Genomic DNA, 60,948 nt, shown 5'->3' with positions numbered 1-60,948 from the left:
TTTTGTGGGGGGTTGTGAGTTTTAATATGCTTTTTAAAATGATTTCAAGCAGTGTCCATGTGAGTTTTATGTTTCAAGGTTAATTCATATGCAAATATGGATATATTTTTCAAACAGCTACCACACTTTTTTTGTACTCTGTTAAAATAGTTTTAATGGGTGCTTCTGCTTCCTGATTGGATCGACTACCAAGATTTGTATTAAAAGATGACATTTCCAATTTATATTCAAAGTTTTGATTCTTTTGAGCTCTTTCGGTAGAATCTCCCACAAGATGAGGATTGAGATTCACATCATTTTTCCAAATCAATCTTTTCTATCTTTCCAAAATTATGAAAAATTTGAAAAGATAATTGCTAAATTCATGAAGATAATGAAAAATTTCTTAAATAACAAAACCGTCCAAAATATTTTCAAATATAACATAACATCACAATTTATGTACGATAGACATTAATAAATTCATGTCTATTAATGTTTTATCAATGTTTATCTGCGATGAATTATAATAGTCCATTGGTCTACTAATTTTATTCACTGTGATATATTTAAAAAGAACCTTTAAGATAATCGTTAAATAAATTTTGAAATTTCTAGAAACATGAATTCGCTCTAAGAATTGCAAGATTAAGTAAGATTTTATATTAGATTTGGAAAAGATAACATAATATTTGAAAAAAAAGTGCGGAGGTCGGTTAAAATTGTATAGAGAAAGTTGAAAACTATCTTTCGGACTTTATGGATACGAGAAAACTATCTATCTTTTGGACTTTATTGATGCGACTATGTATGAGATGAATTGAAATTCGCATAATTTTTCATATATTATGCAACCCTTCCAAAATTTCATGAAATATTTGATGGTATGATCTAAATTTTTTGGAAAGATTAAAAAACGTTTAGAGATTTCACACAAAAAAATTCAAAAGCATCAATAAATTGGATATAAGTTGAAATGGTTAACTTTTCTATATCTATCTTGGTAGTCGACCAAAAACTATTGAGGAAAATTATTCTAAAAAAAATTGGGGCATTTTAAAAAATATAACAACAAAATATTTATATTGTATTTATAGAACAATTTCAAAAACAGAAAAAGTACACGTCAAAAATACCAAAAACCCCGTCAACTATACTGTCAATAACACGCGCGTAATATATTTGGTACGCGATTATTTAATTTGGTTCATATAAATTTGGTTACACGATCGTTTAGATTAAAATTTAGCATGTTTAGATTTGGCTAAATGATTTTTTTTTAATTCTTTTGGTACGCGATTGTTATTTGTGCAGAGAATGATTTATTTTTTTTACGTTTACAAACGTTTACCTTTGGCTACTCAAATCTAAATGCTTTTTTTTTTCAAGATTCTTTATATACGATCTTTTAAATTTACATTTAGTACAAAATTTTTGTGAACAACCAAATAAAAGTTTGAAAAAATCTTATATTTAATATACAATCTTGAACCAAATAATAGTTTGAAAAAAAAATAAGGAAGAAAATAAGAAAGACTATGGAATGAAAGACATAAAATTCAAAGATGATAAAATTGGCAGAGGTGAAGAAAGAGAGAGAAGAAGGACGATAAAAAGAAAGGAGAATATTTAGAAAATAACTACTTAGAGAGTGTCGTAAATATTCATTTGTTATAATTATGAAAGTTCTTATTAATTTTTAAATATAACAAATGAACTAAAAGTATACTTTTTTTTTATATTTTTAAATATAATCTAATGAACGAAAATATTTACAAAATAAATAAGAATTTCATATCCTAATTTCTATTCTCGTTGGTAGAGTATAATATTTTTGCTATATTTTTTTTTAAATATTTTAGTATTTTCAGTAATTCACTCTTTTTTTTATAATCGAAGGAAAAGAAAAGGAAAAAAAAATTAGAAAAACATAAAAGAAAAAAGGGGAAATTAGCCGACGACAGGGCTCCCAACGTAGCCTTGAGCTCAGTTGGCGCAATTCCAAAGTCCCGCCATGGAAGCAACACCTTGCTGCACTCGTCTTCTCCGTCCCCCGCTGCTCCATTCTGTACCTTCAAAGTTTCGAGGTTAGCCTCCTGAACTTCGGTTTGCGGGAAAACTATATTACATAGGAAGAACGACAAATAGTTCAATTACATTGTTATCCTACGGGTGTTTCGTTTGATATCTGTTCTCGTGAAACCAGAGAGGTTCATTCTTATTTTCATTTTCTCTAAAGGTTGACCCTTGCTAGAATTATTTTAGTTGTGTTCGTTTCCCTGTTGAATTGGCTTGTATGTGAAATTACTTTACTTGCATAAATATCTTTCATGTGGCAATGAAGTATAGTGCTTGTACTGGAACCAATATTCTTTTAACTTTTAATAGGAGGGTGTTTCGCCAAGGAGTGGAGTTGTGAACTCCAATGTTGTAAACTCCAATGAGTCGTGAAGTATGAGGAGTTAGTGAATTCTTAGGAACGGTATAAGAAGTTAATAAGACATGAAATTGATATTTTTTAGCTGTGGAGTTCACAATTCCACTCAAAGAAGCTATTTCTTTTAATGGGAAGTTCAGACTCAATCTCTTTAGCAGCAGGCTGGTGGAGCTAGATTCAGGTTTCTTGCTGGTGTTGGGGTTTTCAGTGGTCATTGAGAGAAGAAGATGAGAAATGATGAGGGTGTTTGCCTGTGATGTTATGATGTTATGATACCAAGTCAATGAACAGTGTAATTCTCAGCTCAATGGAGGTTGGCTACTCGGGATTTTACTTGTAGTGTAGTAGATGTAAATTTACAAAGGATTCACTGAGATAGACCACATGTGACCGCTACTCTTAATCGAAGGAATAGCCAAATAAATAATTTTACTAACAATTACAAATGGAAAATAATGATCTATAAAAACAGTACAACTGATATCAGAGGGAAGGAAACTGTAATGAAGAAAAACCCAACCGGCCAACTCAGGCAGACGACACAACTTATTATTTTTGAAGAATTTCTGATAATATGTTCAGACAATATATTACTTTGAATCTATTTTAACAGAAATGTCTCTTGTCTAATTTTTTCTATCTCAGTTGAGTGGTTGTGCAAGTGTAGTTAATCAATGAGAACTCCAGCTTGTCTGAGTTCATCTCTGTCTCTTTTTATAATGTTTTGATATCTTAGGTTTGATTCGGAAAATCTATTTCATGTTTTCCTTTTATATTAGAAATGCTTCCATATGGTATTAGTATACCATGATCAACAATCAATTTACTATTTGGTTGTCAGCTTAGGATAAGTAGGATAATTTCTCACCATACTACCATGTATTTGTTCGATATTTTCTTCTTAGGGTTAAGGTTAACTAAAAACTTATTTCCATCTTTGAACACAAGCAAATTCATTTTCCTCCCAGGGTTAAAATTGCTCTAAAACACTGATATATAATTTATGTCTAGTTGATTCTTCAGCTGAACATGGGAGTTTGCTTTGCTACAATGTAATATTTTGCATAAAACATTTCTAATATGGCCTCACTTGGCTGCTTTCATTTGAACAGTTGCTGCAGCTTATGACGTCCAATTCTGTCATTTCAAGTTTGGTAGATCTACCCCTGTGATAAATTTCAACACTTCAAAATTCAAGGGAAGAAATAATGTGTTATTGAAGAGGCCTTTGGTCTCTAAAATGAACCAAAAGTCATTTGATTGTTTCTCAAATCAGTGCCAAAACAGCCGTATGAATGTCAAGGCAACATCTGAGCAATGTCTAGACCTTGAAACTTTTTCACAGGAATCAAATGACGGGGATGCTTTTCTTACTTCTTCCAATGGCACTAACTTTGATATCTGGAAACCTAAATCCAGAGCATTTAGAAATAGATTCTTGAATCTTGTACGTCTTCGTTCTGTTCTCAACAATGCTGCTGAATCATTTTTTAAAAGTGAAATACGACGAAGATTGTTTGTAACAGCAGTTCTAATTGTAATAAGTCGTGTTGGATACTTCATTCCTCTTCCTGGGTTTGATAGGAGGTTGATACCACAAGATTATCTTAGCTTTGTTTCTGGATCTGCCGGTGAGTTCCTAAAATTTTATGCATGTGTTAGTGATCTCTATATTCTTATTATTGCGGAATTTAATTTTGTTTCACTATCTTTATCTCATATTCATGTCCGTGGCAGATGAACTCGGTGATTTTACTACCGAGATGAAAATGTCTTTTTTCCAGCTGGGCATCAGTCCTCAGATTATAGCATCAATCATCATGCAGGTTTATCGCTTTTCTTCATATCTTTCTTCAATGTCTTAATATTGATGTGGAGATTGAGATACCCAAAGTAGAGGGTATTTAAGAATATTTAAGGGCTTGTTTCCTCTAGACAAGCTTGGCTGTGAAATATTTATTTAACTTGCAGTAATGGGAAAGTTTTGATCCACGTCTACTAATTGAAGACAATATCTATTCTAAGGGGAAAACGTTTAGGGGCTGTTTGAGTGAGGATTATGTAAGACTATAATAACCACCTCTAGCTATAGTAAATACTATTTAAAAATCCCCAATTAGCTATAGTTAACACTATTTCAAAACTCCTAATTTGCTATAGTATTTACTGTTTGCTACGGTTTTTACTATTTGATATTCATCATTTTTTTATTCTTTGCTACAGTGTTTACTATTCTTTCTTAAATTAAAATAATCCACACCACAAACACATACTATTATAACCCAAACTAAAATAATCTACGCCCAAACACAAACTATTATAACTCAACTATAATAACCTAGGACTATCTCACTCCCTACCCCAAACACCCTCTTAAGGAGTAAAGTACCCTAAACTATTGTTTGAATAACTATTAATTTTCTTTTTCCTCCTTATTCTTTTGTTTTATTGTGCTCTGACAAGTGATGCTTTTTTTTGAACTAACTGCAAATGCTTTGTTATTTGATTCATTAGCTTTCTATGATTTTCAACAATTGGAAGGCCCTTATTTTTTAGTTTCTCTTGGGGAGGGCCCTCTTGTCCCTTGCCCTTAGGCTATTTATCTTTTGCCCATTGAATATATTTGTTTCTTATAAAAAAAACTTCTCATATATGACAACCTTAATCTTTAGACATTACTTGGCCACTTTTCTTAATACATTACTTGGCCACTTCTTTTAATACGTTACTCAGCCGGTTTTTTAATAACAATTTGATTTTTTTCAAAAAATAGGAAATGCACTTTTCATTGAATTAATGAAAAGAGATAAAGTATTGATGTACAAAGTACAAAGAATTTAGTACAAAGTACTGAAGGATCAGTAGGCACACCCATGTGTTTTGGTTGACATTTGCTTAGCGTCCACATCACATCCAAACAAAATACATGGAAAGAAATAAAAGAAGAGTATGTGGGCTAACAAAGTCCTATATTTTGTCATATGTTGTAAATGCAGTATGGTAGTCTTCTTTGACAGGTCTTTTATTGGTTTTGTTTGGATATGACGAGGAAGCTAAAGGGGTGTCTACCTAGTTGAGATGTTTGGGTGTGTCTGTTGATCCTATTTATTTTGCTCATTGTATAAACCTCTTGTACTATGAGCTTTAGTCTCATTTATTAATAATAAATATCATGAAAAACCCTCTGATTTCTTTAAAATCATAACTCCACTGAGAAGGCCTTGACTGCATTACATAACAAGTAAGCTTTCTTCTTTAGGGCTGGACCAACATGTATCTGTAGCACCTTGTTTTTACAGCCATTATCGAAAACCCAATAGGGATTTTCCTTTTTTTTTGAAAAAACGAGTCTCGAATTTTATTAATAAAATCGAGACTAATGCTTAAAGTACAAGAGAATTATACAGAGAGCATAGAAAAAAGAGAGACCGTGGATCAACAGGCGCACCTGGACATTTCAACTAGCTTGACACCCCTTTAGCATCCTTAATAGCTAGCATCAAAACGAACAATCAAAATACTTGCCAAATCCGCCCCCACCCTATATAAAGAATCCTAAAAAAAGAAACGAAAGAATAAAAGGAATACAAAAAAAAAAAAAAAACCCAGCCCACCAAAACACCCCGACTAAAAGTAGGGGGTCATTGAGTAAAATGTTACCAATGGAATAATTACACAAGGTCTTCGAAATCGAAGCCTAAAGGGATATATGAAATCTAATCAAAGATCAAACCTCACTATGATCCCTTTCCCTACCACGAAACACCCAGTTGTTCCTTTCTCCCCAAATGTCTCACGAAAAGCTCACACCCCGCAAGCCATAAAAATCTCCCCTTCTCTCTAAAGGACAGATGGAGGAGAAACTCCTCGATCGTCGCACGAATGCCTCGATGGCCAGCATGGCTAACACCGAACTCTTGCAAAAAAAAGCTCTACATAGCTCATGCCTACTGGCAATCCCAAAAAAGATGATCAAGGTTTTCCTTCGCCTTTCGATAAAGCATGCAGCAAAAAGACCCAACAAGCAAAGTCCTCCTCCTAACAAGCCTATCAACAATGTTAACCCGACCAAACAAAACTTGTCAAATGAAGAACTTGACTTTCTTAGGAACCTTGGTCCTCCAGACCACATCAAAAATATACTCCCTAGGAGGGGAGGGTTCCAACAACAGACTAAAAAAGGATTTACACGTATATATTTGACTTGGATTGGGACTCCAAACATGTATGACCTACCTTCCCTCTCTAAAATTGCACCTCTCAACCAAAGAAAGAAGAGAGACGATCTTCACCGTTTCTCTATCGATCAAATTACAATAGAACTTGAAAGACAAGGACCTAGAATTATTGGACCTAAAATATCGGATATCATACAACTTTTGGAAGAGGATAAATGATAAAGATGTAGAAATGAAGAATAAAGGGAAGACTCCCCCACTTACTCATCCTCCTAAAAATACGTATGCTTACCATCTCCCACAAAGCAACGAATTAACTGGTAAAAAAGGTTGGAAACTCGAAAGAGATATTCTTCCAAGGATTATGGTGTGTGACTTTAACCCTTGTCACCGCCCATTCAAAAGGATGATTTCCATGCTTACTCACAATAATCCTATGTCATAAAGAATCGGGCTCAAGGGAAAAGCGCCAAAGCCACTTGGCCATCAAAACTTTGTTGCGGATTCTAAGATTATCGATCTCTAACCCCTTAACTCACAAGGCGCCCCATCGCTTCCTAATTGACCAAGTGAGATCGATGACCTTCATCTACCCCTTCCCACAGAAAATCTTTCATACACTTTGCCATGCTCTTGCACACTGAGTTAGGGACCCTAAAGAGAGATAAATAATACCTTGAGATCCCTCCGGCACCAACGTAATCAAGGTTAACTTGCCAGCTTTCTAGAAGAATCCTTTCTTCCACATCACCAATCTCGGAAGAATCCTTTCTTCCACATCGCCAATCTCTTATGATTTTTCTCATAAATAAGATCCCAAAATGTCAAAGCTCTCAGGTTTCCACCCAAGGTAAGCCCGAGATACGAAGAAGGGAAAGAGCCAACCTTGTAATCAAACACCTTCGCCCACCTCTGCAACTTGATTACTGTTAATTCAAAAAAATAGTTGCTCCTATTAATTTTTAACCTAGACATATCTTCCAAGAAAGCCATCATATGGTTAAGAATGAGGAAGGACTCTTTTCCAAAACAAAATGACGTTGTATCATCTGCGTATTGGAGATACGATAAAGCGACTTCATACCTTCCAATCCTAAAAGAATCAATAATATTTCCTTCCACCCCCTTATAAATGATCCGACTTAAGACATCCGCCACAAGTAAGAATAGGAAAGGAGACTAAGGATCCCTTTGTCTTAAACCTCTGGTGGCTTGAATTAACTCTTTGGGGGTTCCATTAACGAGGATAAAATACTTCAGATTCCCCACACACCTCTACATCCTCCATTTATAACTAAAACCTTTTTTCATCAGCACTCTATCCAAAAAAATCCCAATCCACATGGTCATATGCCTTTTCAAAATCAATTGCATTAGACCTTTTTGTTTCCTCGACATATACTCCTCAATGGCTTTGTTAGCAAGAGCTTGTTCCAAAATCTGCCTTCTCACCACAGAGGCACCCTGGGCCTAAAAAATAGTAGATGACATAACTTTCCTTAACTGATTAGCAAGAACTAGCCAGAATCCAAGCCCCAAAATTCAGAATCGCATGAAGAAGTGGAAAAGTCACGCATGAATGGAAGATCAATGAAACATTGAAGAAAGAGAAAATCGAACGTTGATGCCCCCCCACCCCCCAAACCAACTTGACGATTGCTCTTGAGTTGTTCCGCTGGATTGGTTGTTCAAGATGTTTGGTCTCTTCCTAAGACCCGATGAGAAAATGGGTTAAAAAAATACTGTTGATGAACAATATGAACTTAAAAGTATGAGTTTATCACTATCTTCCACTATAATTCTACGACTGTGGTTAAGGAAGAAGAATACTTTTGCAATTAACTTATGCTTTGTAATTTATCAATCATGTAAATTTTGGAATTCATTAGGAGTTGAAAGTGCATCTAATGTTTATTTATTAGCGATTAGCATTAACAGTGAACTCATGACAGAATTAAAATTCTAACGCATCCAAAGTATTGAGGCAAACTACCACGTTCTGAATTTGAGGTCAATTTTATCCCTTCTAATTTCTTAAACTTTTCCATAGTTAAGTTGTTTTTCATTTTGGTTTCCATTTTCTGGAGGCTAAACAAGTTCTGAATGTTATTTCCTTAGCCAGTAGCATCAATTCTCTCTTCGACAGAATAGGGATGAAATAACTCATGAACAGAGTTTTGTTGGTCCTAATAATTGCTTCCATGTTGAGTTTCATTGGGCAATACCTCTTTGTTGATGAGCTTTTTTCCGAAAGTTTTTTTTGTACATTTTATTTATTTATTTATAGAAATGACTGTTATTTTTGTATTGCATCCATCTTGGACTGAAGTTCAATGCTTAACTTTTCAAAAGTTGATACGCAGGTACTCTGTCACATTTTACCCTCTTTAGTAAAGCTGAGAAAAGAAGGCTTGGATGGTCATGAGAAGATCAAGAGTTATATGTATGTTTGATACTTCATTCCAACCATTGATCTGCATTTTTTATTTATTTTGTAATTGACTTATGCTCATTTCTTCCTTTATTTTGGATGGAATTCATATGAACATCACCTTATAACGCTCAGATGGTGGATGTCACTCGGCTTTGCAATATTGGAGGCTTTAGTACTATCTTGTTACTCACTTCCATACTCTATCTATGCAGCTAATCACAGGTAAACTTTAGCAATGAGGGCATCGGTTTGTTCATTATTTGGAGTTCTGGGTAGTTGTATAGGATCAAAATTTTTCTCAATTTAGACATTGAAGGAAAACATACTTTTTATAGTAATAATCTGCATTATCTATTTATTGTCGTTGCATGTTCATTTCTACTTCCAATTTCATTTTTGTTTTTACTTTCATGTAATACTCAAGATTCTCATATATGTATGTATGTGTATATATATATATATATTTAAAATCATAATTGTTTGTTCAGATACTTTTATTTAGAAAATTGAGGTTGCGTCTTAAAAAGAGAGATATATTAAATCTTAAAAATGGAGAGACCGAAGGTTGCATAGCACCTGAAGGGGTTTATTCTTCTTCTTCTTCTTATTTTATTTTTATTTTTTTATTTTGTAGAGTTAAGCATGTGATGGTAACGTCTTTCTTATTGGTTTGTGGTGCTATGACAATGACATGGATATGTGACACAATCTCAGAGTCTGGATTTGGTAGCCCACTTCTTCTTTCTCTTACTTGACCAATTGTTTTGTGCTTTTCTTTATTATTTGTGGTTCAAGATACTCGAATGATGCATCCCATTTAAATGAATTCAGATGTTTGGCTTTACATTTTTTTATTTGTCATTTGGGCGATGCTTCAGTGTTCAACTATTTTAGACTTAATTCAGGATTGTTGTGGTGGTTTATATAACTGCTGTTAACCATTGGAAAATTTATTTGGAGTGGACAATGCAATAATTTTGTGCTTGATGAACTTCAATTTTTGTAGGAAGGGGAAGCTATTTTTTTTTTTTTGAAAAAAGAAACGAGCCTCTTTATTTAGAAAATGAATAGACAACATAGTGTTGAGTAAAATGAAGAGACAAGATTGATCTCTTCTATTTGGAATTTGTTTTGTAGCTTTTGTTGTAGAGGTAGACAGAATTTTCTCTTTTCTCTTGCTCTTAGTATAATACTCTTGTACTTTGAGTTTAAGGCTCTTTTAATAATAATAATTTAAGAGGTCTGTCTCCATTTAAAAAAGAAAAAACAGTGCATCCGGACATCTCAATTAGGTTGGCGCCCCCTTAGTACTGTCATCACATCTGGGCTTAGACCAAAAAGAAATAACCAAATCAAAGAGAATACAACTCACTCAATACATCTAGAAGAAAAAAACAAAACAAAACATTACAATAAAAATGAGACCTACAAACGAAAAATATATAATCAAATAAGAATGCCTGCCAATTAAGGCTAATGTGTTGGGGGAAATATGCTTCAAACGCTTTATTAAACCACCAATTCACCCAAAAGCTTAAGCTGGTGGTTGAAGGCAAATTTAATTATATATCAGTAACAACTTTAGCTAAGGAGCACCATGAGAGGGCATTGATTTTTCATTCTAGCAATCTCCAAATGAGTCATCCAATTGGAAGCTTTGTTTTGGAATATTCTTTGATTTTGCTGAAACCAAATTTCTGAAAGTAGGGCCTTTATAGTATTTATCCATAGCAATCTTGGTTTCTCTTTTAGATTGAGCCGATTAGGAGCTGCAAAACATTCTTCTTAAAGTCAGAATCAAAGATCCAATTGATGTCGAATAGGTCAAGCCAACAACATTTCTTTGCAAAGGGACACTTAAAAAACAGGTACTGTAAATCCTCAGAATTCTGCGAACACAGAGCGAATGTTTGGTGATAAAATATGAGATGGAAGTTTTGACTGCATGGCCGAAGCGCAATTCAAGAGCCCATTCAGATTATCTAAATTGTGATATTAAATCTTCTTGGACTTTTGGTCTTCCAAATAGCCGAACATAAATGTTTTTTAAGGATAAATGTTTAACCAACGATTTAACCTAGAATTTTCTGTTAAACTCTATAACCTCGAAACTCTTTTATTCGGGTTTGCCATGATTCGTTTTTCTGAAATGATTCCGTTGAGAGCTTGGAAATCATCAATTTCTTCCTCCTTTAATTGCCTCCTGAAATTTAAAGACCAAGATGCTATAAACGGATCCTAGAAATCATGAACTGCCCCATTTGGATTTGATGAGAGTTTAAACAGCCTTGGGAAAGATTTTTGATTGGAATCAAATCAGCCAAGGATCATGCCAAAATGCTATTGTCATGCCACTGCCGAGTTTAAACATAATCAGCGAATCCACCTGTTTCCAGCTTCTTGAAATGCTAATCCACGGACTGTGAAGGCTGCAAGAAACGCTTCCTTTGGTGTGCCAACTGAATTCACTTCCACCGTGTATGCTCTTTACTACTTGCACCCAAAGGGAGTTCTCTTCATTGATAAATCTCCATCCCCATTTGGCTAGCAGAGCAAGATTTTTGTTTTCTAAGCCTCCAAAACCAATCCCCCAATCCTCTTGCATTCAGGGCACCCAGTTCCATTTAACTAGATGATTCAATTTACCTCCTGACTGTCCTTCCCAAAAGAAGTTTCTTAATAAACGCTCCACTGATTGGGTCGCCTTTGCCGGCAATAAGAATATTGACATATAATACATGGGATATGAGAAAGAACTGACTTACATAAAGTGGCACAACCTCCTCTCGATATGTTGTATCATTTTCATTTATTTTGTGAATTACTGGCTGCCAAAAAGAAGCTTGCTTAGGATAACCAACGAGGGGCAGCCCTAGGTAAGAGAAAGGAAGATGTGATGCTTTACAGTTCAGCTTAGATGCCTCTTCAAGCAACTCATTTTCTTCAATGTTAATACTACAAATAGCAGATTTTTCCCAATTAATCTAAAGCCCAGAGCTCCACTCAAAGAATTCAATTGTCTTCTTTAGAATTTCCAGCATACCATCTTTGTATTTCCAAAAAATTAACGTGTCATCAGCAAATTGAAGGCAGTAGACATGTATGCTGTTTTTTCCCACCTTTACCTTCAAACTTTCTTTTTTCATAAAGTCTATTTAACAAGGCACTTAAAAGCTCACTGATTAATGAGAAAATGAATGGTGAAAGTGGGTCTCCTTGCCAAATTCCTCTTGTAGCCTTGATTCTCTCTCTTGGTTCCCGTTAATGAAAATTGAAAATTTTGGATTTGAAAGACGACCCATGATCCATGTGATCCACCTAGTGTCAAAGTTTTTTCCTATGAGAATTTTCTCAAGGAATTCTCGATCGACTCTATCAAAGGCCTTTTCTAAGTCCAATTTTAGAATCCACCCAGAAAGGGGAAGCTAATTGAGGTCGCTGATTTGAGATGGCCATATGTCGAGCATTTGATAAAGTGATCCTTACCGGATGATAGATACAAAGTGAACAAACTAAAGAAGATAGCCTTAAAAAGACAAGTTATAGTATTTGGTAATCACCGACAGATTTAGCATAATCTCAGGGAGCTCGAGCCCCTCTCAACTTTATGCTCAAGAAGAAGACAAGATATACATGGAAAACACTAGTATAGGGAGAAAAAACCATGATAGAAGTTGCTCTTATTATTTTCTAATAATCAAAATGAAAAGAGTAAAAGAGGGGAGAACATATATATATAGGCTATAATAAGCCCCAACCGAAAAAGGAAATAAAACTAGGGTACAATAAATTACACATATAACCTTGGGGCTATAAACACTCCACTACCCTCTAATTTTCAGCACTCCCCTCAAGTTGGACCTTAGATGTCAATTAGGCCCAACTTGCTAGCACAATGGTTAAAGCTCTACCTGAGTAACCTTTTGGTGAGGACATCAACAATTTATTGACTAGAAGGAATGTACGAGATACAAATATTGTCATTGTCAAGTTTCTCTTTTATAAAATGTCTGTCTATCTCCATATGTTTCGTTTGGTCATGTTGAATTGAGTGTTGGCTATGCTTATAGGAGCTTTATTGTTACAAAAATGCTTCATAGGTAACTCACAGTCCTGGTGAAGATCTGACAATACTTTCTGCAGCTAGATCTCTTCACAGATTCCTTAACTCATACCTTTGTATTTGGCTTTAACACTACTCCTAGCAACAACACCCTACTTCTTATTCCTCCAAGTAACAAGATTACCCCACACAAAGGTACAATATCCTGAAGTGGTCTTTCTATCAATAACTAATCCTACCCAATCAGAGTCAGTATAAGCCTCGATACATTTTCTGCCAGTTTTTCGAAACATTAAAACTTTACCTGGAGTAGTTTTCAAGTATCTCAAATGCAATTCACAGCTTCCATGTGTTCTTTGTATGGTACTTGCATAAACTGACTAATAGTGCTAACTATATAGGAGACATCTGGTCTTGTGTGAGATAGATAAATCAACTTTACCACTAAACGCTTGTACTTCCCTTTGTCAATAGGAACTTCGTCACCAGGATTTCCCAATTTTGCATTGAACTCCATTGGGGTATCAGCAGGTCTGCATCCAATCATACTTGTTTCCTTTAACAAGTCAAGATTATACTTGCTTTGTGAAATAGAGATCCCTTCCTTTGATCGTGCCACCTCCATCCCAAGGAAGTACTTCATATTCCCTAGGTCTTTGATTTCAAACTCGTCACCCATTTTCTTTTTTACCCTAGTAACCTCAACAATATCATCTTCTAACAAGACAATATCATCGACATACACAATCAACAAAGCAATTTCCCAGATTGAAACCTTTTTGTAAAGTGTGTGTGATTAGAATGTCCTTAAGAGAAGCCTTGCGAAATTTGTCAAACCCTACCCTGGGAGATTGTTTCAAGCCATAAAGAGATTTTCGAAGCTTGCAAACTTGGTGGTCAAACTGAACTCTAAAGCCTGAAGGAGGACTCATGTACTTCAAATCACCATTTAGGAGAGCATTTTTTACATCAAGTTGATAGAGAGGTCTCTTTATTGATTGCAACAGATAGAAGAACCCTGACTGTGTCTAACTTTACCATAAGAGAAAAAGTTTCTATATAATCAACCCTATAGGTCTAAGTGAACCCTTTTACAACAAGCCTAACCTTGTACTTGTCTAAGGTCCTATCTGATTTGTACTTCAGAGTGAACACCCATTTGCATCTCACTGTCTTTTGCCCTTTAGGAAGAGCGCAAAGATCCCATGTCTTATTCTTCTCAAGTGTTCCCATTTCTTCCCTAACAGTCATCTTCCACTTAAGATTTTTCATCGCTTCATGTATGTTTTTTGGTATTGTTACAGTGTCAAGACTTGCAATAAACGCCCTGAACATAAGCAATAGATTATTGTAAGACATGTAATTAATTACACATAGAGTGCTTCGTACAAGACCTAGTACCCTTTCTCAAGGCAATGAGCATGTAAAGAGATGGATCATAGCTCTTTGGCATGTCTAAGTCATCTAGGCTAGTCTCATGCATCTGTGTGTCAGTTAGATGTTTATCACTTCTGGCCGTCGTATTCTCTTCTGAAACTGTCATATAAGTTCTGTCATCCTCAACCACATCAACAATATCATCTTCAACACATAAGTTATTATTATTTCTATAGTAACCTGAGCTTGTGTTGGTTCAGATTCATGGATCGGAGCCGGCAAAGCAGTAAGGGAAACATTTCCTTTCTAAGATTCTTCTTGTAACAAGTTATCCAGGGGACTTGTTGGTGGGTAAAACGGTGTCATGGAGGATGGGTTCAGGAGGCTTAGTAGGGGCTATAGGTGTGAAAGGAATATGCCAATTAGCCTTTTCACTTCCACTCTCCCCCCTGAAGATGGCTAACAGGAAAGAAGGGTTTATCCTCAAGGAAGGTGACATCCATGGACACGAAGTACTTTCAAGAAGGAGAATGGTAACACTGTAGCTCCGTTGGTGCAAAGGATACTCCATAAAAACACACGATTGAGCATGAGGAGAAAATTTAGTGCTGTTAGGCCCATGATTGTGAACAAAGGTAGAGCACCCGAACACACCTACAGTAATATCAGGAATAAGCTGTGTGGAAGGATAGAACTCCTTGAGGTATTTAAGAGGTGTTTAGAGGTGGAGGACCTGAGGTTGCATTTTATTAATAAGATGTGCCCCAATAAGGATTGCATCACCCCATTAGTAGGAAATAAAAAGTAGACAACATGGAGAGCGAGCAACCTCAAGGAGGTGATGATTTTTCTACTTAGTCACACCGTTCTGTTGCGGGGTATAAGCACAAGAACTCTTGTGGACAATCCCTTTAGAGGACAGAAGTCTCGAAGAGTATGACTCAGGAACTCACAACCATTATCGGTATGCAAAATTGCAATTTTAGCGTTGACCAGTGTCTTAATGGTTGTGTAAAATTGTTGAAATATTGATGAGATCTCAGATTTATCAATGAAGAGAAAAACCTAAGTGAGACGGCTATGATCATCAATAAACGTTATAAACCAACATTTCCCTAAAGCGGTAGTGACTCGTAAAGGCCCCCAAACATCACTATGAATGAGGGTAAATGGCTGGGGAGGTTTGTAGGGTTGAGACGAAACGAAACTCTGTGTTGTTTTCCACAAATACACACATCACAAGACAAAGAGGAGATATCTACTTTAGAAAATAAGTGAGGAAATGGATATTTCATACATTGAAAGTTTGGGTGGCCAAGACGAAAGTGACACAACGTATAAATCTTTTTCAGAAGTAAAAGATATAAGATGACAACAGACTGGTCCTACGGCAATTCCTAGAGAAAGCATCACCATTAAGGAGATAGAGTCCCCTACTGGATTGGGCAATGACAATCATCTTCCTCGAGCTCAAGTCCTGAAAAGAAACAGTATCAGGTGAGAAGATAGTTTGACAATGTGGATTCGGTTACCTTATTGATAGATAGTAAATTGTAAGATATCTTAGGTACATGTAACACATTATGTAAAATGAGACCATTAAAAGGAGAAGTATGACCCTTGCCCATAATAGGAGCAATGGACCCATATGCAATCCTAATTCTTTCATTGACAGCATATGGGAGATATGATACAAAATGTTCAGAGGATCCGGTTAAATGGTTTGCAGCACCTGCATCAAGTATCCATGGTTTTTTCTCATCGATGCTGAAAAGACTAAAGAATTGAGATGTACCTAATTGTGCAAAGCACAATTTTTTGCTCAATCAAGGATTATTCTTGGCCTGCTGCCTGTGATTTTGTTTTGGACAGATTATTTATCATTTTGTTTTGCCTTGTATTTGTGGCTTTTTGTTTTGATCTTGTATTGAGATTAGGAACCTAGTATAAGGGTTTTATTTTCGTTTTTTGGATGTGATGATGGCGCTAAGGGGGTGTCAACCTTGTTGTGTTGCTTGGGTGCGCCTGCTGATCCCCCAATTGCTTTTTGTATAACCCTCATGTACTTTGAGCTTTGTCTCTCTATTTTTTGATATAATAGTGAGGTTCGTTTATGTTTGTACTCGGGATATGATGCTTGGCACTAAGGGGGTGTCAACCTAGTTGAGATGTCTGGGTATGCCTCCTGATTCCTATAGGACTCCCTTGATTACTACTTTATTGCTCACTTTGTATAAATCTCTTGTACTTTGAGTTCTTATTAATAAAGAAGTTTTTGTCTCCATTTCAAAAAAAAAAAAAAAAAATTAAAATAATAATAGTGAGACTCTTATCCTTTTAAAAAAAAATTGTGCAATGGCTCCAATAGGAGTACCAAGATCATCTCGATTCCTTGCAGGGGTTGGGAGTTGTGAAGTTCCAACTAGTTCACTCATAAGAGCTCTACCAAAATCATGCTTGTCATTTGGCGGATGTTTCTTACCATTTGGTGGTCGACCATGTAACTTCCAACAATTGTCTTTCGTATGGCAAGGTTTCTTACGATGTTCACACATTGGGACAGACTTCCCACTTTTAGGTTCCATATTGTTAATCAACGCAGATCGAAGAAGAGTCCTCTCCTTTTTAGATTCTCTCTTGAAGGTCTTTTGGTCTAGGTCTCGGTACCTCACCCGTTGGTTACCCAAATTTGTGACGTCCTTCAAGGGCCATCTTAATGGATTGAGACCATGAGAAATAGTTCTTGCCATTCAATTTCTCTCTTCCAGAATCTCCTACGGAGCCAGTTAAATAATTTGCAGCAGTTAAGTAGGAAAATAGGTTACTGGGTTCTTCGACTATATCAGTAAGACTGAAGGAGTGGCATAATTTGTGGAGTTTGTGGTAGCTCCTAAAGCTGCCCCAAGAGCAACGATTTGTTGCTGGAAACTTGTCTGAAAATTAGCCCATTGTTGTTGAACCATTACCGGAGATAAACCAACTGAACCTTGATGTTCATAACTAGGCCAGCATGATGAGTAAGACCTGGTTTTTGCGAGAAGCTTGTTGCCGTAATAGGGAATTTACCTCTTAGGCAGGCGGACGACTTACTAATCTTATTTTCATGATGTATGTTTCGATTAGGGTTTCCATCAAAGGGTTATGGTGGCACTAGAGTTGGATGAACGATCAACGGCAGCGGAAAAAATGGTGGCTCCGGCGACTACTCCTGCGACCGCTCTACTGGCAGCACAAGGGAAGTTGGTTGCAGCAGCTGTGGCTGAGGTAGTGCTGGTGCAAAACTGAAGTCGTCTTGCACTCTCTGGTTTTCGCTAATGGCGGCTAAGGTTTCGTCACCATGCTGTGATATAATATTGAAAAAAAAAAGACATGATATATGTGGAAAGCCTTAGTACATGGAGAAAAAACCATGATAGAAGCCGCTTTTATTATTTTCTAATAATCAAAAGAGTACAAGAGGGGTGAATATATATATGTATGCTATTATAAGCCCTTACAAAAAAGGAAATAAAACTACGGTACAGTAAATTACTCAAATACCCTTGGGGGCTATAAACACTCCCCCCTAATTTCTGACACTCCCCCTTATGTTGGAGCGTATATTTCATGTCAATTAGACCAAACTTGCTAACACAATAGTCAAAGCTCTACGTGAGTATCCCTTTGGTGAGGACAACAATTTGTTGACTGGAAGGAATGTACGTGATACAGATACAAATATTGCCATTGTCAAGTTTCTCCTTTATAAAATGTTTGTCTATCTCCATATGTTTTGTTCTGTCATGTTGAACTAAGTTATTAGCTATGCTTATAGCATCTTTATTGTCATAGAAGAGCTTCATAGGTAACCTACAATCCTGGTGAAAATCAGATAGAACTTTCTGCAGCCAAATCTCTCCTAGATTCCCTAATGCGTAGCTCTATATTTGGCTTCAACATTGCTTCTAGTGACAACACCCTACTTCTTACTCCTCCAACTACTTTCTTCTGTTAGTCATCTTGACATGTCTACCCCAAGTCCTTCAAAGTCAAGTATGGAAATTTCTCATTTATGGAGAGAAATACTACAAACTAACTCTACAGGTCAAATTCTTGAGTTAAAGTTTTATACTAGAAGAGTAGGCAACCAAAGGAACGAATACTAGAGAGTTTATTCTACACAAAACCAATTTGAAACCAAGGTAATCCTTCTTTTTCTTCTATTCCTAAAATTTCGATTGTTCAAAATACCTCATCTATTATCTTCAATCTCGATGTTCTTATTGCCTTCAGAAAAGGCACTAGGACATGTACTAAACATTCCATTTCAAATTACATCTCATAAGCAAAATCGTCAACTAGTCGTAAAACCTTCCTAACTAGGATAGATAACTTATTTGTTCAATTGTTCCTAGGAGTATACAAGAAGCCCTAGATGATCCATATTGGAAACTAGCTGTTATGGAGGAAATGAATGCTTTAAGACAAAGTGGAACTTGGAAAATAACAAATTTACCAAAAGATAAGAAGACTATGGGTGAAAATGGGTGTTTACAGTAATGCTGGCAGTAGCCTGGAAAGATACAAGGCCAGACTAGTAGCGAAAGACTTTATTCAAACTTATGGAACCGATTATTAGGAGACTTTTGCTCCGGTTGCAAAATCAACTCAATTAGAGTCCTTTTGTCTCTTGCAGCTAATTTGGATTGACCTCTTTATTGATTAGACACTAAGAATACTTTTGTTTATGTGCTTTAGAAGAAGTATTTATGTGCTTTCCACCGGGATTTGAAATGTAACTTGGAAATGGCGAAGTTTGCAGATCAAAGAAATCATTAAATGGTCTCAAATAGTCTCCAAGAGCATGGTTTGGTTTGGAAAGACAGTCACTAGTTATTGGTGCCAGCAAAGTCAAGCACATCATACAATCTTTTATAAACACTCAGAGAATAACACAATTGTTATTTTAATTATCTATGTTGATGACATTATCTTACAGGAAATGATGAAGAATGTTTAGTTGATCTTAAGAACAAGCTTGCAAGCAAGATTCAAATCAAAGACTTGGGACTCTTCAAATATTTTTTAGGGATGGAGTTTGCAAGATCTAAAAAAGGGATTTTTGTTAATTAGAGGAAATATATTATTGACTTACTTCAAGAGACAGGTTTACTTGACTATCGAACTGAATACAAAATTACAAGATGCAAATCCTGAGGAAGTCAAGGACAAAGGCAGATACCAAAGGCTTGTAGGTAGATTAATCTATTTATCTCACATACGTTCAGATATAGCATTTGCTGTAAGTATGACGAGTCAATTTATGCACTCACTGGGACTCATTCACTTTGAAGCAGTATATAAAATCTGTAGATACTTGAAATGAACTCTAGGCAAAAGGTATATTGTTTCATAAACATGATCATTTTCAAGTTGAAGTGTACACTGATGCTGATTGGGTTGGAAGTTTAGTTACATGGTGTAGTAAAAAACAATATGTAGGGGCTAGGAGTTTTGCCGAAGCAGAATTTAGAGCCTTAGACCATGGAATTTTTTAAGGCATATGGATTAACAGGATCCTTGAAGAATTGAAAGTGTCTCCAAAGACACCTGTACAAGTTTATTGTGATAACAAGCTGCCTTTGCTATAACTCATAATCCGGTTCTACATGATAGGAGGAAGCGCATTGAAGTTGACAAGCATTTCATAAAGGAGAAGGTTGATGCAGGTGTAATATGCATATCTTATCTTCTGACATCAGACCAAACAACAGATAATGCTACCTAAAGGTCTTTCAAGAAGACAATTGATAAATGTCTTAGCAAGCTGGCTATGGATGATATCTACCAATCAGCTTGAGGGGGAGTGTTGAATTTCATTCCTTTGTAATATTCTTTCGTATTATTCTTTATTTATGTCTATAATATTTTTTCCTTATTGGTTGTTGGTCTTTCTCTATATAAGAAGAACTTATATTTGGTTCAATAATATAGAGGAATAATGTTACATCATTTTTGCTTCCCATTTTTAAGTTTATGTCTTACTTTTGTGTACGGTATGCTTCTTATCTGTTTAACCAGTAATGTGCGTTGTAGGTCAAGGCTCTTCTCTAATTATTTGCGTTGGAATACTGACGGGCTATACAGAGACATTGTACAAAATGTTGTCTCAGCTGTCAGGTATGCAGTTAAACTAGTTTCACAGTTATCTACCCACTGGAGTGGATCAATTCTAATTTTAGCCATTTGATCCTATGCTAGTCTATATTTACCATAGAAAGTAGGAATTGTAAAATAACTTTTTTTTTAAAAAAAAAGAACTATATAAATTAAATAAAATGATGCCGATAATATTCATTAATAAAGAAGTTTGTCTCCTTTTAAAAAAAAATGATGCTGATAATAATATTAGGGATACTAGCTGATAAAATTGACCATTAGATCCTATGCTGATAATATTAGTTGGGTATGTTTGGCATACATTGTTTGTGTATTTACCAAGGTAAAATTGTGTTGGAAAGAGTATAAATATCAGCCCCCAATTTGCGTCAGCTGTAAGATATTTCAGTTTTTTTTTATTAAAATGTTACATATCACAGGACGTGCTGTTGTTTGGTGGCCTTACGTGCTTGCCTTATTGGGCATCTTTACCATAGTTACAATGTGGGCCGTTGTTGTTACTGAAGGTTGCAGGAAAATTAAACTGCAGTATTATGGTTTTAAACTTGCTTCAGCTGCAAGGTATTCTGATTTTCTTTTTCCCTGAAACAGATTTTCTTTATTACCATTGTCTAATGCTCCCATGCATTTGGTTTCTTCTCATAGTAAGCAGTGTCATAGTAATGAATGAGACCGATTCCTTTGTTTTCTTACCCAGTGTTAGGGTAAGGATTAAGTAATATCATGTGATCCGTTTAATTTCAATCCTTCGGCCAGGCATGCTTTTATCCAATTTTCTGATTGTCTTTTTTGGTTCATTATCTATTGTACCATCCTCTTTTCATTTTGGTTTCTTTCCAGAGAAGACTCACCAATCACTGAAGTAGAGCCTTATATACCTTTTAATATCAATCCTGCTGGGATGCAACCAATTCTCACGACCACATATCTCTTGGCGTTTCCCAGTGTACTTGCCAGGTTGCTATTTGAAATACATCCTTGTTACGATATGATGGCTAAAGCTATTTTTTTTAATGTGATTGATATGAACTTTTCTCGTGGTGATAAAGATTCTGTTTCTTATGTTAAAAAATAATGATGCAATTTCTAACATTGAATTTTGTACCCAGCCTCCTAAAATCGACATTCTGGGAGCATGTGAAGGAGATACTGAACCCTGAAAGTTCCATTGGTGCAGAGCCTTGGGTTTTTTACTTATTATACGCGGTTTTTGTATTCTTGTTCAATATATTTGACATTGTAAGTTTTCTTACCTTCTGCCTTCGGGTTTTTAAATGATTATTGCATTTGCATTGTGCCAATTTATAGAATTTTATATTTTCTTTTGGCTAAATATGAGATAGTCCTAATGTTTTGCTGTTTCACTGTTCAATTGTTATCTACATAAGCTTACGATTTGATACATTTGCATCCACCAATGGAAAGAGTATAATTGGAAAATTCCAAAATGCAAATTTTGGAATTTTGTAAAGAAAGAGGCTAAATTGCTAGCCATGGTAGCTGTTATAATATATATTTATATTATACATGTCCATTATCGTAATTGTACATACTGTCTAGGGTTTCTATGTACTATATATATATATGTAACTTTACTCTGGTTCTATATTGAATAAAAAATATACTTTTCTCTCCAAATTATCGAGTACATGGTATTAGAGCCATCTAGGGTTTGGAAATTTCTTGCTTGATGGCTTCCCTCTCCATTAGGGTTTAGGTTTAGGTCATCTTCACATGGCCGTTTGTCAACGCCACCCATCTTAGGAGAAGCGCCATCGTCGTTCGTTGTAGTCTGGAGTCGTCAATCATCGGAGAACTACGCACATAAGCTTCATGTGCATTCGGACCATCTTTGTGTAGTCTCCACGGCGCCAGCGGGTGGGAGCGCCTGGCTTCTCCAATTCGACCTCTGTCTTTTGGGCTTGACTCGAATCCACTTTTCCAGTCAGTTTGTGCAGTTGATTCCATTGAAACCTATTCAGGTTTGACGAAAGTTGAAGAATACGTCCTTGGTTCTAGTGTTTGTGGCTGTTTTCATTCCAATTTTGCAGCTGTTTTGATTGTTTTCTTTTGTTTGTGTGGACTAGTGTGTGCCTTCAATATGCCGATATAAAGAATTTGGTAAGTTTCTAACGTAATCCCCTTAGCCTCGAAGATCACAGAACATAAGTTAAATGGATCTAATTATCATGATTGGCGTTAGACAATTTTGTTCTATTTGAGAAGTGCTAATATGGATGATCATATGACTGACGATCCCCTAGAAGATGCAAAGAAGAAGAAGGATTGGCTTTGTGATGATGCTCGACTGTATCTTCAAATCAAAAACTTCATTAGGAATGAGGTAATTGGATTGCTTTATCATTGTGAGTCAGTTAAGGAACTTCTGGAATTTTCAGAATTTCTATATTCAAATAAAGAGCAAGTACATAGAATGTTTGAAGTTTATATACAGTTCTTCCATGCTGAACAAAAAGCAGAATTTGTTATCAGCTACTTTATGCGCCTTAAGAAGATTGTTGCCGAGCTTGTTTTGTTATTATCCTTTAGTCGTGATGTTAAAGTTCAGCAAGCTCAACGAGAGAAGATGGTTGTTATGATCTTTTTTAATAGACTCTTGAATTTGGATGACCAAAGCACAAATTCTCTTTGACTTTAAAACTCCGTTGTTAGACGATGCTTTCATTCGTGTTCTTCGCATTGAAAGCTCTCCAACCAGTGTGTCTATTCCTCAATCTAGGAGTGCTCTCATTAACAAGAACAATAACCCAGGGTACCTCGAGCGATGGATAACAACCTTCAGAGGAATAATTACGATCATTTAAAATCAGATTCTACAGAGATTGTTTGTAACTATTATCGTAAGCCAGACCATTTGAAACGTGATTATCATAAATTGCTATATAAAAATAATCAACGATCTCAACATGCTTTGTTAGCTTCCAAATGTGATATGACAAAGGCATCAATTACCATTTCTGTAGACGAGTTTGCTAAGTTTTAGATATACAAGAATTCATTACAAGCATCATCTTTCTCTAATTTTGTTGCATCTGTTGTTGACACAGGTAATACAAAGTGTCCCTTTACATCCTTTACCAAATGGGTCATAGACTCTGGTAGAAATTCTCGCTTATTTTCTAGACCATTGTCCCCTGCCCCTTTCCCATTTGTCACTTTGGCAGATGGCTTCACATCCTCTGTTCTTGGCTCTAGCACTATTCATCTTACCCCATTCTTTTCTTTGTCTTCTGTGTTACATTTGCCTAACCTATCCTTTAATTTAATTTCTATTGGCCAACATACTCATGACCTTAATTGTGTTGTCTTGTTTTTCTTGGTTAGTGCTTGTTTCAAGATCGTGTGATGAAGAAGATTATTGGCAGTGGATATGAGTCGGAAAGCCTTCATCTCTTTAATCACCAAGTATTGCAAGTTGTGGCATGTCCTATAGTTACATCTCCATTTGAAGTCCGTTGTCGTTTAGGTCATCCATCTTTGTTCGTGTTGAAGAAGCTTTATCCCGAATTTTGGTCTTTGTCCTCTTTGAATTGTGATTCGTGTCAATTTGCTAAATTTCATCGTCTTAGTTCGAGTCCTCGAGTCAATAAGCGAGAAAGTGCTCCATTTGAGTTAGTTCATTATGATATTTGGGGTCTGTGTCTTGTTGTGCCTCAAACATGCTTTTGTTATTTTGTTACTTTTGTTGACAATCATTCTCGTTTAACTTGGTTATATTTAATGAAAAATCATTTTGAGTTATTATTTCACTTTTGTGCTTTTCATGCTGAAATAAAAAATTATTATAATATCTCTATCAAAATTTTACACACCGATAATGTTGGTGAATATTTCTCTCATGTTCTTCTTGGGAGAGGTAACCTCACATATAAAAAGATTGTCGTCCTTTCCCTGACATGAACTCGATGGTGATGAAGTAAAGGATGTATCCTAAAAAAATGTAACATCAGGAGAAAGAAGATATTTTTTAAGGGTAGGAAAATAACAACGATACCCCTTTTGAACACGCAAATAACCCAATAAGATACATTTAAAGGGTTCAGGATCTAACTTAGTATGATGAGGACAAACATCTCGAAAAAAATAGACACGACCAAATATCTTAGGAGCAATAGAAAACAAAGACTTGGTAGAAAAAGAACATGATAAGGAATCTCACCATTAAAAACAGAGGAAGGCATTCTATTAATCAAGAAACAAGTCGTGGAAACAACTTCCACCCAAAAAGTTTTCGGAACATGCATTTGAAACGATAAAGCACCGGCTGTTTAAAGTAAATGTCTATTTTTTTGTTCTGCAACACCATTTTGAGATGAAGTGTCAACACATGAAGACTATGAATAATGTCATGACCACACAAGTAAGAGCCAAGAGTATGAGAAAAATATTCATTAAATTGGTCTTTTATTTTAGCATGAAGGGCACAAAGTGAGATAACAACTCAGAACGATTTTTCATTAAAAATAACCAAGTCAGACGAAAATGATCGTCAACAAAAGTAACAAAATAACGAAATCCTGTTTGAGATACAACTGGACATGGATCCCAAATATCCGAATGAACTAACTCAAATGGAGCACTTGCTCGTTTATTGACTCGAGGACCCGAACTAAGACGATGAAATTTAGCAAATTGACACGAATCACAATTCAAAGAGGACAAAGACCTAAACTCGAGATGAAACTTCTTCAACACAAACAAAGATGGATGACCTAAACGACAATGGATGTCAAAGGGAGAAGGAACGACAGGACACACCACAGCTTGCGGTACTTGGTAATCAAAGAGATAAAGGCCTCCTGACTCATATCCTCTACCAATAATCTTCTTCGTCACACGATCTTAAAATAGGAAAGAACAAGACAACACAATTAAGGTCATGAGTAAGTTGACTAATAGAAATTAAAGGATAAGTTAGGAAAATGTAACACATAAGACAGAGAAAAGGGTGGGGTGAGGTGAATAGTGCGAGAGCCAAGAACAGAAGATGTGGAGCCATCTGCCAATGTAACAGATGGAAAAAGGGCATGAGACAACTGTCTAGAAAATAGTCGAGAATTATCAGTCATATGAGCATGTTGAGATCGTTGGCTATTCTTATATAACAATTTTCGACAATCATATTTCATATGGCTTGGCTTACGACAGTAGTTTCAAACAATTTTTGCTTCGATAATCATAACTATTCCTTTGGAAATTGTTATCCGTCACTTGAGGTACTCGGAAGTTATTGTTCTTGGTAATGAGAGCACTGCTGGATTGAGGAATAGACACACTATTTGGAGAGCTTTCAATACGAAAGACATGAGTGAAAGTATCGTCTAATGATGGAATGTTAGAGTTAGAGAAAATTTGTGCCTTTGCCATTCCAAATTCAATTAAGAGTCATTTAAAAAGATCATAACAACCATCTTCTGTTGCTGAACTTTAACATTAGGACTGAAGTGTAACAACAAACCAAGCTCAACAAACCAAGCTAAAAAAAACTGCATACACACTTCAAACATTCTATGTACTTGCTTTTTACCTGAATATAGAAAATCTAAGAATTCCAAAAGTTCTTTAACATACTCCAATCCAATTACCTCGCTATCAATGGAGTTTTTGACCTAAAGATATAGACGGGCATCATCACAAAGCCAATCTTTCTTCTTCTTTGTATCTTCTGAGGGATCTTCGGTTATATGATCATCCATCTCGATACTTCTCAAATAAAACAAAATTGTCCGACGCCAATCATAATAATTAGATCCTTTTAACTTATGTTTTGTGATTTTAGAGGCTAAGGGGAATAACGTTAGAAACTACCGAATTTTTCATGTCGGCCGTACTGAAGGCACATACTGATTGTAGTCCACATAAACAAAAGAAATCAATTCAAACAACGCTAAAATTGGGACGAAACCAGCCTAACAAACCCTAGAACGAGGTCGAACCTTTAATTTTCGTCAAACCCGAATAATCTTTGATGGACCCAATTGTACAGACTGATTGGGAAAGAGGATCCAAGACAAGTTCAGAAAATGGAGGTCAAATTGGAGGCTGCAAGCGCTCTCACGTGCCGGCGTGTGGAGGCTGTGCAGAGATATTCCGGCGGTGCGTTAAGCTCACGCGCGGAGTTTCCCGACGATCGATGACGGTAGATGATGATGCCGCTTCTTATGAGCTGGACGGTGTTGACAAACGGCCACTCGAAGATGACCTAAACTTAAGCCTTAATGGAGAAAGAAGCCACAAACTACGGTATTCCAAACCCTAGTGCTTTGATACCAAGTACTCAATAATTCAAAGAAAAGTATATATGTTTTCATTCATTTAGAATCAAGATAAAGCTAGATATATACAGAGAACAAAGAAACCCTAGACTATATGTACAATTACGATAATGGACATATAATATAAATACATATCATAACAAAAACGCCTACCTCTACTTTCTCTTAGAGGTGATGTAATATTGTCAAATATAACTATGTAAATTGAATTTGTTAGTCTACTCTCACACTTTCCTTTACCATTCCAGGCCAACTTGCCAAAAGAGATTTCAGACTATTTAAATAAGATGGGAGCAAGGATACCGAACATTAAACCTGGGAAAGCTTCTATAGAGTACCTAACAAAAGTTCAAGCATCAACACGCTTTTGGGGTATGTTTTATCCTTCAATTTCTGATTTGAATGACGAAGTCTTTCCTAGCTTGGCATTGCTTTCATATTTTGGTTGATGGTTGATTTCCTTTTGACTTTGCTTTGTAATTACAGGAGGGCTACTGTTGAGTTTTTTGGCAACGACATCATCTCTTCTTGATCATTACTTACGCAGTGTTAATGCCGGTTTTGCAATTGGTTTTACATCGGTTCTGATTATTGTAAGTACTAAAATTTATCATTTTCTTATCATTCTTCAGTCATTGAAAAATGCCATGACACTGGTTATCCCTCCACATACACAGTTTTAACCCTGACAATGCAACTAAGTGTAGTTGTAAATATTTCCAACAGATTGTTGGGATTTTGATAGAAATATAAATACTGTATCCTCCCATGTAAAAAGCTGTTAGAGGAAGATGTGGTAGATTTATCATATTAGTATGCTGTTCAAAATTTCCAACCTTATCGATGAACTCAAGTTGCTGCATGTTCACTGTTCAGGTTGGTTCTATTATTGAACTCAGAAGATCTTACCAAGCATATAATGTCATGCCAAGTTTAAGCAATGCTTTGAGGCGCTATGGTGTATAACAAGTTCAAATGGTGCTCCTAGCGGTTCTGTATTTGTGCCTCAAAAGTATCCAATAATCTCTTTCAAGTATAATTGTCTGGTTCCTCCTGGCTCGTAGCTGGACAAGAACAGAACCTTTCATCCTTCCTCAATTCTTTTGTAGTGCTGAGGACTGCAGAGTTTCAGAATAGTGGGCATCCGTAACAATGTATACTAACACAAGTACCAAGAAAATTTTGATCCTCTGGTCTTTGAAAAATCTAGCAGACAAAGGACACAAGCATTGGAATGTCAAAGATGCTAATCACGAGTGTAGCTACAAGATCCTATTCTTGAGTCTAATTTTGACCATTTTCTCCCTCTTTTGTATACATAAAATATGTAATACGAATCTCAACATATTTATTAGATTCTAGCTACATTGGTGCTGTAATAAAGAACTCCGTTCAGTTTTTGGATTTATTAATACCATTTTAGATCTTAACTTCACTTCGTGCTTTTAACTGCATTTAGGCATTCCGAAATTTGCTGAGCATATGTAAGTTCTATGAAAGAGCCATTATTCTGATGGATTTATCATTCAACCCTCACCATGGATACACATATATGATAGACATGTAGGGTGTAAAATGTATCAAACTCTGATCTTGCATTGTATCGTAATCTGTATACAGGCTAATTACATGCAAAAACATTCACAACGGTAAGAAGTACAATGACTTAAAGGTGTGCATTTCTCCTTGTAGATCAGAATTTAACTATCTCATTAGCCCTTTTTTTTCTTTTTTTTTTTTTTTTTTTATGCAACAGCGTTTGAGAACTAATGGCTCGCAAGTGCAGATTTTCTATTCTTGTGTGGAAACAAAACACAGAGAAGCTTCCACTCCCATCATGTTTTGAATTCCCATATTCACTATTTTTTCCCTATGCTCAAGTATCAACGCAGGGTATGATTTGTTGTATTGCGCTTTTCACCTCCAAAATGCTTGCTTTCTTCCCATCTGTATCCTCCTTCACCTAATCATAGAACAACATATTTTCACCATCTTAGGAAAGTTATGTCTAGAAAATATATATGATGTGATGTATCTGTTGGTGGTATAATAAGATGCATTTGTGGAACATGTAATGTTGGATGAAGGTCGATTGTTCAGACTGCATACCTTGGCCCGTAGCTCAGCTATGAAGATTCCATTGCTCACAGATGACCTTACTGCTGTGGTCTCAATCTGAAGCCCTTGGAGAATGAGCAGGATGTCAAGCAACAGCCCTTCCTTATATGGGCACTGGAGCTCCAACAGGCCGTCACCTCCGATAATTGAAACCTGCAAATTGGTATCTAGTGGAGTTGGTGGTGAAGGCAACTTGAGCATCTTGGGCCTTGTACATCCATCCCCAACACCCTCCAAAATTCTTAGCTTTCTTTTGTCTAAACAGGTTCTAGGTACTGGTGAATTCCTCTGTACTTCTTGAAAACTGATCCTTCTACTACTTTGGAATTCCCGGTTTTGAGCTTCTAGATCTTGAATCTTCTGACGAAGTTGTTCCAAGTATTCAACTGTATCCCCCAAAATAGAAGCTTTGTCCATTTTGGTCGTGAAAGGTACAGCAGATCTTAAGATGATAAACTTGTCGTTCAGTGATTCAGGGTTGGCAAGAAAATCTTGGGATATCCCATTCTGGGATTGCCCATCACAGAATTTATATAGATTTTGCTCACGATGATGTTTGTTGTGAAGGAAAGGTATAGTGTGTAAAATGCTCTTGAGCAAGCATTGAGATGTGCTAGCTGTTCCGGCCGTAACACAATAAAGACCGTCTGAATGGTGAGTCCACTTGGAGAAGGCTGATTGGGTGGAACAAGTGATGTTGCTGACGGCAGATGAGTTCAGCCACTGGCTCGACTGGTGGTTTTGGTTTAAGTTTAGGATTGCTGAGAGCATGTTGGTGTAGTGGGTGTCTTGATCCTCCGTCATTACTGCCTCTGCTGCAGAAGAGTATCCTATAAATAAACAACAAACAAGAAAAGAACAGCAGAGTAAGATTGTATATAGAAAAGCAAGAATATAATGATGGATGAAGAAGTTATTTGTCACCTAGAGTAGGCAGTTGAAGTTGAGTAGTAGCATTGGTATTAGAAGGTAGATGGTAGTCAAAATTAGTGTTGAGTTCTGGTGGTGGTGATTGTGAGTGAGACAAATTAGGGAAAAAGTTGTTGGAAGCATCATCAGGTGAGCCAAGTCGGATATCTTCAGATGGTTCAAGTTGCATTATTAACTCACTTGGTTTGCTGGCCATGACGGCACCAGCTACAGTACTTGGCCAACAAGGACATCCTCCTCCACCTCCTTCGGCGGCATTGCTATTGCTACTGTTGCTGGTCGAGCTGTCGGAATCCATCTCATCTTCTAATTCTGATTCTTTCCTGTTGCTTGAGTTGGTACTATGAAACAAGTGCTTATAATAGAAATGGTCCAAGGAAGTGGCAGAATTGGATGTTGAAAGCTCAGAGACTGCTGGCTTTTGTGCTTCACACCGCCTTTCTGTTTCTATGAATATAGATTTGATGTGTTGGATGAAGGCCATGTCTTCTTTTACCTTATCTGTGCTGCCTAGTTCAACCACGCCATCCATTAGAGGAATGCAAACCACCGTCTGCATCACATTCACACTTACTTTGTTTATATGTATTATATAAACACACTACTATATAAGTACGATGGATTCTCAAATCAATTAATTAAGGTCTTATTTAGATTGAACTAAGTATTCGAAAGTACTTTTCTTTTGTTTTGCACTTAGAAATACTTAGGAAGTCAATCTAAATACACTTTAAAATAAATGGGTAGGATTTTAGTTACCTTTATACCAGCACTCTAGTGATCAAAACACGAGGGAATTCCATATTGTAGCCAAAACCAAAAGCAGAATATTATCATTAACATTGTCATTTCTTTTAAATAAAAAACACGAAAAGCATAGGTGAGAAATATATGATAGGGGATGGATGATGGATGGGAGGGGAGTTATTGGCTTCACACTAACAACTAGGGTAAATTAAACAATATTCATCTGAACTTTAAGGTCGGTTTCAAATTTTCAATTATGTTTTTTAGATCTTGAAAAATTATATTTTAAACTTTGATTGTTGGAACTGTCACTATAAGAAAATTTTGATTACATGACAATTAAAAACTACTGTTTACCTTTTTTTTTATTGCTAATTAAATTTTCTTTTGTGGTAATTTTGTTTTATATATTTTCTCTTTATTAATTTATCGGTGTCCGTTTATCGAATAATATAGAAAATTCCCTTCGAGTAGGAATATGAATAATACTCCGTAAAATCGTCATATATTACTACGATAAATCGTCGTTATCAATAGATGACAAACTCAAGAATTTTGATACATATTAATAATCGTGTAAACCATCAACAGAACGTATGAATAATGTTAGTATAGTGAATAAATAGTACGTTAGGGACATTTGAATGATGCATAGCTGGAACTTAACGCAATAGCTAATATTTTCAAAGACATATATGTCACATTATTTTTGACATTATTCACATAAATTAAGATGCCAAATTGTTGTGCAAAATTTGATTATATGAATTGTGTTGTAAAGGATGTGATCACTTCTAAAAGGTTGGAGAAAGGATTAGAAAATAGAGTTGTAGAGATCACAAGTGAATATACCTTAGCAAGAATGGCTCTAGAGAAAATTTTACTGTCAATCTCATTTGCACCTGTTATCCACACCTGTTTCTTCTTGCAATATGCCTTTCCAGGCAATCTGCATTTATATATAATATGTATATATAAATCCATCGTAAAGTTTCTTGTTTCATGTAAAATAGAAGATAACTCATAATCAATGTATCGTTTGGTAAGCGTTTTTGTTTTTGAAAATTAATTCTATAGACTACTTTCATTTATCGATAAGAAATCACCAGAAAACAAATGCAACAATTTTCGAAAACAAAAACAAAATTCACATAGTTACAACTAGAGGAGACTTAGTTATTGTAAGTTAACGCACCCGAACCCTGGAGGAAAAGAGAAAGAGAGACACAACAAATAGAACCACTCAGTCTCAGTCAAGTCCTCGGGGGAGAGAGCGGCGGAGGGTGTCGGAGGCGGATAAGGAGTTATAGAGATCCGTAAGCTGATGGGTTCTGTGAAGTGAAAGAGAGGCAGAATGTTGATGTTGTTGGTGTTGTTGTTGGGCGGCGGCGGCAGGGTGGAGGGTCTTGGTGGTCTTGATAGGGCCATTGTAGAAGCCATCTCCCCAAACCAACATCCTGATTTTGATTATAAACAAGGATTGTAACAACTTAAATTGCATTATAAAGTAGAGAGAATTGATAATATATTAGATGATACCTTTGTTGAGTAGAGAAACGCCAGAAGAGAGAGTAAGTCCATTCAACAGATTGAACAGCAAATTGCAATATTCCTTCCATTAAAATTCATAACTCACTTTCGTTTTTTCTCATCTTCATAATTTTCAATATTATGGTGAAAGTGAAACAAATGGGTCTTGAAAGTTTGTTGGTCTGATTATTGGTTGGTTGGTTTAACATTGAGTAAATGTCAGATGGGGTTTTGACTGACTGTTGAGTTGCTCTCTCCAATAATAACTTTTAATATCATTTGTTTCTTTTATATATATATATATATATATATATATATATATATATATATATATATATATTTGTTGTCTTCTTTCTTTCCTCTCTCAGTTCTTAGTGTTTAAAACTATCACTCAATCTCACTCTACACCACCCATCACATTCACATTGTAATAATAAATACCATTTTCCATTTATACTCAAGTTTGCTTTTTCATTCAAAGCAATACAATAAGGGAAGTGTTTGGCCATCGGTTTGAAATTATGAGGCTTCTCTTTTGAAGTAGCGTTTGTGTTTGAATATATGGAATAAAATTCTAAAAAATAATAAAACAAATTCATGTGTAATTTGGGAGATGGTTTTACTTGATTAATGTCACAGCTTGGAAAAATCTTCATTCATTTTCTACCTCTTATCATTGGTCTTTGGTGATTGCCATTGGGCGACTGCCTCGCTAGCTGCATGATTGTGTTTGGCAATTGCCTTGGGTCGTTGGTGACGGTTGTCGAATGCACTTGATTATCAACAACTATTACCGGTTGGCCTATGGCTATGTTACCAAACAATAACAAAACTCAAATTATCGCATTGATGATTTTTTAATGTTTCAAAGTATTTTCTTGTAGAGCTTAGAAACATGTCTTGCATGATTCTAATTCATCTCGAATAATGGTTTAAATAGGAGCTAAGACGATAAAAATATGTGTAAAAGAAGATAACCGTAAGATGGCAATATGCTAGGTTGTCGAAGAGAGATGAAAAAAAATAAGTAAAATGAGAAGATTGGAATCATCGACTATTTGCTACATATGACATCTCAAATATTATTGTTTGATCTAATAGAAAAAAAGGTATAGGGTGTGATTCCCTTCCTTCCCAAATCCAAATTCAATTTATTTTCCTTTCTAAATTTATTTTCCAATATTTTCTCTCTCTCAATTAAATCTCAACCATCCATTCCTCTTTTGTAAAAGTATACTAAGATGAGGTGGAAGTAATTAAATCAAATATCATTTCAAATGTATTAATTTTGAAGATTATCATCAAAATTTTCTCCGAATTGTTGATTGATTTGATCATGATCTCAACAAAGATCACCAAAAGGATCTTCCTTACTAATCTCGAAATTAAGAACTAGGATGGTTGGATCTAACTTGTATGATCGATCAATTTACGTAGTTTGTTTATATGAGAGGGCTAGAGAAGGTGTGAAACATTTCAGCAAAAATATCTTACCAATATCCAAGAGAGCTCAATCCAATTATATATTTAGGGATTAATTGCATTTCAATTTGACACTTAGTACATATTTAGTTTGTTGATTTAGTGGCATGAATTAGCAAAACAACAAAGGCTAAGCTTACGCTTAGTCATGTAATCCTACTCAAAGTGGAATAATTCTACTAATCAGTGGAATTCTCCACCAAATGATCAAAAATCAACTATTTGGCCTCTTTGTTGACTGGGTTGAAATTTGACCAAAAAGTCAACACTTCCTGTTGTTGACTTTTTGAAACCTTTTCAAGTTTCAACTTTTGATCTTCTTTTATTTAAATTAAATTAATTCAAAAAAAATATTTTTAATTTAAATAATTAATAATTTTTTTTAATTAATTTGATATCCATTGGTCCCAATCAATTTGATTGATCTAATTCAAATCCATATTCAAATTTATTATATTTATTTATTTTAAAGTCACTCATCTCTCTTACTAAGTTATTAATTATATTAATATATTTAAGGTCTTTTAAAAAATATAACAAATCGATTAAATATTTACACCGTACTGAACAATAACAAAATACCATAGTCAACGCGCGAGATTAATCGACCACACACATGCGTGTAATCATCTTCTAAGTGATCATGATACTCGATCGTGTAAAGTAGTATCCGATAATGTAGTTCTTTTTTAACGATGGGAAAGAGTTTCAAATTTAAATGATTGTGTTGACCATGCTAAACGATGTGGTTGTTATGGTAAGGGATCATTTAAATCATATCTACACGATCATGTAATTCTTTTTAAATTATGAAAAAAAAAACTTCAAATTTAAACGATCGTATTGACCATGATAAACGAGCGTGTTGTTATGATAAACGATCATTTAGATCATGTCACAATAATGTTTAAACGATCTTGATATTCTTAAATATGAGGAAGATGAAGTAGCTTCAAAGAATTTTAGAAAAATGGTGAAGATGTGAAAGAAGAGATTTAACAAAAGAATCAATTCTAAATAGATGCCGAAGAAATCTAGAAAGAAGATGAAAAGATCACAAAGAATAAAAAGAAAGAGAAATGACGAATCCGATACAAATTCAAGGACAAATCTGAAAATTATGAAAGTATTTAGCGGCTTCATAAATTTTTTACATTTTGTTACACGAGTTGTAAATATTTTACTAGTTTATTATATTTTTAAAAATTTCCCTTTTAACATTTTATTCCCTAAATTAAATTTGAACGATGTGAATTACTTTATCACACTATTATAAGGTTAAATCTGTAAAGAGGTAATAGAGTGATAAACACCTGAAAGCATGTGCTTGTTTTTCTCAAAAAATTATGGATAAATCATCAATTGGAGCAAAGGAATCAAAATGGAGCGAAATTGGGTCAATTTGGAACAAAAATGAAGAAATTACACTAAATTATAAAATAGCCACTGCACCACAGCAGCATTGCAACCGGACCTATAGCGTTGCAATGTCAGCCACATAGAAGATGAGCGGCAAAGTTGTCCCCCACGTGCGCGGTTGGTGCCACCGAAAATGGGCAACGTCGCAAGCCTGCGCAACATAAAATGCATAGTGGCATGCGGCGGATGACTAGTGCCCTCTACCATCGTGACGCTACCCCCCTTGGATCAACAATAAATTGAGCTTCATTTCTCATTTCTAAGCATCCCATCCATTACCTTTTATTCTTGTTCGATCCTATCTTATAAGTTAAAAACCTCCTAAGCATGTGTAGAAACACTCCATATAGTTTAATACAAGTATATAATTGATTTGGGATTTGAATTTTCAAATTTAGAAGTTGCGAGATGTTTGTGAAATACAAATGAAAAAGTCTCTAAGAACATTTGCAAAAGCACACTATAAATTCATCATGAACAAGTATATAACTAATATATAGAATTGGTCATTTGAATTCGAATGTTTGCGAGATGTCTGCAATATGTTTGCGAGATACAATGAAATGTCTAAAAACTCCCTAAACCATATGTAGAAATATCTAAAACAAAGTGTATTGATTAGGGATTGGGCAGTGAGGTTTGGAAGATGGCAAGATGTTTGCAAGATAGTTGTAAGAAGATTGCGAGATACAATAAGATTAGTAAAAAACTATCTAAAATAGGTGTAAAGCCTCACAAAAGTCCCTACAATGATCTTGTTTTGATTTGGGGTTGGACATTTATAGTTTGTAGTTAGGTGCTTGAGTTCCAAGATGTTATAAGATAATTACGAAACAAAAAATAGTACCTAAATAACACTCTAAAAAAACAAAAAATAGGATATTTAAAAAACACAAAAATTTAAATCAGTAAACAACAAAACTAGATATTCTAAAAAAACAAAAAACAAATGTGATCAAAATCCAAGTGTCATAAAGTTTTCTTAGTCAGTGAGAAGGTTTAAGTTCCTTGTTATCAAGATTGAAGTATGAGTGTATGATATAATCCTTAGGTTTTAGCCATCATCCAAGTCGTCGATTGCCATTGTTATTGTTGATGTCTCCACAGTGTCGACGTCTCTACAGTGTCAAAAGTCGCAACTTGCATAGATAGTTCACTACATATTCCACTTGTTGTCTCATCGTTTAGGGTTCATCGTCCAAAATTTTGACGTATTGAAGATGTACGATTCACCGTCCATTTGAAGATCTTCTATTTGATGAAGACGAGAAGTCGAGCCCGAAAGGGAGAGGATTCAATTTTGTGCTTTAGGTTTTCTTATCACAATAGCAAATTAGAGTATTCACATCCAATTTATCTAAAAGTCTACTTTTTTAAAACCAATCCGAAAACCTATAACTCCTTCAAAATTGAACTATTTTTGGCAATTTTTCATTTGCCCTAAAAGAATAGTAATAAGTGCATCAAGATCTTCTTTGTTGGAGAGCTCAGCATGGGATTATTTGATTTTCTTCGAAAAGTAAGAAAAAAAGATGATCCAACGGTCAAATTGGATAGTCAAATTACCACATTAATTTGTCACTCTTTTCGAACTTCATTTTTTGTAATTCTTTTTTGCTCTTTACCACTGGAAAAATTCATGAAAAGTTCACAATAGTAACAAACCCAAAATTAAAGTTAATCTAACCCCAATTGTCTTACAATTTAGATGGAATAGTTTGAACTTTTCAGACGAGGCATTTGAACAACCCCTAGGAGGTATTATGTATCGACTCTTCCCTTGTATGTGTGAGATGATCAATGTGTAAAAGAAAAAGAAAATAACTTTCGTTTACCTTTCTTAAAAAAGATCAAATATAATTTATGCTATTCATGTTTTGAGAAAAGAAAAATAGAATAAAACGATGTTTACTTGATTATTCAACTACTAATATGATTACATTTTAATTATAAATCGAATAATAATTAAGTATATAACAATATTTTAAAAAAATTAAAAGTATAACAAAATCTATTAGTAATAGACCAATATTTACAATATGGTCTATCAATGATACACTTTTATCATTGATAAAATTTGACAGATTTTGATACATTTACCAATTTTTTAAAATGTTGCTATATACTTAAATAAACTAATTATAACTAAATGCATCGCACATATTTCTTAAGCATAAACGAGATAATATAGGGCAATCATTCATTCATTTTTGCTCCTACTTTCTCATGATAAATTCCTCCCTACAATGGATCACAACTATTCAAGGTCATGTATCGATTGAATCTAATAGATATAATTGTTAATCATTTAGTTGAAATTGCTCAGATGAATAAAACTAGAGAAAAGTAATAGCATAAACAAGTTGATTTATGAGTTTTGTTTTTGTGTGTTGCATATTAACATTATATTCTATTCTAGTTTGAAATTTAGATTTATGAGTTTTAACTGAGTTAAAAGAAATATCTTACATGTATTTCTTCATGACACACAACTTCACCATCAACAAAAAATTCTCTCTCTATTTATCTTTCTCTCATTAGCTCTCTAAGAGCAATTGATCAGAAGAATAGTATTCTTAGTTGTGGAGATTGTTGTCATTCCCAACAATGCCCCACGAATGACTACCATTGCAATCTAATTAAAACGGTAATAAAACATCTTCTCTAAGCAAAGAAAGAGGTAGTATAAACTTAAACATCAACATCTTTCGATTTGAATTGATGCGTAGTGAGGTGGGGCAATAATCCAATTAAAGAAAGTAACTTACCTTTTGAACTTTTGATAATTACGGTTGAGACCCACACAACACGTTTTACTTCTTAATTTTCCATCAATTCCGCAATAATTAAAGTCTATCACAATAGACAACTCATAATTGTGTTATTTAAGGTCATGCACATAGAACCATCAATCAAATCATGATTGTCCATATTGGAATTATTTACATAACAAGGCCATCAAAACCAAATTACATTTTATCACAATCATGTAAATTTGCAGGATTTAGACTCTCTACCACAAACAAATAAATGACAATCAACAAAATTAGACCATCAATTTACTCATTTGAGTTTTCCTTCCAAGTCTCTCTTAAATCATACCCTCAATTGGATGACTTAATCAACAAATCATTCTAGAATAAACTTACAATAAAATTCATTCACGAAATTATACAACACAAATATCTACATGTGAAATAAATTCCCAAAATCCATTCATGAACCCGACCGTTTATTTATGTATGTCACATATGTAAATTTTGGACATTTTTTTTTCTTAAATTACTTTTCATCACAAAGTAAAAACTCAAGATGCTAAGTTATTGCTCAAATGTTCACTTGCCTACCGTTAACAAGTCAACGAACAAGAAAGTCACATATGTATCACATAACAAGCTTCGTTTGAGCAAAAATTTGTTAGTTAAAAATTTTCTAATTCTATAAACCATGGCCATTATACTATTATACCCAAATATTCTCAATTAGATGTGCCACATAATGTCAATTAACCAAAACTTCAAGATTTGTAATGCATTATATTTTCTAATTTTGTAATGAATTATTATTTGTACCTTTTATTTTACTTATTTCATTAAGATTTTCTAATTTTAAAAATAATGGTAATGAATAAATTATCATTTTATAATCAAATAAACAGTAACTCACCAAAATAAATAATAATTATAGAAAATTAGTCTTAAAATTTAGCCCAACTATTACTAACTTACCAAAGTAATCGAACACCACAATAGTGGTTGAAGTCCGCTGAGAAAGTCATGCACGTGATTCAGCTCGAGGTGAGAAGATATGGATTCCGATTCCGCCGCTCTCACCGCCGACCACTTCTTCACCTGCGACTCTTTCTTGTTGTATTTCTCGACAGTAAAATAAGCGAGTTCATCGACATAGGTGGAGTTGGAAGCTCCCTAATCAATGCATAGATGCTTCAGTATAGTGGTCCACAATATCAAAGGTTGTAAGTCCAGCGTCGGCATATCGGAGCATTGCCTCCATCGCGGCGTCACGGTCAATTCTCCCCCATCCATCGCTGGTCTGCCACATTCCATTGAGGACTCGACAAAATTCTAGCAAATCCTTGCCATTTGACACCATAACAGTTTGGGTGAACCCTTCCGATGTTTGAAAGCACTTAATAGAGCTTTTAGCTCCAAGCTTTCTCCTCTCGTAGCGCCTTCTTGTCTCAGCCGTGAAGGATTTAAAGGCAATGAGGTTCAAGAAGCTCCGGTGAGTGATCGCTGCCATGGCAATTGCCGAATCAGGGCCGGATATTGAGTACCCTATTTTTTTTTATTTGATCAACATTTGAAAAGAATTTTGCTTTCGAATTGTTGGAAAAACAAATGTTGATCATTGTTGTTGTGTCGTGTCGAACCACTGCAAAGCAAAATTCGGCGCAACTTGCGTGTACTCGCGAGAGTTAGGAATGAAATCAAAGGAAAAATGCAGAGAAAGAAATTAAGGTTCTGTTTTGTCGAAGGAAAGAGATCATCCCAAAACTTTTCTTTATATATATATATATAGATAGATAAAAGGATATAATTTTTGAGTTATAAAATATATTAAATAATAACAATTATTAATTTCCAACTCTTATAAAATAGTACAATGATAGTCATTTCCAACATAACTTTGAAATTAACCTTTCAATACATAATGGTTTGAACTAAACAACATTTTTGTTGGGTTATTGATCTTGAAGGAAACATGCCTGAGAATATTTGTTGTACTGGTGTTTGATATAAAGAGATACAACACATATCACAAATGAATTAAATCTCTTTAAAGGGAGCCAGATAATTTTGTCTCAATCTCATTGTTAACATATTGGTTTCATTGTCATTGCTTTTCTTTTTAAGCAGTGCTTACTCTTCTCTTTTTAATTTATTTACTAAAGCCAACCCTTTAGTGAATAGACATTGAATATTGATTATCTTACACTGAGTTTGAACTCAAGAGAGGAAACCTTTAAAACTTTGAGAGAAATTTGGGAGGCCTACTTCATGTATATGGAAAACTTTGGGTGACAAAACTTATTACGTATAATTTGATTTTATAAACTAGAAAAAACTTCTAAAAATACCTATAAATATTACAAAATATCACAATCTACTAACTAAACTACTATCTGTGTTTATCATAATACATATAGACATAGATAGTAGTTTATATGATATTTTGTAATAATTTATAAATATTTTAATTTATTTTGTTATAGGAATAATTGTAAATGTAGCAATTATATTCAAAATAATTAAGTATATGACAACATTTTAAAAAAATTGCAAATATAGTAAAATCTGTCAAAATCTATCAATGATAGGAGTCTATCACTGATAGACCATATAACAAATGTTGATCTATCACTGATAAACCATAAAAGTCTATCAATGATAGAAGTCTACCACGGATAGACTTTGCTATATTTGCAACTTTTTTAAAATATTGTTACATACTTAATAATTATTCTAAAAATTGTTATCCATTATAATTTAAAAAAAAAAACGACGACTATTTTTGGGCCCTCCGAGATTTTCGTTTGTGATTATATTTTTCTCTTATATCACAATGGAAGTGTTTTATATAATCTTGATCACAATCATTACACTTGTGTGATTTCATTTGAACCAATGAGATTTATACTCGAGAATCTGCTGGGTGGTTGATAATATGTTGTGAGGCTTTGGATTCAGACTCTTACCTTCTTAACATCTGATACAAGCTAAGAGTCAGACATATGACAAGTGATGTAAGTTTGATCACTTTACAGATGTGATATTCTTCCCCCACCTCCCCTTGTATAGGTTTTTCAACTTCTAACTATAGGCTATGGCCAAACAAAACTATTCTTTTTTAAGTGTTACAAAGGAACGCTGTCTTTCAGCAGATTAACAAGTCGAAGAGACTTAATAAACACAGAAGTAATAACCTAGAAAGAACTGCTGCATATAGGTGTTCATATGGTTCAGCATAATCCTTCAACAAAATCCATGGGCATCACAAAAAGACCCTTGTTCTCCAGAAGTTGAGCTGCAGCTAATGGGTCAACTTCCATCAATTTTCCCACCATCTCCTCAAGTGGCTCACTGATCTGCATCTCTTGATGGTTCATGTAATGACCATATCCCTATGAAAGCCAGTAATACAAAGGAGATTCTATTTTACATCCCAAAATTTTGTAGAAAACCATATACGAGTGTTGCATGAACTTTCCAAAAGGAGAAAGTGAAATGCTGAAACCAAGCATGTGATGATACCTCAACGAATATGAAAGGCTCAGAAGATAATTCTCCTCCTAGTTTGCTCTGACTTAAGTCCTGCACACCACAACCACACACCCATATCTTCAGTTTTTTTCAGCAACTTCACTTGCAACATCATTACAGTCGGGACATTTCAAGGTATTCTTCTGTTTGTAGAAATATTAATTCATTATAGCTGCGTTCCTACCATAAAAATCTAACAAACAACCATCTTAAGTTTTATCAAATTTGTTTTGTCATCCATCCAACGGTGTTTGCCTCGTTCCAATAGATGAGGATTGTGATTAGGCGACTACGAAGAAAAAGACAATAATGCAGGCCCTTTATGGTTATTGCTAAAGAATATGGCTCAATCTTTAGACTAACTATATCTCTTTACAAGTCTCCAATATTTTGGATCAATGCTCATATGATTTGAGATATTAGTAGATGCAGATATGACAAACATCATAACCACTATTATAGGCTTGTTAACCCAAATTATTATCTACATTACCAATATATGGTCCTGTTTCTCTCCCTTGCCAATCTCGTTCCATACTCTACCTTTTAGGAACTAATATCCTGTTAAAATTTGTTAAGTTTGTCACTGATAGTTAGTGGTTATTTAATTTCTCTTGTACCCACTAGTCAAATAATAACATATGCAAGTTGTAAACACTAGGGTTTGAGAGAGAATCAGAATACCTCATTGCATTCACTAAAAAAAAATTATATACATGCATGACACAGTGGTGACCAAATAAGGAATGCGTACAAAAACCCAAAAATGAAAATGTACCAGATGTTTACAATAATAGAATTACAACACTCCTCAAGTTGGAGCATATATTTTAATCAGACTCAACTTGTTACATAGATAATCTATACGTGTTTCATTCAATGCTTTCGTGAAGATATCTCATAATTGTTCTCTAACCTTCACATATGCAATAGGTATCATACCTTATTGAATTTTCTCAAGTATAAAATGACAATCAACTTTAATATGTTTGATCCTCTCATGGAACACTAGATCAGATGTGATATGAAGTGTTGTTAGATTATCACACAAAATTTTCGTTCTTGTGGTGATTTCAAATCCCAACTCAACAAGAAGTTGATATACCCAAATCAATTCACACGCCGACTATGCCATTGCTCTATATTCTGATTTTGTACTTGAACGTGACACCACATTTTGCTTTTTACTCTTTCAAGAAATCAAAATACAACCAACAAGAACACAATATCCTAAAGTTGATCTTCTTTCTTTAGATTCTGCCGAGTCGGCATCTAAGAAACATTCAATATTAGTATAACCATAATCCTTATATAATAAAACACGCTTGGGAGCAGCCTTAAAATAACACAAATCTGTTCCAAAAACAACCCAATAATCAACCATAGGGCATGACATATACTAGCTCATAATAGTCGCTGAATAGGCTAGTCAGGTCAAGTCACTTTAAGATAATTAAGTTTTTCCACTAACCTCCTGTATCTTTTGAGATCTTTTTACAATTCTCCATCTTTTGTAAGTTGTAAGTTGGGCATCATTAGGGACATGGTTTGCCCCTAGCTTCCTTGTTTCATTCAACAAGTCAAGTACATATTTTCTCTATGATAATAATATTCTTTTCTTGATTCTTATTACCTCAATTCCTAGGAAGTATTTCAGAATACCCAAATCTTTTGTTTGGACTTGGTGATGGAGAAAAGTCTTTGGCGACTGGACACCTAAAGCATCATCACCAATAATCACAATATTATTAATATTTAAGACTATCAGAAAGACACCACTCTCAAATCTCTTAAAAAGGACCGAGTGATCTAATGTGCTCTTACACATTCCAAAACTTTCAATCACCTGACTAAATTTGTCAAACCAAGCTCATGAACTCTAGTCCATACAAAGATTTATGAAGATGACACACCTTTACACCTTTTCATTCTCCCTCTAAGCGACAAACCATGGTGTTTGCTCCATATACACCTTTTCTTGATGAAGAAATGCATTATTAATATCAAGTTGAAGTAAAGGCCAAATATTGATCAAAGCTAATGAAGTAAACAACCTCACAAATGCCATTTTTGCTACCGAAGAAAAAGTATTAGCTTAGTCAACACCATATGTTTGTGCTTAGTCTTTCGCTACAAGGCATGCTTGTAATTGAGCAATAGAACCATCAGAATTAATTTTAATAGAACCATCAGAATTAATTTTAACTGTAAACAACCATTTGCAACCTATAGGCTTCTTTCCTACATAGAGAAACTAAATCCCAATTACAATTGTCATCTAAGACAGTCATCTCCTCTACCATTGCAACACACCCAATCGGGATGAGACAAGGCTTCATGAACGATATTAGGGATGGATACTGACTAAATAATCAATGAAAGAACATGAAGAAGTAGACAGATGGTTATATGAAACAAAAGAGGAAATGGGATGAGCACACTCACATTTACCTTTACGAAGAGCAATAGGAAGATCATCACTCATTTTCGGATCCAATGACAAAGAAGCCTTTGGTACAAGACATGAAACTGAAGGAAACAAAGAAGCCTCGGGTATAGGGCAAGGAACTGAAGGAGGTTTTTGTTGAGCATAGACTTTAGTGATGGGTGGACAAATAGAGGTAGATATAGACCGAGATTAATCAAGAAAAGGATCAAAAGGGAAAACAACACTGTAGACAAGGACAAGGAAATCATCTTCTGACTCCAAATGCGCCTCTTGACTCATAAGGAATAGAAGGAGCAATTTTTAAAGAACGTGACTTCAGGAGAGACGATTTATTTATTTAGATTGAGACAATAACATTGATACCCTTCTAAACACGAGAATAAACAAAGAAGATACATTTTAGGGCCTATGGATCCAACTTTGTATATTGAAACCAAACATCTTGAACAAAGCAAGCACAACCAAATATTTTGGGTGGAATGGAAAACAAATGTTGTTTGGGGCATACGGTACGAAAAGGTATCTCACCCTTTAGAACGAAAGAGGGTATGCGATTTATTAACAAACAGGCGGTGGAAACAGCATCCCAAAAAGATTGTGGAACATGCATATGAAACATTAAGGCTATGGCGGTTTCAAGAAGATGACAATTATTTCATTCTACAACCCATTTGAGATGGAGTATCAATAAAAGAAGATTGATGAAGATGGCCATGAGAATCTAAATAAGACTAAAATGCATGAGAGATATTCTTTAGCATTATCACTCCGTAAGAATTTAAGAGCACCACTAAACTAAGTTCAAATTTTAGCATGAAAGTAATGAAAATGAGTAACTCCGAACGATTTTTCATTAGATATAACCATGTTACACGAGAATAGTCGTCAAAAAATGTAACAAAATATCAAATCCTCCTTTGGACTCAATAGGACATTGACATCAAACATCAAAATGAACTAATTCAAATGGAGCATCAACTAGTTTATTGGCTCGAGGATACAAACTCAAACAATGAAATTTAGCAAACTAACATGACTCACAATCTAAGGAAGACAAATGTTGAAATTGGGGACGCAGACTCTTCAACAGAGAGATAGACAAATGACCCAATCGAGAATGTTCTTCAAAGGGAGATGCATGCTAGAGCATGCGATGGTTGTAGGTATTTGTGGTTCAAAAATGTGAAGACTTGCAAATTTCACGTCCTTTACCAATAGTTTGCTTCGTCATAAGATCCTAAAATAAGCAATAACTAGGAAAAAAGAGACAACAATGAAGACTACGAGACCGAAATCAAATTAAAAGAAATTTGTGGTAAATTTAAAACTGACGACAAAGGAATTGATTTAGTAAGATGGACGATTCTCGATCCTATAAAAGGAATTTTGGTTCCATCGACTATAGTGACACTAGGCGAAGATGTAGATGCACAAAAGTTAGAGAATAGACTGAGGTTATCTGTGATATGGTCTGTAGCGCCAGAGTCAAAGACCCATTTTGAGGTAGAGGAAAGAAGGCATTTAGAGATGTTACCTGTCTTTGCGATAATAGTAACGGGAGTAGAAGACGATGTTGTCAATGACTCTTGATACTTTTGAAACTTAGCAAACTCCTATAAAGAAATTGGTAATTGACCTGTCAGGACTATCAGGAGTAGAAGCAACATTTGCATATGGCACCCTTTGACCCCTGTTCAACAATCTTTTACACTTGCGTTTGGTATGGCAAGGTTGACCAATAGCAAACAACAGCTCCAGAATTCGTTTGTTGGTTATTGGGATAACCTTTAGAGCTATTTGATTCAACCCCGTTATTACCTCTATAGTCATTTGTGCTCCCAATCAAACCACTGCTAGAATCAGATCATATAACTGCTCGTGGCTTCTCTGTACAAAGTATTCGAGTATAAGCTTATCCCAACATGAGATTTTTGAGCTAGACTTCATGATCTTTGGCCATCTCATATTTAGGTGCAAGACCAACTAAGAAACTCATGATGAACAATTGTTCACGTTGAGCCATGAGAACTTTTGGATCAGTGCTAATTGGCATCAATGCATTGAATTCTGCACACGTACTTTTGACCTCCATAAAGTAACCCGAGAGAGACTTTTCTCCATGATCAAGTTGATAGTCTTACAAACATCAAACATTACTGATTTGCAATTATTTACTAGTTCCATGATTTCAAGGTCAATTGTATTTTTTATTCGTAGAAGCATTCTTGAATCGTCCCGCAAACAAATCTTTTTAGCAGCAACAGTTGGTGGCTCTTCCTTGATGTGTTCATCCATCTCAATGCTCCTAATTTGATCCATTTAACTTGTTTTTAGTTACTTTTGGCATCATAGAAATCATCCCCGATGTGACTAATGTTTTCTTGTCAGCCATTACCTAAAAAAAAGGACAGAAAAAGACAAAAATACATACTAAAGTCTAAGGAGAGTTGTGTTGAAGCAAACCCTAATTTACCAAAAAAGGATATTTTTTTTTTTTTTTCGTTGAATGAACTACAAACAGTGAGTTACAAACAAACACACCACCAAAGACGAACAGGAAAGGGAGGCACACGCGTCGGCACGTGGATTTGGCACGAAGGAAGGCGTGGCGTATGAGCCTCACGCGCTAGTCAGATGCTTCGAAATTCTGGGGTTAGGTAGATCGACAACTAGGCTTCTCTTTGGACTGGGCGGTGTCGGAAAAAGGAGAACAAACTTCCGGCGGCAGCGGTGGGCGAAAGTAAAATCCCCCCTCCACAAAACCCTAAGGGTTCTAAATTCTCGCACCCTACTCAAAACCCTAATTTTCTCTAACGCTTTGATACCATATAAAAACACTTATGTCTGAGAAAGAATCGGAATACTTCATTGCATTCACTAAAGAAATATATATATACACACACACAAGATACAATGGTCACCTAATAAGGGAAGTGTAGAAAAACTAAAAAAAGGAAGGAAAGTGTAGAAAAACTCAAAAAAGGAAATCTAACAAAGATATTACAATAATAGAATTACGACACAAGTTTTATCTACCTTCTACTTGCTTAAGATAACCTATGGGTTAGGAAGACTCATGAAGCCAACAGGCTACCAAGAAACTCTTCCCAACATATGGATCAAAATTACATGAGTAGGATTTTCTCCGAGCTGTTAAGTGCCATATAAAGAAACATGCAAAGTAATAAGGACTAGGCTGCCTACCTTTATTCGAAGCTGTAAGTACTTGATATGGTCAATGGCATCATCCAGAGCAGATGCTTGATTTTCCTTCAGAAACCAAAAGTATGGTGAATTTAAAGAAAATATTTAGCCTAAGCTGCAGGTCATGAAATGGAAAGTTCAAAAGATAGTGCTTTAAGTTACTTTTATTCTCAACAAAATACAGAGAAATTTATGGCAGCAAAATGGCTGAATCATGTTTACTCATTACATTTCTAGAATGATACATATAGAAATGGTTTCAAGTCAAGTTAGTGCTTTGACGATATTTTGGAATTCTGCTTCTACACTTATCCCTTCATACAATTCCATGTCTTTCTATGGCATAAAGACACAGAAATTTACCTTAGAAGGAGGTAGCAGTTCCAGCAATGCTTCAAGTCTTTCAGCTATCCTCATCTTGCGTTGCTGGAATCAGAAAGCACGTTAAGCATCCAGTCCTGCTACTTTGTATGATTAAATAATATAGGTTTGTGTATATTTCAGAATTCACACTCATGCCGCCACATTTCTGCTCTTTTTCTACAGTAGTAGAAAAGTTTTTGGTTGCAACTAGTAAGGTGTTTGGCTTACACGATCAGCTGAATAACCTCTCTTGCTTGATGAACTGGGACGTGATTTGGATAGAGTGCCCCGTGCATTATTCTGATCCAAAGCCACAGATTAGGATAACTCGAAACATTCGGATAGTGTTTGTCATTGAGAAATGAATATTGATTAACAAACAAATACGTTCAACATACATTGTGCCCAAAATTGAAGGCAAAGAACTTGAGGTGATATATGCCTATATTCTTATATTTAAAAGATCTATTATTGACTTCAGCACAGTGACACCCACAACTTTGCAAATATGTTAGGCTTGACATAGATTGGCTTACCCGTGAATCAGTAGGTTTTGAATTGTATGAACCTGCGAGATGATTGTATGAAATTTTGCTACGAAGCTCTGAGACTCCATTTATAGTTTGAACAGTACTGGGAACAACTGCTATCACATCTTTGGTTGATGTCTCTCGAGAAAAGTTTGAAGTGTCAGCAATAAACTCAACAAAGGCCGGAGACGTTTTAGCAGCTTGAGTCCACTCAGTTAAGTGGGGGATGTTGGTTTGGTTTACATTCCTATCAGCAGGCAAAACATGGTGATGGTTTGTAAAATCTCTACGTGCTTGGGAAACAATGTTGACATTCGCACCAAAGTTGAGAGAGAGCATTCGTACAGAGTTATTGCAGCCATTTTGTCCTTCCATTTTTACCTGCATTGTGACATTTTAAACTGAAATACTTAACGACAAGAATACACGCTAAAACGTGCGTAAGCTAGAGATGCTCCAAGATGCCAAATCAACTCAAAAATAAAATATGTTAAAATATAGTATCAGTCTCCTATCTTTAGATTAATTCAATTTTGGTCCATATATTTTTAAATATCCAATTTTAGTTCCTAAAAATTTGATAAATCTTAAATTTAGTCCTTATTATTAGTTTATTTTAGATTTTTCATTACTTTTTATTTTTTATTAGCACTTTCAGTATAAATTTTAAAAATAAATTCACTTATTGTATTTCTTTGCATAAAAATTATTATGATTATTTAATCAATTTCAATAAAGATTAACTTCAACGTATTAAATTTATGAGTTACCTAAAGTACAAGGACTACAATTGAACATTTGAACGTGCAACGACTAAAATTGAACAAATTTCAAAGTACAAGGACCATAATGGTATGGCCCTTTAACAAGTAAAACACAAGCCTAGAAGAAAAATTGTCCAATGCAAATGATTTTAGAGTAATTGAGAAAAATAATACTCAATCTTTAAGGAAAGTATGTGAAAAATATGCTTGGGAGTGATTTGAAACCGTTAAAATAACTTTAAATTTCGTTCAAAATCACATCAAAACATGTTTTATGCATAGTGTTTGGTTTTAGATTTTTACCACAATTTACTTAGAATAAAAAGATTTTAAACGATTGAACACATATTAGGACTAAGAGAGATTTTAAACATAAAAAAAAATTCAATTCAAAATCACTACCAAATATGCATTAACGACTAACCAAGTTGCTCATTTAAAAAAGTATCAAAAACTAAATTGAAGCTCCTGGACAATGAAGTTTTCCACGTAAGGGGTCAACAACGAGGTGGGACACTTTCCACCCTCGTCCCATGGGGATCTCCATCCCTATCCCCACCCCATTCCCAATTTTGGGGAGTCGGGATCCGGATCAAGGAATCCCCATTGGGAGATCAGATCACTGCAAGGGAAAATTCTCCATCCTTTTTATAAAAAAAAAATTATTTAACTTGATAAAAACAAATATTTTAATCATTTTTATTTAAAATTTAGTTAATTTAATTATTAAATGAAATTTTAATTAGAAAAAAAAAACTAACAAAACATAATAACTACTGCGGTTTCAAATTTAAGTAAAAAATAATATAAAAAATATATATATTCGGGATCGGGGACAGGGCGGAGAGTACCCTCCGCGTCCCCGGTTTGGGACCCAATTGGTGTCTCCTCGGTGACCCCGTCCCCGGTCAAACCGGTCCCAACCCCGCAGGATTTTTTCCATTCCCTACACCAAATTCAACAAATAGACTGATTTACCTAAGCAGACCCAATAGATATTTTGAAAACCCATCGGCATAGTAGCATATGAAATAAGCATTTCCCACATTCTCCATTTCTTTGAAAATACGACGTACGTTAAAAAGTACAAACCAGATTAAGTAGCAAAAGTAATCCAAGATTTACATGATAAATGAAGAAATGAACCCATAAATATGTAAAAGAAACTACTGAAAACAAAAGCCAGCAATAAATAGCAACATGGGAGAATTGAAGCTTTAAGAAAATAGAAAATCGACAAGAACAGAATCAGAAAGGAACTTCAAATTTTCTAAAACCCACTCAATCGGGAAAACGAGGAACATAAAACCTCATAACATAACAACGACAATGTATAGAGAAAAAGGAAAACAAAATGCTGAGTCGAGATTCACATAACTACATTTGAATCCAACTTCATGAACGATCATCTTTAAGAAGTAATGAGTGAAGATATTTATTGTTACTACAAAAAAAAGAAAACACATGTAGGGTAGTAGTTTATTAGAAAGGTAAGTTTACAAACAAAGAAAATGTTAGTATTAGTGAAGCTATGGAGTATAAGAGAGAGAAAAGGGGATCTCACGGGTAAACAATGGCGAGACGAGGAGGATGAAGGAGAAGGGAGAGGAGGACGGAGAGCGTGGAGGGACAGAGTGCGACAATGATGTTGTAGCTGTACGTACCACAAAACTGTTGGGCTATTTCACTTTTTAAAGTGAAGCCCAAATTAAGGCCCACCTACCATTTTCCCCTTTTTATTTGGGGATAATAAGAGGTATAGCCATGTTTTTATCGGTATGCATCTATGAGTGTGTAATTCATTTCCTCGTATTAATAACATATCTAACCACTATCATAACATTTTTTTAATATTTCGATATTTAACTGTAATTTTCTGGTATTTGCTTAAGTAATGTTACAGTGTTCATGTACAATTTATACACACAAAATGGTACCAAACAAGGAAAGAATATGGTGTTAAATATAGAGTGATTTTCTCCTAAAATATAGGATCTAATTTTTAGGATCTAATTTCGTTAATACCCTCCCTCAAACTCAAGATGGGAGAGTTGAGACCACCTTGAGTTTGTGAATTAGTTGGGTGAAACGAGGAGAATGCAGAGCTTTGGTGAAGATATCTGCAGGTTGATCGGTGGTAGAGATGGATTTGAGATGAAGAGTGTTGCTCTGAAGGTGATGACGAACAAAGTGACAATCATTCTCAATGTGCTTTGTTCGTTCATGGAATACATCATTGTGTGCAATCTGAATAGCACTTCGATTATCACAATGAAGAATAGTGGGTGATGTCTGGGGGGCCCCCATATCAGTAAGAAACCAACGAAGCCATAGTAATTCTGAAGTGGAATCAGCTAGAGCACGATATTCAGACTCGGTGCTGGAACGGGAAACAACAGATTGTTTCTTGCTTCTCTAGGAGATAAGAGCGTTACCTAGATAGAAGCAATAACCAGTTGTAGATCGTCGATCAGTAGGATCACCTGCCCAATCAGCATCAGAGAATCCAGAGAGAACCAGAGATGATTGGGAGGAGAACTGTAGACCATGGCCCAAAGTGCCTTTAATGTAGCGAAGAATACGAAGAACGGCAGTGAAGTGAATCGTGCGAGGAGCAACCATGAACTGACTAACAATGTGAACAACATGTGCAATATCTGGACGAGTTACAGTTAAGTAAATTAGGCTGCCAACAAGTTGCCGATATAAGGTGGGGTTCTCAAAAGGGACGCCATCAAAAGGAGTGAGGCGCACATTGGGATCCAGAGGTGTTGAGGATGTAGTAGAGTCAGTAATACCAGATCGATTGATGAGGTCAGAAGCATATTTTGCTTGAGATAAATAGTAGCTACTGGTTGACGATGAGATCTCAAGACTAAGAAAGTAGTTGAGATTTCCTAAGTCTTTCATCTCAAAATGCTGACCGAGGTAACGTTGCAAATCAGATATGGCTTGAGGGTCATCTCCTGTAATGATCATATCATCAACATACAAAAGCAAGAGAACAATACCAGTAGATGTCTGACGAGTAAATAAGGCAGAATCATGAGTACCGGAGGTGAACCCAAGTTGGGTAATCGTGGAGCTAAATGTTGCAAACCAGGAGCTTGTTTGAGACCATAGAGAGCACGACGAAGGAGACATACTTTCTGCGGTGGTGGAGTAGTGTCAGGTGGTGGCGTCATGTAAACTTCTTCAGATATGGTTCCATTTAGGAACGCATTTTTAACATCCATTTGAAGAAGGGGCCATTTTGTTAAACATTTTAAGAATTTTATGCATTTTTTTATTTAAAAATAACCATGTTTTTATTCGATCAATTTCAACCATTGTTTTTATTTAAAAATAATCTTAATTGGTTGAATCTCAACCCTTAATAATTTAAAAATTAAAAATAGTTTTCGTATTAGATCTTAATTTATTTTTGAAATTTTAATTTTTAACTCAGAGTCAATCTCTTTCATCTATTACGAAACAAGAAACAATCTATTGTTATGAACCTTGAGGGTTTTGTTCAATGGAAACAACAGTTATCATTAACTTGATTGAAGTGTATGTCTCAGTAAACACATCTTTCAACCAGCTTGTTTATTTAATTCAATCTAAATTTTTTTACTCTTTCGAATATTTAATTTATGGACTTACATTGTCAAAGACAAAGATGAGTTGTGATTATTGTCCTTTATTTTCTATTCATCCTCTCTATTTCTTCTCCTCTGTTGATGTTTCTATTGTTGCCGACCATATTCCATCTTGTTCATCAAATCCAATACAATTTAAGGACATGCAAAAATCAAATAACTTGTCTAATACCTCCTTGGGCTTTTTTTTTTTTTTTTTTTCTTTTGCACTTTAAGCTAGTGTTTTCCGATTGTAATATTTATGAATTTTATGTGGCAAGTAATTATGAATTTTGTTTTCTTATGAATATTATTATGTTAATTATATATATACTTGAAATTTTATTTCCTTATATATTTGTATCGTAATTATCGAATCATAGTGTTTTTATGTGTTTACTTTTGTGCAATTTTAAGTTGCAACAGTTGTTTAAACGTAGATTATTTATTAATCTTCTTTTTTCATGTCCTTTCTGTTTTAGTATAATTAGTTCCGTACCATTAATACATACAATGGTGGAAAGGAATTAAAATTAAAAAACGTTGCATTAATTGTGTTTAGAAATACTTTTAAATCAAAACATGTTCATTTGACTGAATAACATTAATTAAATTATATTTTCCATTGATATTGGTTTGACGATGACGTCTATAATTGGATGCTCATGACATCAATCACAAAACATCCAAGAACGGAATAGTACCCTACTTCAACCGGCCACACTTCATCATGCTGTCCATCGACATCTACAGAATTGTAAATTGGGAGAAGTCTGAAAGCGAATCCAAAATCGATTTTATGATGCTCTTCGACAACACATCGATGAACTTGTCCATGTCAAAAAATAACATCCACTTGGTCATCAACTTGTAGTGATGCAAACAGTCATTCATTACCATGAATTGGTCAGTGATAATATTTATCGAATTTCTCCTCCTTTAAAAATAGCAACATGCTTAAAAAAATTTAGAAGTCAATAAAATAGTTTTGATAAAAATTCAAATTATTAGAAAAACAAAAATTTCATGACAACAAATAACTAAAATTACGATTTAATTAAGAAAAATTTCAAATTTAAAAAAATAAAAAATTATTGTTAATATTAAAAAAGCAACAAAATCCCAACACAACTTTAAATTAAATATATAAATTAATAAATAAATAATAATTTTTTGATATAAATTTATTAATAAATAAATAATATATTACAATTTGATTAAGAAAAATCTCAAATTTAAAAAAGACAACGAATTTCAAATCCCAACAACTAATAACAAATCATCTTTAAATTTATAAGATTATTTTTCCATCTTTTAAAATTACAAACTCAATAACATTATTTTATTTTTTTATAGAAAAAATATACTTTAACTTTACATCTAAAAAAGCTTTTCGTTTAACGAAAAAGAAAATATTTATCATCCTTACAATTTTAGCATAATTAAATAAATACTTTGTATTTGTTGGGAATTGAAAAATAAATTTCAATATAAGATAGAAGAAAAAAAAATAGTGTATTTTGTAAGTTGGTTTACATTTCTAATATTATTAAATAAATATATAAATACTCTGTATTGGTTGAAATCGAAGAAAAAAATCAATATAAAAGATAAAGGAAAAATTATTGTATTAATAAAAGTGACAATTTAAGCATAATACCTTGTATTTGCTATTTAATTCATATGTAGAATCATTAAATACACTATTCAAATACTAGCACCGTCTGATACAAAGTCAACAACCATGAATAAACCGTCAATCGAGACATAGATACATTGAAGGATTAAAAAAGTTTACCTCGAATACATTTAATAAATTGTTGAAATGAAGATTAAAATGAAACATACACCTCAATGAAGAAAGTTTCGATCCATCTAGCATAAACTAAAATAGTCTTTAGACAACATAAAGCCATAACAAAAACTTAACAAGCAAGCAAATAAATAGCCTTTTTTAGAATAGATTCGCTCTTAAAAAGTGCACTTTCTTTAACGAGGGTATCAAATTGTGAGAATTCAAAAGCTTCAAAATCAATTATGAAATCCAGCTATGATTGTTAGACAATGTTGCATTCCTGCTAAATCAGAATTAAAATACATGGTATTTTTCGAAGTGTCGTACATCACAAAGTCAATAACAACACATAAGTCAGTAAGAGTGAATTTTGATAAAACCAACATAAGCTATGAGACATCCTTATCTTTATCAATTTGAATAAGATTAGAACTATTGAATACAATAACAAATTGTTGGAATGAATAAAGGGATGAAATGTAAACCTCAACAAAATGACAATCGTGATACGTGAACTTTCATTCCATTTACCATAAATAGTCAACCTTATTTGCTATAGAGCCATAACAAGGAAAATTGGCAAAAGTACCACACTTTTGGTATTCGTTTTCAAAAGTAGTACATTTTTTAAAACTTGTCTCTCAGCCAACTCAGGCAAGATCGAACACGGGATTTTCTAAAATATTTAAAATTTCCAACTTATCGATTGTTTTGGCCTCGATAGACACAGTTAGATTGAGATTCTACAAATTTTCAAATCTTCCCAAAAAAATTTTGATTTTATCTTTTCAAAAAATTATTCCAACATTAACAAATATTCCACCAAAACTTAACTAACTTTTGCTACTTTTGTCAATTTCCCCCAACATTTCTTCTTAATTACTTTCTTTAATCAATTCAATTATCTCATGAAAAAGAGGAAAAAAAGAAAGGAATAGGAGAAATAACACCGTTGATGAGAGGTGGAAGAATTGATTGGGCAAAAGCAAGAAAGAAAGGAAGTGGCGACATTTGGGTAATGTGAAAGAAGGTTTTGGGTTGAAGAAGGGAAGAATTAGGGGAAGAAAAAAATTGGTAACTTACCAAAGATATTTGAAGAAATCGGCAAAATTAGCAAAAATTAGCGAAAATCTAGATTTGGTGAAAGAATTAGGAAGATTTGAATACTTTTTTCGAATAGATAAAAAAAGATCGGAGAAGATTTAAAAAATAGTAGAATCTCTATCTAATTGCACCGAGAAAATCCAAAAGAATCCATAAGTTGAAAATTTTTAATATTTTAGAAAAATTTCGCGGCCAATCTGGCTAGAGATTAATTGAGAAAAACAATTTTATGAGTTTTAAAAAACGTGCTACTTTTGAAAACGAATATCAAAAGTGTGCTACTTTTGTCAATTTTAGAAAAATTCACCTAGAAAATTTAAATATTTTAGGAAAATCTCGGCGGTCGATCTAAGCTGAGATTGACCGATAAAAACAAAATTAGGAATTTTCCCAAATGGTGCTATTTTTAAAATGTAAAATAAAAAAGATATTATTTCTCAAAATTTACCTCCTAACAAACAAGATAAAATTGAAAAATTAGATAAATCTTAATCTGTAAAAATGGGGAAGAATAAAAATTTTGCTACTAGTTTTAACTTTAGTTAAGAAATATGTTGCTTTCCAAAATAATCAAAACGTTTAGATTAAAAGAAAAAACAACCAAATATTTACTTAAAGGTTGATCAATGAAATATTTTGATATTTTTGAAAAACAATTAAGTAAAAATTCATTAAAGATAAATATAATTAGTTAAATACAAGTTATAAAAAGAATTAAGATAAAAAGCCTATTTTAAAAACTTATTAGAAATAAGTATTTAAAAAAAAGTATGCATTAGTTAAATAAATGAGTAAAATCCAATAAACGACTTTGCAAAATACACTATTTTCGCAAATCCGACCACCTCGCCAATGTCGCATCTAGAGATGTTTATTTAACGTGCGAGGACCTGTCCGAACGAGGTGGAGAATCTCCAAATACACCAGGAATGGAGAATGAGTGAGATTAATTTTTACTGTTGACATTTCAGTGCCAGGGAATAGGGAATACACTCTCAAACCCAACCTCAGCCCTAACCCCTTCTCGAAATAGAAAAATTAAGTATATAATATAATATACACATGTATGTATAGATGTATATATACATATGAATCCCCATCCCGATAAGGGACGGAGAGGGCCTAATGTCCCCCTCTCGTCCCATGGACATGTCGAATCCATCCATTTAAAATAGGACAAGATGGAAATTACCAAAGATTCATAGAGTATTTTACCTATGGAAACCCTTTATTTAGAAAGATTTTCTTTGGGTTTGTATTTTTGGATTCCCTTCTATTGTTTCATTATTCTCATGAAAACATTTGTTTTATAGGGAAAAAAAAACGTATATATTTTGATTGCATAACAATGTTTGAATTCGAAGGAAATGATGATCCTTTCCTTTGCTGGTTGTCATAGTTCGAACAAATTGACCTTTTTGCTCTTGGCTTGGCGCTTTGTATCTAATATTTTCTTCTTCCTTAAGCTATAAGAAGAAACCGCAATAGGATCTCTCACTCTCAGCTTTTTGTAGACCTAGCCGGAGCCGCCACACCGATAACTAATAACAATGAGCAAGAGACCCTCTGGGACCACGCAAGCATTTTTCGTCTTCTCAGCCTTGGCGATGGGTTGGCTCGCCATTGAGATGGCTTTCAAACCCTTCCTCGATAAGGCCCGCTCCGCCATGGACAAATCTGATCCCGCTCGGGATCCTGACGAACTTGTCGATAACCAATCCGATCACACCTCATCTGATGACGATCAAAGTACCACTGTCACTTCTTAAACCAGCAATCTCAAGGTACGCTTGACAGAGTGGGATGATGGTGAATGGTTTGCCCCCATCGTGTTCTGGTCTTACTGTACGAAATTTGGAATTTTAGATCTCACCCCTTTGTATCGTATAGGTTCAGTACTACCGTTTTAATTGAATTAATAGTGATTCGGTTTTTACTTTTAGAATTTGTGCCTCTAAAATTGGTATGTGTTTGTTTTGGCTACTGTAAATCTAACTACAAGCTTGGAACTTGGAGATATATCGATTACCTGTTCGAGGAATGGTTTAAAAAGAAATAAGGTGTTTATAACATGTTTAATGTGGTAGGTTTGTGACAATGCAGCTACGTGTTGCACACTTCTGCATAAGAATGAACTGAATCAATGCCCCTGCTCATGAGCTTTCTCATATACAAATTACTCTCTTTTGAAGATTAGTTTGGTAGAAACAAAGGCTTGTGTATTGGAAATCATTTTCTCTGGTGCCCACTGTAGAGTTAATTTTTAAATTAGATGTTGTCAAATGTTATTTGGGTGATTTGGCCTTATCATGACGATGTTGGAACTGACAACTCATATTAGACAACAAATTTGAGTAAAACCGGCAATTGACCCAAATTTGGTTATGCAATGACTCGAATTCTAAAATTAATGAAAGCTAACCTTTTACTTATGTCACAAGGCATTTAGATTGCTTTGGCTACTTTCTTTGGCCCTCATTTGTGCTCCTTCCCCATATCCTCGCGCTCATGTTTCTCATTCTCCTCTTCAAACATTGGAAGAAAAGCCATCCTCACATTTCTCTTTCAGATCATCGTAGTCGTGATAAACGGTTGAAAGGTTTCTAGAAGCACGATCATAACGGTTAGTTGGAGCAAGTGATGAATGGTCAGATGGTGGCTTGAAGCATGGTCATCGAAGGGGGTGATGAACACTCGGACAGAGCCCCAAGTGCGGGAGAGAGAGGGAGGGAAGAAGGAAGAAGCATGCGGGAGAAAGAGAGGGAAGAAGGCAGTGAGAGTGGGTGGGGGTGCGGGGGTAGTGCTACCTCAGCTTATTGCATAAGCCAAAGGTTAGTATTGAATTTATTGTTTTCAAAATTTGGGTCATACGACAGTAACACAATGCAGACTTGGGTCATACAACAGCAACACAATGCAGATTGGATCATCTGTACAAAAAAAACTCATAAACTACAATCCGTTAGCCTATTTCAGTTTTTGAAAATCCATCATCTGATATGTCTTCTCGTTTCCTTTTATTTCTTCGTGAAGGAGGGTGGCTCATCTGTTGGGACAAAAAGGAAGGAATGGAGAGACAACGATGCAAATGGTTGCATCTGAATTATTGAATAAACATGATCAAAGCGAGAGAGCTTTCATCTATCTGGGTGTAGCGTTTGGAAAAAAGAAAAAAAAGATTCTACAAATAAACATTTTTCCAGCCAATCTTTGAGCTTCTTGTTCTAATTTCTGAAATGTTAAGATATGATTGCGAGATTTTTGTTTTCTGAATTAGAGTAACTCCAACATTAAACACGACTCATCTGCTTTGACTTAGTTGAACAACCATACATCTAACACTTGTTGCTTTTTCAAGCATCATATCATAGAAAAACACCAAACAGCATCCTGATATCTTCCTTTAAAAAGAAAAAGTAAAAAGACAATTCCCAGTCTGGACCAATCCAAATAAGACAAATGAAAGACAAGGAAGTGAATAACATTCAGACCACTAGTCTAATCATCGAATGGGTATTGCTCATACCTAATTGTACAGTCATTGAGCACTGAACGACCCCCAATTCTCTTTTGACACGAGCCCAACATGTTGTTCTTAGCAGCCTCAAGACAAGAAGTGCAGTCTGAGGTCGTGAGATTCTGGTTGCAGGAAGCATGACCATAAGCGAAGGCATTAGGATAAGGAGATATGTTGTAGAAATCATAGTTCTTTATAGTGGGAGTTGCACTCTGCAATTCTTTTAGAACGTAATCCAGACTCACTGCAAAAGGATCTCCCCCTGTGAAAGTTCCGGAATTGCACAAAACTGACCTCACTCCAGTGTTCGGAATGCTCACCACCATAATAGACACCGCAAAGAAAGCGAGAAAAGCCACTGAAATCTTCAGACTAGAACCAATCATCCTTCTTCTTCTCTTGATTTTGATCTGCTTTACGTTTAAAAAGGCATTTGACGTTGAAGCAGAAGGGGGTCCCTAGGTATTTTCTTGCGACAAATTGTTTGATGCTTTGTCTTGTTCTCTGGGTTTGACTTTGACCCATTCATTTGCCTTTGGTCTCTTCTATAAAGTTAATTTTTTTCTTAGTTTTCCAAGGAGAAAACAAAGAGTTCTATGCACAATTTTAACTTCTTTTGGTGTAATAATTGCATACTAATCAAAATAGTTCCCATGTAGATTTCTATTCATAAGAAAATAGGTACGTCTTTATTGTCATAGCCGTATAATTCCCTACATTCTGAAACTGGATTTTGAAGTAGTTAGAGTTTCATTTTGTAGGGTTCAAGTAACGGTATAACACTCGTTTTGTTTGTAATCTGGGTAGAAGCAAATTCTTATGAGCTAGAACCTTTAACCAATAGGATTTTCTCGACCTAATGGATAAACATTTGTTACAAATGGGAAATTCTTTCTCATATAAAATTGAAAATTAAAAATTGAGATGATTGAATCTGCTTCAAGAGAAATCATAAATTTGAGAAATTGTCATAAATAACCCAATAAAATTTCATCAAGCATAGGTAGGACAATTTTTGATAATTCATTATAATAGTTTTCTCGTTTCTTTCAACTCAAATTGATTTCAAGATTTGAATAAAAATGTTACTTTTTTTCATTATATATCCGAACCATAGACTTTTTTGGGCTGTCTTAGTGGAATTTCGGCTAGGATAAATACTAGGATCTTATTTCTCAAAATTGAACTTTTCTTTTTTTTGAAACAAAATCCAAGTTTTGAACACCCTAATATCCGATTTTCTTCTGGGGGGGTTAATGAAGGATTCAGTAAACACTTTTGGAAACATAAAATGAGTGTAAAATTTGAGAATTTGTTGAAGATTTGAAAAAATTACATAAGATTCATAAGATTCGAAAAAAGATTATGTACAATCCTGGTCTTGTTTGTGATATAATCTTGGTTAGAGTTATGGTATGTGCACCAAATTACTATTAGTTATGTTATATTCTAGTAGAATGAGTGTTGGGTGATCCAGCAGCTTAGTAAATGACTCATTCCAAGTTGAATCAGTGGCTTGTTTGTAATGGAGACAGAGGTTGACATATTTCACTCACCTCTAGTAGACTTGGGGTTGCCATTGGAAAGCACCCAACTTCTGTCATTTAAGAAAAAAAGAAATACTTCCACTTCCTCCTTCACTCTTATCTCAAATCTCAAGCAAATATGCTTTGCGCCTCATTTGCAACTTTCTTAAGACAGTTTTTTTCAAAGCATTATAAGGTTAGTGAGAAAGTTCTTGAATGAAAAAAATTGTTGTTTTATCTAAAAGCTACAATCTATGGTAGATAATATCATACTCAACTCCTCATAAGTAATAAACGAATTTTCAACATAGCCCACATGGATAAAATCTTTGAAAGACAACTAAAAGTCTAAAAGTAATGATCCTTAAAGACTTTATGTAAACCAAAAGTTGTAAGACTATCACATATAGTAGGATTTGTAAAAGTTGTTAGAGATCTAGAGTGTACAAGTAACAACAATATCTCCATGGAGGAATTAAGAAACAAAACTATGTGGACTTAGGTTAGGTTTAAAAGCAAATACATATTAACTTTAATTTTTAGTGAGCAATATTTTAATATTGCGAAGATACACTAAGATTTCTTGTCCTAACTCCCTCATCTCTCAGAGTTGCCTTATTAGGATGAAAATCCATGTTTATTA

General features: G+C 34.6%; 3 protein-coding genes and 1 non-coding gene across 9 annotated transcripts in view; 2 read left to right on the top strand and 2 right to left on the bottom strand.

The window, feature by feature from the left end:
- The first annotated feature begins 1,897 nt into the window (after positions 1-1,897).
- LOC103491333 (preprotein translocase subunit SCY2, chloroplastic) lies at positions 1,898-28,358 on the top strand. Its single transcript, XM_008451228.3, has 13 exons — positions 1,898-2,066; positions 3,529-4,047; positions 4,154-4,242; positions 8,958-9,037; positions 9,161-9,250; positions 9,663-9,754; positions 20,544-20,627; positions 21,047-21,188; positions 21,468-21,584; positions 21,737-21,866; positions 27,172-27,295; positions 27,410-27,516; positions 27,800-28,358. Exons 1-13 carry the CDS (start codon positions 1,994-1,996, stop codon positions 27,887-27,889), a joined length of 1,737 nt encoding a protein of 578 aa, XP_008449450.2. The 5' UTR covers positions 1,898-1,993; the 3' UTR covers positions 27,890-28,358.
- A 300-nt stretch (positions 28,359-28,658) lies between these two features.
- Positions 28,659-32,451, bottom strand: LOC103491332 (transcription factor BHLH42). Its single transcript, XM_008451226.3, is given in 8 exon segments — positions 28,659-28,886; positions 29,033-29,871; positions 29,966-30,524; positions 30,731-30,745; positions 31,571-31,667; positions 31,914-32,000; positions 32,002-32,175; positions 32,258-32,451. Coding segments are annotated over 8 exon segments (1,938 nt in total). The 5' UTR covers positions 32,338-32,451; the 3' UTR covers positions 28,659-28,799.
- An 8,375-nt stretch (positions 32,452-40,826) lies between these two features.
- On the bottom strand, positions 40,827-50,391 carry LOC103491334 (transcription factor LRL2-like). 4 transcript variants are annotated; one of them, XR_007821129.1, is made up of 9 exons: positions 50,308-50,391; positions 50,122-50,187; positions 47,986-48,360; positions 47,678-47,749; positions 47,450-47,512; positions 47,087-47,152; positions 45,417-46,277; positions 41,425-41,484; positions 41,228-41,294 (listed from the first exon to the last, which is right to left on the bottom strand). XR_007821129.1 is itself a non-coding variant. In XM_008451230.3 (8 exons), exons 2-8 carry the CDS (start codon positions 50,140-50,142, stop codon positions 41,133-41,135), a joined length of 819 nt encoding a protein of 272 aa, XP_008449452.1. In that variant the 5' UTR covers positions 50,143-50,187; positions 50,308-50,386; the 3' UTR covers positions 40,827-41,132. The 4 variants fall into 4 exon arrangements, 3 of the variants coding, with proteins under 3 accessions (XP_008449452.1, XP_008449453.1, XP_008449454.1); XM_008451230.3 differs by lacking the exon at positions 45,417-46,277 and having other exon boundaries at positions 40,827-41,294; positions 50,308-50,386; XM_008451231.3 differs by lacking the exon at positions 45,417-46,277 and having other exon boundaries at positions 40,827-41,294; positions 50,125-50,187; positions 50,308-50,367.
- Positions 50,392-56,286: 5,895 nt separating this feature from the next.
- Positions 56,287-60,948, top strand: part of LOC103491335 (uncharacterized) — a 5,241-nt gene continuing 579 nt past the window's right edge. The window contains exons 1-3 of one of the 3 annotated variants that reach the window (XR_007821128.1): positions 56,478-57,046; positions 57,832-58,093; positions 58,296-59,241. This is a non-coding gene — a transcript (uncharacterized LOC103491335). Of the gene's footprint in view, positions 57,047-57,831; positions 59,242-60,948 lie in introns of all 3 variants that reach the window. The other 2 variants (XR_007821127.1, XR_007821126.1) reach the window with 2 other exon arrangements.

This window comes from Cucumis melo, chromosome 5, assembly GCF_025177605.1.
Source record: "Cucumis melo cultivar AY chromosome 5, USDA_Cmelo_AY_1.0, whole genome shotgun sequence".
NCBI lineage: Eukaryota > Viridiplantae > Streptophyta > Magnoliopsida > Cucurbitales > Cucurbitaceae > Cucumis > Cucumis melo.
This window is presented reverse-complemented; position numbering and strand designations above follow the sequence as displayed.

Excerpts from the sequence above, each read along its gene's own strand:
- LOC103491333 (XM_008451228.3), top strand. The coding sequence starts at position 1,994 with ATGGAAGCAACACCTTGCTGCACTCGTCTTCTCCGTCCCCCGCTGCTC. Across the intron at positions 20,628-21,046 it reads AATGTTGTCTCAGCTGTCAG|GACGTGCTGTTGTTTGGTGG; the intron begins GTATGCAGTTAA and ends TACATATCACAG. Across the intron at positions 21,867-27,171 it reads TGTTCAATATATTTGACATT|GCCAACTTGCCAAAAGAGAT; the intron begins GTAAGTTTTCTT and ends TTACCATTCCAG.
- LOC103491334 (XM_008451230.3), bottom strand. The coding sequence starts at position 50,142 with ATGAAGTTGGATTCAAATGTA. Across the intron at positions 48,361-50,121 it reads TGAAGTTGGATTCAAATGTA|GTAAAAATGGAAGGACAAAA; the intron begins GTTATGTGAATC and ends GTCACAATGCAG. Across the intron at positions 47,153-47,449 it reads AACTGCTACCTCCTTCTAAG|GAAAATCAAGCATCTGCTCT; the intron begins GTAAATTTCTGT and ends TGGTTTCTGAAG.